This window comes from Coturnix japonica, unplaced genomic scaffold (genome assembly GCF_054131305.1).
Source record: "Coturnix japonica strain WE unplaced genomic scaffold, WE-NBRP24 Scf112, whole genome shotgun sequence".
Taxonomy (NCBI): Eukaryota; Metazoa; Chordata; class Aves; order Galliformes; family Phasianidae; genus Coturnix; species Coturnix japonica.
In genome coordinates, this window is record NW_028189015.1 from 1 (window position 1) to 50,896 (window position 50,896).

A 50,896-nucleotide genomic window follows, 5' to 3' on the forward strand; every position below is an offset into this window, starting at 1 on the left:
ATAGAGACCCCATAGGGGCCCCATAGACCCCATAGAGACTCCATAGGGACCCCATAGACCCCATAGGGACCCCATAGACCCCATAGAGACCCCATAGGGACCCATAGACCCCATAGGTACCCCATACACCCCATAGAGACACCATAGAGACACCATAGTGACCCCATAGACTCCATAGGGACCCCATAGACCCCATAGAGACCCCATAGAGACTCCATAGGGACCCCATAGACCCTATAGGGACCCCATAGACCCCATATACCCCGTAGAAACCCCATAGGGACCCCATAGACCCCATAGGGACCCCATAGACCCCATAGAGACTCCATAGGGACCCCATAGACCCTATAGGGACCCCATAGACCCCATAGGGACCCCATAGACCCCATAGAGACACCATAGTGACCCTATAGGGACCCCATAGAACCCATAGACCCCATAGAGACCCCATAGGGACCCCATAGGGACCCCATAAACCCCATAGAGACCCCATAGACCCCATAGGGACCTCATAGACCCCATAGAGACCCCATAGACCCCATAGGGACCCCATAAACCCCATAGGGACCCCATAGACCCCATAGACCCCATAGAAACCCCATAGACCCCATTAACCCTTCTATCAGCCCCCCCTACAGCTGCTGATCGCTTCGGCCCCCCGCCCCAAAGTGGAGCCCACCCCCAACACGGAGCACACGGTGAGCTAATTAACCCCCCCTAATTAACATCTCATTATGCATGCACGCCATCTCATTATGCATGCACGCATAATTAATTAAGCATATTAATTAATTAATATGGCCTCATTAAAGGTTCCCCGTGGGCTGGGTCTCCTCATCGCTGCGGCCCCAAAACTCAAACAGGAGCCGCCCCCCCGTGTGGGTCATTGGTACCGGTAAGTGTGGGGCTGGACCCATAAGTGGTGGCTGGACCCATAAGTGTGGGGCTGGACCCATAAGTGTGGGGCTGGACCCATAAGTGTGGGGCTGGGATCCATTAATGTGGGGCTGGGACCCATAAGTGTGGGGTGAGACCCATTAGTGTGGGCCTGGGACCCGTAAGTGTGGGGTAGGGATCCATTAATGTGGGGCTGGGACCCATAAGTGTTGGGCTGGGACCCATTAATGTGGGGCTGGACCCATATGTGTGGGGCTGGGACCCATAAGTGTGGGCTGGACCCATAAGTGTGGGGCTGGGATCCATTAATGTGGGGCTGGGACCCATAAGTGTGGTGTGAGACCCATTAGTGTGGGGCTGGGACCCATAAGTGTGGGTAGGGATCCATTAATGTGGGGCTGGACCCATAAGTGTGGGGCTGGACCCTATAGTGTGGGGCTGGGACCCTTAAGTGTGGGGCTGGACCCATAAGTGTGGGCTGGGACCATTATGTGGGGCTGGGACCCATAAGTGTGGGGCTGGGACCCATAAGTGTGGGTAGGGATCCATTAATGTGGGCCTGGGACCCATAAGTGTGGGGTAGGGATCCATTAATGTGGGGCTGGACCCATAAGTGTGGGGTAGGGATCCATTAATATGGGCTGGACCCATAAGTTTGGGGCTGGGATCAATAATTGTGGGGCTGGGATCCATCAATGTGGGGCTGGGACCCATAAGTGTGGGGCTGGAGCCATAAGTGTGGGGCTGGGACCCATAAGTGTGGGGTGAGACCCATAAGTGTGGGGCTGGGACCCATAACCGTGTGGGGCTGGACCCATAAGTGTGGGGCTGGGACCCATAACCGTGTATCTGACCCATAACGTTCTGACCCCATAACCGTGTATCTGACCCCATAACGTTCTGACCCCATAACCCAGATTCTATGGGGTCTTATGGGGCTCAGTGGGGTCTATGGGGTTTATGGGTGTCTATGGAGTCTCTATGGGCTTTATGGGGGTCTATGGGTCCCTATGGGGTCTATGGGGTCCCTATGGGGTGGTGGGTCTCTATGGGGTCCCTATGGGGTGGGGGGTCTCTATGGGTTCTCTATGGGGTGTGGGACTCTATGGGGTCTCTATGGGGTGGTGGGTCTCTATAGGGTCTATAGGCTCTATAACGTTCTGACCCCATAATGTTCTGACCCTATAACGTTGTGACCCCATAACCGTGTATCTGACCCCATAACCGTGTATCTGACCCCATAACCGTGTATCTGACCCCATAACCGATATCTGACCCCATAACCGATATCTGACCCCATAACCGATATCTGACCCCATAACGTGTATCTGACCCCATAACCGTGTATCTGACCCCATAACCGTGTATCTGACCCCATAACCGATATCTGACCCCATAACCGATTATCTGACCCCATAACCGTGTATCTGACCCCATAACCGTGTATCTGACCCATAACCGTGTATCTGACCCCATAACCGATATCTGACCCCCATAACCGATATCTGACCCATAACCGTGTATCTGACCCCATAACGTGTATCTGACCCTATAACCGTGTATCTGACCCCATAACCGATATCTGACCCCATAACCGTGTATCTGACCCCATAACCGTGTATCTGACCCCATAACCGATATCTGACCCCATAACCGTGTATCTGACCCCATAACCGATATCTGACCCCATAACCGTGTATCTGACCCCATAACCGATATCTGACCCCATAACCGTGTATCTGACCCCATAACCGATATCTGACCCCATAACCGATATCTGACCCCATAACCGATATCTGACCCCATAACCGATATCTGACCCCATAACCGTGTATCTGACCCCATAACCGTGTATCTGACCCCATAACCGATATCTGACCCCATAACCGATATCTGACCCCATAACCGTGTATCTGACCCCATAACGTGTATCTGACCCCATAACCGATATCTGACCCCATAACCGATATCTGACCCCATAACCGATATCTGACCCCATAACCGTGTATCTGACCCCATAACCGATATCTGACCCCATAACCGATATCTGACCCCATAACCGATATCTGACCCCATAACCGATATCTGACCCCATAACCGATATCTGACCCATAACCGTGTATCTGACCCCATAACCGTGTATCTGACCCCATAACCGTGTATCTGACCCCATAACCGATATCTGACCCCATAACCGTGTATCTGACCCCATAACCGATATCTGACCCCATAACCGATATCTGACCCTATAACCGTGTATCTGACCCCATAACCGATATCTGACCCCATAACCGATATCTGACCCCATAACCGTGTATCTGACCCCATAACCGATATCTGACCCCATAACCGATATCTGACCCCATAACCGATATCTGACCCTATAACCGTGTATCTGACCCCATAACCGATATCTGACCCCATAACCGATATCTGACCCTATAACCGTGTATCTGACCCCATAACCGATATCTGACCCCATAACCGATATCTGACCCCATAACCGATATCTGACCCCATAACCGTGTATCTGACCCCATAACCGATATCTGACCCCATAACCGATATCTGACCCCATAACCGATATCTGACCCCATAACCGATATCTGACCCCATAACCGATATCTGACCCTATAACCGTGTATCTGACCCCATAACCGATATCTGACCCTATAACCGTGTATCTGACCTCATAACCGATATCTGACCCCATAACCGTGTATCTGACCCCATAACGTTCTGACCCCATAACCCAGATTCTATGGGGTCTTATGGGGCTCAATGGGGTCTATGGGGTTTATGGGTGTCTATGGGGTCTCTATGGGCTTTATGGGGGTCTATTGGTCCCTATGGGGTCTATGGGGTCCCTATGGGGTGGTGGGTCTCTATGGGGTCCCTATGGGGTGGGGGGTCTCTATGGGTTCTCTATGGGGTGTGGGGACTCTATGGGGTCCCTATGGGGTGGGGGGTCTCTATGGGGTCCCTATGGGGTGGGGGGGTCTCTATGGGTTCTCTATGGGGTGTGGGGACTCTATGGGGTCTCTATGGGGTGGTGGGTCTCTATAGGGTCTATAGGCTCTATAACGTTCTGACCCCATAATGGCTCTGACCCCATAACGTTCTGACCCCATAACCCAGGTTCCCCCATTGCTGCCCCCCCCCGACCTGCTGCTGTTGGATGAGAGCGACGACGAGCGAGACCAGGAACAAGGGCGCCCCCGTGTGGTCAGTGACGGAACTGCAGCCTATGGGGTCTATGGGGTCTTTATGGGGTTAATGGGGTCTCTATGGGGTCCCTATGGGGTCTCTATGGGGTTTCTATGGGGTCTATGGGGTCTCTATGGGCTCTATGGGGTCTCTATGGGATCTGTGGGGTCTATGGGGTCTCTATGGGGTCTCTATGGGGTCTATGGGGTCCCTATGGGGTTTCTATAGGGTCTATGGGGTCTCTATGGGGTCTATGGGGCTCTATGGGGTCTCTATGGGGTCTCTTTGGGGTCTATGGGGTATGTGGGGTCTGTGGGGTCTCTATGGGGTCTGTGGGGTCTCTATGGGGTCTATGGGGCTCTATGGGGTCTCTATGGGGTCTATGGGGTATGTGGGGTCTGTGGGGTCTCTATGGGGTCTCTATGGGGTCTCTATGGGGTCTATGGGGTCCCTATGGGGTTTCTATAGGGTCTGTGGGGTCTCTATTGGGTCTATGGGGTCTCTGTGGGGTTAATTGGGTCTCTCTGAGGTCTGTGGGGTCTCTATGGGTTTAATGGGGTCTCTATGGGTTTAATGGGGTCTCTATGGGGTCTCTATGGGGTCTATGGGGCTCTATGGGGTCTCTGTGGGGTCTCTTTGGGGTCTATGGGGTATGTGGGGTCTGTGGGGTCTCTATGGGGTCTCTATGGGTTTAATGGGGTCTCTATGGGGTCTATGGGGTCCCTATGGGGTTTCTATAGGGTCTATGGGGTCCCTATGGGGTTTATGGGGTCTCTATGGGGTTAATTGGGTCTCTCTGAGGTCTATGGGGTCTCTATGGGTTTAATGGGGTCTCTATGGGGTCTATGGGTCTCTATGGGGTCTCTTTGGGGTCTATGGGGTATGTGGGGTCTGTGGGGTCTCTATGGGGTCTCTATGGGGTCTATGGGGTTAATGGGGTCTCTATGGGCTCTATGGGGTCTCTATGGGGTCTATGGGGTCTCTATGGGGTCTATGGGGCTCTATGGGGTCTCTGTGGGTTTTCTATGGGGTCTATGGGGCTCTATGGGGTCTGTGGGGTCTCTATGGGGTCTATGGGGCTTTATGGGGTCTCTGTGGGGTCTATGGGATCTCTATGGGCTCTATGGGGTCTATGGTGTCTCTATGGGGCTCTATCAGCTTAATGGGGTCTCTATGGGGTCTGTGGGGTCTATGGGTTTCTATGGGGTCTCTATGGGGTGGGGGGTCTCTATGGGGCCTCTAAGGGATCTGTATGGGTTCTCTATGGGGTGTGGGGACTCTATGGGGTCTCTATGGGGTGGTGGGTTCTATGTGGTCTCTATGGGGTTTCTATGGGGTCTCTATGGGGTGTGGGGACTCTATGGGGTCTCTATGGGTTCTCTGTGGGGTCTATGGGGTCTCTATGGGGTTTCTATGGGGTCTCTATGGGGTCTCTATGGGGTGAGGGGTCTCTATGGGGTCCCTATGGGGTCCTTATGGGGTGGTGGGTCTCTATGGGGTCTCTATGGGGTCTGTGGGTCTCTATGGGGCCTGTGGGTCTCTATGGGTTCTCTATGGGGTCTGTGGGTCTCTATGGGTCTCTATGGGGTCTCTATGGGGTCTGTGGGTCTCTATGGGGTCTCTATGGGGTCTGTGGGTCTCTATGGGGTCTGTGGGTCTCTATGGGGTCTGTGGGTCTCTATGGGTCTCTATGGGGTCTCTATGGGGTCTGTGGGTCTCTATGGGGTCTCTATGGGGTCTGTGGGTCTCTATGGGGTCTGTGGGTCTCTATGGGGTCTGTGGGTCTCTATGGGGTCTCTATGGGGTCTGTGGGTCTCTATGGGGTCTGTGGGTCTCTATGGGTTCTCTATGGGGTCTGTGGGTCTCTATGGGGTCTGTGGGTCCCTATGGGGTCTCTATGGGGTCTGTGGGTCTCTATGGGTCTCTATGGGGTCTGTGGGTCTCTATGGGTCTCTATGGGGTCTCTATGGGGTCTGTGGGTCTCTATGGGGTCTGTGGGTCTCTATGGGTTCTCTGTGGGGTCTGTGGGTCTCTATAGGGTCTGTGGGTCTCTATGGGGTCTCTATGGGGTCTGTGGGTCTCTATGGGGTCTGTGGGTCTCTATGGGGTCTGTGGGGTCTCTATGGGGTCTGTGGGTCTCTATGGGTTCTCTATGGGGTCTGTGGGTCTCTATGGGGTCTGTGGGTCTCTATGGGTTCTCTATGGGGTCTGTGGGTCTCTATGGGTTCTCTATGGGGTCTGTGGGTCTCTATGGGGTCTGTGGGTCCCTATGGGGTCTCTATGGGGTCTGTGGGTCTCTATGGGTCTCTATGGGGTCTCTATGGGTTCTCTGTGGGGTCTATGGGGTCTCTATGGGGTCTCTATGGGGTCCCTATGGGGTCCTTATGGGGTCTGTGGGTCTCTATGGGGTCTCTATGGGGTCTGTGGGTCTCTATGGGGTCTCTATGGGGTCTGTGGGTCTCTATGGGTTCTCTATGGGGTCTGTGGGTCTCTATAGGGTCTCTCTGTGTCCCTATATACCCCTGACCCCATATCTCCCCCCTTATCTCCCCCCTATTCCAGCCCCTTCCCCTCCCCCCCCCCTGGTGGCCCCACTCCTTCCTGTCCGACCTTTCCCAGACTCCACTTCCGGCTCACTGGCGCCTCTTGTCTTCCCTTCCCCCTCCCCTTAAGACTTCCGGTGTCCCGCTCAAATCTTTCCCCCTATGCAACCGGGCCGCGTACATCCGTTCCCCCCACCTCCGCTTAATGCAACGTTCCCCCCGTTCCCCTATGGCGGCCGCCGTGGTCCTTTTAGGGCCGGCCTTGTCTTTTAGGGTCGTGTTAGCTGAACGTAGGCCAGTCCCACCCGGTCACCAATTACTTGCCAGGAGGAGATTGAGGGGGGTGGATGATTTAGTGGAGCTTCTGTGTGATTTAGAAGCTTATGGGGCCTGTCCTGGGCCTCCTGGGGGGGTACCCGGCCCCCATTGTCATGTATTGAGTCCTCCTGGGGGGAGGTGTGATGTGTGTAGGGCACAGGGGGAGGCACAGGGGGGGCACAACCCCCCATAGGGCAGATATGGGGTCGTATGGGGGTCTATGGGGGGCTAGGAGCCTCTATATGGGGTCATGGGGTCCAGAAATGGGGTCATATGGGGGTCTCTGGGGGGCTAGGGGGGTGTATATGGGGTCAGGGGGTCCAGAAATGGGGTCATATGGGGGTCTATGGGGGTCTATGGGGGTCTATGGGGGGCTAGGAGCCTCTATATGGGGTCAGGGGGTCCAGAAATGGGGTCATATGGGGGTCCTATGGGGGGCTAGGGGGGTGTATATGGGGTCAGGGGGTCCAGAAATGGGGTCATATGGGGGTCTATGGGGGTCTATGGGGGGCTAGGAGCTTCTATATGGGGTCAGGGGGTCCAGATATGGGGTCATATGGGGGGCTAGGGGGGTCTATATGGGGTCAGGGGGTCCAGAAATAGGGTCTATTTGGGGGTCTATGGGGCTCATTTGGGGTCTATGGGGGTCCTGGGGGGGTACCCGGCCCCCATTGTCATGTATTGAGTCCTCCTGGGGGGAGGTGCGATGTGTGTAGGGCACAGGGGGAGGCACAGGGGGGGCACAACCCCCCATAGGGCAGATATGGGGTTGTATGGGGGTCTATGGGGGGCTACGAGCCTCTATATGGGGTCAGGGGGTCCAGAAATGGGGTCTATGGGGGGCTAGGGGGGGTGTATATGGGGTCAGGGGGTCCAGAAATGGGGTCATATGGGGGGCTAGGGGGGTCTATATGGGGTCAGGGGGTCCAGATATGGGGTCATACGGGGGGCTAGGGGGGTCTATATGGGGTCAGGGGGTCCAGAAATGGGGTCTATTTGGGGGTCTAGGGGGCTCATTTGGGGTCTATGGGGGTCCTGGGGGGGTACCCGGCCCCCATTGTCATGTATTGAGTCCTCCTGGGGGGAGGTGTGATGTGTGTAGGGCACAGGGGGAGGCACAGGGGGGGCACAACCCCCCATAGGGTGGATATGGGGGTCTATGGGGGTCTGTGGGGGGCTAGGAGCCTCTATATGGGGTCAGGGGGTCCAGATATGGGGTCATATGGGGGTCTATGGGGGTCTATGGGGGGCTAGGAGCCTCTATATGGGGTCAGGGGGTCCAGAAATGGGGTCATATGGGGGTCTATGGGGGGCTAGGAGCCTCTATATGGGGTCAGGGAGTCCAGAAATGGGGTCTATGGGGGTCTATGGGGGGCTAGGGGGGGGTGTATATGGGGTCAGGGGGTCCAGAAATGGGGTCATATGGGGGTCTATGGGGGTCTATGGGGGGCTAGGAGCCTCTATATGGGGTCAGGGGGTCCAGAAATGGGGTCTATGGGGGCTAGGGTGTCACTTGGGGGGCTAGGAGCCTCTATATGGGGTCAGGGGGTCCAGAAATGGGGTCTGGGGGAGTCTTTTAGGGTCAGGGGGTCCAGAAATGGGGGTCATATGGGGGTCTATGGGGGGCTAGGGGGGTGTATATGGGGTCAGGGGGTCCAGAAATGGGGTCATATGGGGGTCTATGGGGGGCTAGGAGCCTCTATATGGGGTCAGGGGGTCCAGAAATGGGGTCTATTTGGGGGTCTAGGGGGCTCATTTGGGGTCTATGGGGGTCCTGGGGGATTACCTGGCCCCCATTGTCATGTATTGAGTCCTCCTGGGGGGAGGTGTGATGTGTGTAGGGCACAGGGGGAGGCACAGGGGGGGCACAACCCCCCATAGGGTGGATATGGGGGTCTATGGGGGGCTAGGAGCCTCTATATAGGGTCAGGGGGTCCAGAAATGGGGTCATATGGGGGTCTATGGGGGGCTAGGGGAGGTGTATATGGGGTCAGGGGGTCCAGAAATGGGGTCTATGGGGGTCTATGGGGGTCTGGGAGCCTCTATATGGGGTCAGGGGGTCCAGAAATGGGGTCATATGGGGGGCTAGGGGGGTCTATATGGGGTCAGGGGGTCCAGAAATGGGGTCTATTTGGGGGTCTAGGGGGCTCATTTGGGGTCTATGGGGGTCCTGGGGGGGTACCCGGCCCCCATTGTCATGTATTGAGTCCTCCTGGGGGGAGGTGCGATGTGTGTAGGGCACAGGGGGAGGCACAGGGGGGGCACAACCCCCCATAGGGCAGATATGGGGGTCTATGGGGGTCTATGGGGGGCTAGGAGCCTCTATATGGGGTCAGGGGGTCCAGAAATGGGGTCTATGGGGGTCTATGGGGAGCTAGGAGCCTCTATATGGGGTCAGGGGGTCCAGAAATGGGGTCATATGGGGGTCTATGGGGAGCTAGGAGCCTCTATATGGGGTCAGGGGGTCCAGAAATGGGGTCATATGGGGGTCTGTGGGGGGCTAGGAGCCTCTATATGGGGTCAGGGGGTCCAGAAATGGGGTCCTATGGGGGGCTAGGGGGGTGTATATGGGGTCAGGGGGTCCAGAAATGGGGTCATATGGGGGTCTATGGGGGTCTATGGGGGGCTAGGAGCTTCTATATGGGGTCAGGGGGTCCAGGTATGGGGTCACATGGGGGGCTAGGGGGGTCTGTATGGGGTCAGGGGGTCCAGAAATGGGGTCTATTTGGGGGTCTAGGGGGCTCATTTGGGGTCTATGGGGGTCCTGGGGGGGTACCCGGCCCCCATTGTCATGTATTGAGTCCTCCTGGGGGGAGGTGTGATGTGTGTAGGGCACAGGGGGAGGCACAGGGGGGGCACAACCCCCCATAGGGCAGATATGGGGTCGTATGGGGGTCTAGGGGGGGCTAGGAGCCTCAATATGGGGTCAGGGGGTCCAGAAATGGGGTCTATGGGGGTCTATGGGGGGCTATGGGGGTGTATATGGGGTCAGGGGGTCCAGAAATGGGGTCTATGGGGGTCTATGGGGGGCTAGGAGCCTCTATATGGGGTCAGGGGGTCCAGAAATGGGGTCTGGGGGGTCTATAGGGGGTCAGGGGTCCAGAAATGGGGGTCATATGGGGGTCTATGGGGGGCTGGGAGCCTCTATATGGGGTCAGGGGGTCCAGAAATAGGGTCTATGGGGGGCTAGGGTGTCACTTGGGGGGCTAGGAGCCTCTATATGGGGTCAGGGGGTCCAGAAATGGGGTCTGGGGGGTCTATAGGGGGTCAGGGGTCCAGAAATGGGGGTCATATGGGGGTCTATGGGGGGCTGGGAGCCTCTATATGGGGTCAGGGGGTCCAGAAATGGGGTCATATGGGGTCTATGGGGGGCTAGGAGCCTCTATATGGGGTCAGGGGGTCCAGATATGGGGTCACATGGGGGGCTAGGGGCGTCTATATGGGGTCAGGGGGTCCAGAAATGGGGTCTATTTGGGGGTCTATGGGGCTCATTTGGGGTCTATGGGGATCCTGGGGGATTACCCGGCCCCCATTGTCATGTATTGAGTCCTCCTGGGGGGAGGTGCGATGTGTGTAGGGCACAGGGGGAGGCACAGGGGGGGCACAACCCCCCATAGGGTGGATATGGGGTCGTATGGGGGTCTATGGGGGGCTAGGGGCCTCTATATGGGGTCAGGGGGTCCAGAAATGGGGTCTATGGGGGGCTATGGGGGTGTATATGGGGTCAGGGGGTCCAGAAATGGGGTCATATGGGGGTCTATGGGGAGCTAGGAGCCTCTATATGGGGTCAGGGGGTCCAGGTATGGGGTCACATGGGGGGCTAGGGGGGTCTATATGGGGTCAGGGGGTCCAGAAATGGGGTCTATTTGGGGGTCTAGGGGGCTCATTTGGGGTCTATGGGGGTCCTGGGGGATTACCCGGCCCCCATTGTCATGTATTGAGTCCTCCTGGGGGGAGGTGTGATGTGTGTAGGGCACAGGGGGAGGCACAGGGGGGGCACAACCCCCCATAGGGCGGATATGGGGTCGTATGGGGGTCTATGGGGGGCTAGGAGCCTCTATATGGGGTCAGGGGGTCCAGAAATGGGGTCATATGGGGGTCTAGGGGGGCTAGGAGCCTCTATATGGGGTCAGGGGGTCCAGAAATGGGGTTTATGGGGGGTTATTTGGGGGTCTAGGGGGTTATTTGGGGTCTATGGGGTCTTTGGGGTCTATGTAGTCTTTTAGGGTCTATGGGACCCTCTATATGGGGTCAGGGGGTCCAGAAATGGGGTCTGGGGGGGTCATTTGGGGGTCTAGGGGGCTCATTTGGGGTCTATGGGATCCTTTGGAGTCTGTGGGGTCATTTAGGGTCTCTGGGGATCATTTGGGTTATGGGACCCCCCCCCATATAGCATATAGGGCGACCCCAAATAGGGGTCTGGGTTGGAGGGTGGGGACCCCCTAATTAACCCCCCCATAGATATTGCCCCCCCCCCACCACCCCCCATAGATGAGAGCCCATCCCCCCCATATAGGGAGCACCCCCGCCCCATAAACCCCCCCATCCCCCCACCAAAAGCTTCTATTTTTGACACTGGAACCCCCCCCCTATAAAAAACCCTATAAAAAAAGGGGACGCGGCCCCTTTAAGACCAACCCTCTAAGCCCCGCCCACTCACCCCTTAAGCCCCGCCCACTTCTCTAAGCCCCGCCCATCACTCCTTGAGCCCCGCCCACTTCACTAAGCCCCGCCCTTGTCCCCTTAAGCCCCGCCCACCTCTCTAAGCCCCGCCCACTCACCCCTTAAGCCCCGCCCACCGCTCTAAGCACCGCCCAATCACCCCTTAAGCCCCGCCCACCGCTCTAAGCCCCGCCCACTCACCCCTTAAGCCCCGCCCACCGCTCTAAGCCCCGCCCCCTCCGCAATAAGCCCCGCCCCTTTCAAACCTTCCCATTTCTCTCGATTTTTGCCTTCAAAAACGCCCATTTTGGGGCTGTTCGGAGTTCGGGGAGGGGCTGAAAAGAAAACGGGTCCGGATAATGGGGGCCAATGGGGGGCTTCAGGGGTGGGCGGGGCCTAAAAAGGAGCAAAGCCACGCCCCCTTCCCTTGGCCACGCCTCCTTTTTCCTTAACCCCGCCCCTTTTCCCTTGGCCACGCCCTCTTTCCCTTAGCCACGCCCCCTTTCTCTTGGCCACGCCCATTTTCCTTTTGGCTCCGCCCCTTTTCCCTTGGCCACGCCCTCCTTTTGCCTTAACCCACCCCCCCTTTGGCTTTGCCCCCTTTTCCCTTTGGCCACGCCCCTTTACCTTGGCCACGCCTCCTTTCCCATTAACCACGCCCCTTCTCCCTTAACCCCACCCCTTTTCCTTTGGCTCCGCCCCCTTTCCCTTGGCCACGCCCCCTTTCTTTTAACCCCTCCCCTTTCTCCTTGACCCCGCCCCCTTCTCCTTTGGCCACGCCCCCATTTCCTGTTGGCCCCGCCCCATTTCCCCTTGGCCACGCCCCCTTTTGCCTTAACCCCGCCCCTTCCCCTTGGCCACGCCCCTTCCTTTAACTCTCCCCCCCCCCCCCTCTTTACTTTGGCTCCGCCCCCTTTTCCCTTAACTCTGCCCCATTTCCCTTGACCCCGCCCCCTTTTCCTTTGGCCACGCCCCCTTTCCTTAACCCCGCCCCCGTTCCATCGGCCACGCCCCCATTTTCTGTTGGCTCCGCCCCCTTTTCCCTTGGCCACGCCCCCTTTTTGCCTTAACCCTGCCCCTTCCCCTAGGCCACGCCCCTTCCTTTAACTCTCCCCCCATCTTTCCCTTAACTCTGCCCCATTTCCCTTGACCCCGCCTCCTTTTCCCTTGGCCACGCCCACTGTCTCCTTAACCCGCCCGCTTTCCTTTGGTCACGCCCCCTTTCCTTTTGGCTCCGCCCCCTTTTCCCTTGGCCACGCCCCCTTTTTGCCTTAGCCACGCCCCTTTAACTCTCCCCCCCCCCTCTTTACTTTGGCTCCGCCCCCTTTTCCCTTAACTGCCCCATTTCCCTTGACCCCGCCCCCTTTTCCTTTGGCCACGCCCCCTTTTTGCCTTAACCCCGCCCCCGTTCCATTGGCCACGCCCACTTTTCCCTTAACCCCGCCCCTTTCTCTTGGCCACGCCCCCTTTCCTTTCAGCTCCACCCCCTTTCTCTTGGCCACGCCCCTGCCCTGGCCCCACCCCTTTCCCCCTTGGCCCCGCCCCTTTCTCTTTGACCACGCCCCCTGCCTGGACCCGCCCCTTTTCCCTTGGCCACGCCCCCCTTTTCCTTTAACCCCGCCCCTTTCTCCTTGACCACGCCCCCTTTCCCTTGGCCCCGCCTCCTTTTCCCATTGGCCCCGCCCTCAGGGATCGATCCAAGCCATAGCCCCGCCCCCTTTTTCGCGAGGCCACGCCCCCTTCGTTAAGCACCCGCCGGAACCGGAAGTTGGTCGTTCCTCCTCCTCCCAACCGGAAACGGAAGAAGATGGCTGCTGCCCTTCGTTTCTTTTCCTTTTTCTCACCCCCCCCCCCCACCCAACGCCGGGATCTATTTTTTTTAATGGAGAAATAAAGTTTTAAGGAAGAAAAAAAAGGGTTTTAATGAGATTTTGGGCTGTTTGGGGGCGGCAATGCAATGAATGGGGCCCAACGGGAGTATCAGCCATCAGGTCAACCCATAGAACCCTATGGGAGCATACAACTATCAGGTCAACCCATTAAATCCAATGGGAACACACAGCCATCAGGTCAACCCATAGAACCCTATGGGAACACACAGCCATCAGGTCAACCCATAGAACCCTATGGGAACACACAGCCATCAGGTCAACCCATAGAGCCCTATGGGAACACACAGCCATCAGGTCAACCCATAGAACCCTATGGGAACACACAGCCATCAGGTCAACCCATAGAACCCTATGGGAGCATCAGCCATCAGGTCAACCCATAGAACCCTATGGGAACACACAGCCATCAGGTCAACCCATAGAGCCCTATAGGAGCACACAGCCATCAGGTCAACCCATAGAACCCTATGGGAACACACAGCCATCAGGTCAACCCATAGAACCCTATGGGAACACACAGCCATCAGGTCAACCCATAGAACCCTATGGGAACACACAGCCATCAGGTCAGCCCATTAAATCCAATGGGGGCACACAGCCATCAGGTCAACCCATAGAACCCTATGGGAGCACACAGCCATCAGCTCAACCCATAGAGCCCTATAGGAGCACACAGCCATCAGGTCAACCCATAGAGCCCTATAGGAGCACACAGCCATCAGGTCAACCCATAGAACCCTATGGGAACACACAGCCATCAGGTCAACCCATAGAGCCACATGGGAACACACAGCCATCACGTCAACCCATAGAACCCTATGGGAACACACAGCCATCAGGTCAACCCATAGAACCCTATGGGAGCATACAACCATCAGGTCAACCCATTAAATCCAATGGGGGCACACAGCCATCAGGTCAACCCATTAAAACCCATGGGAGCATCAGCCATCAGGTCAATACATAGAGAACAATCATCAGGTCAACCCATAGAGTCCTATGGGAAAACACAGCTATCAGGTCAACCCATAGAGCCCTATGGGAGCATCAGCCATCAGGTCAACCCATAGAGCCCTATGGGAGCATCAGCCATCAGGTCAACCCATAGAGCCCTATGGGAACACACAGCCATCAGGTCAACCCATAGAGCCCTATGGGATCACACAGCCATCAGGTCAACCCATAGAACCCTATGGGAACACACAGCCATCAGGTCAACCCATAGAACCCTATGGGAACACACAGTCATCAGGTCAACCTATAGAGCACTATGGGAGCACATAGCCATCAGATCAACCTATAGAACCCTATAGGAACACACAGCCATCAGGTCAACCCATAGAGCCACATGGGAACACACAGCCATCAGGTCAACCCATAGAACCCTATGGGAACACACAGCCATCAGGTCAACCCATTAAACTATGGGAGCATACAACCATCAGGTCAACCCATTAAATCCAAAGGGGGCGCACAGCCATCAGGTCAACCCATTAAAACCCATGGGAGCATCAGCCATCCGGTCAACACATAGAGAACAATCATCAGGTCAACCCATAGAGCCCTATGGGAACACACAGCCATCAGGTCAACCCATAGAGCCACATGGGAACACACAGCCATCAGGTCAACCCATAGAACCACATGGGAACACACAGCCATCAGGTCAACCCATAGAGCCACATGGGAACACAAAGCCATCACGTCAACCCATAGAACCCTATGGGAACACACAGCCATCAGGTCAAGCCATTAAACCCTATGGGAGTGTCAGTTACCCAGAGCCCTATGGGAGCACGAGTAACCCAGAGCCCTATGGGAACACACAGCTATCAGGTCAACCCATAGAGCCCTATGGGAGCACACAGCCATCAGGTCAACCCATAGAACCCTATGGGAACACACAGCCATCAGGTCAACCCATAGAGCCATATGGGAACATACAGCCATCACGTCAACCCATAGAGCCCTATGGGAACACACAGCCATCAGGTCAACCCATAGAACCCTATGGGAACACACAGCCATCAGGTCAACCCATAGAGCCATATGGGAACATACAGCCATCAGGTCAACCCATAGAGCCACATGGGAGCATCAGCCATCAGGTCAACCCATAGAACCCTATGGGAACACACAGCCATCAGGTCAACCCATTAAACCCTATGGGAGCATACAACCATCAGGTCAACCCATTAAATCCAATGGCACACAGCCATCAGGTCAACCCATAGAGCCACATGGGAACACACAGCCATCAGGTCAACCCATAGAACCCTATGGGAACACACAGTTATCAGGTCAACCCATAGAACCCTATGGGAACACACAGCCATCAGGTCAACCCATAGAGCCACATGGGAACACACAGCCATCAGGTCAACCCATAGAGCCACATGGGAACACACAGCCATCAGGTCAACCCATAGAACCCTATGGGAACACACAGCCATCAGGTCAACCCATAGAACCCTATGGGATCACACAGCCAGCAGGTCAACCCATAGCGTCTTAAGGGAGCATCAGTGATCAGGTCAACCCATAGAGCATTTTGGGGTCACACAGCCGTCAGGTCATCCCATAGAGCCCTATGGGAGCGTCAGCCATCTGGTCAACCCATAGAACCCTATGGGAATACACAGCCATCACGTCAACCCATAGAACCTTATGGGAACACACAGCCATCAGGTCAACCCATAGAGCCCTATGGGAACACACAGCCATCAGGTCATCCCATAGAACCCTATGGGAACACACAGCTATCAGGTCAACCCATAGAACCCTATGGGAATACACAGCCATCACGTCAACCCATAGAACCCTATGGGAACACACAGCCATCAGGTCAACCCATAGAGCCCTATGGGAACACACAGTCATCAGGTCAACCCATAGAACCCTATGGGAACACGCAGACATCACGTCAACCCATAGAGCCACATGGGAACACACAGACATCAGGTCAACCCATAGAACCCTACGGGAATACACAGCCATCACGTCAACCCATAGAACCCTATGGGAACACACAGCCGTCAGGTCAACCCATAGAGCCCTATGGGAACACACAGCCATCAGGTCAACCCATAGAACCCTATGGGAACACACAGACATCACGTCAACCCATAGAGCCACATGGGAACACACAGCCATCAGGTCAACCCATAGAACCCTATGGGAACACACAGCCATCAGGTCAACCCATAGAGCCACATGGGAACACACAGCCATCAGGTCAACCCATAGAGCCACATGGGAACATACAGCCATCAGGTCAACCCATAGAGCCACATGGGAACATACAGCCATCAGGTCAGCCCATAGAACCCTATGGGAACACACAGCCATCAGGTCAACCCATAGAGCAACATGGGAACACACAGCCATCACGTCAACCCATTAAACCCTATGGGAGCATACAATCATCAGGTCAATCCATTAAATCCAAAGGGGGCACACAGCCATCAGGTCAACCCATTAAAACCCATGGGAGCATCAGCCATCCGGTCAACACATAGAGAACAATCATCAGGTCAACCCATAGAGCCCTATGGGAACACACAGCCATCAGGTCAACCCATAGAGCCACATGGAAGCACACAGCCATCAGGTCAACCCATAGAGCCCTATGGGAGCACACAGCCATCAGGTCAACCCATAGAACCCTATGGGAACACACAGCCATCAGGTCAACCCATAGAGCCACATGGGAACACACAGTCATCAGGTCAACCCATAGAACCCTATGGGAACACACAGCCATCAGGTCAACCCATAGAGCCCTATGGGAACACACAGCCATCAGGTCAACCCATAGAACCCTATGGGAACACACAGCCATCAGGTCAACCTATAGAACCCTATGGGAACGTCAGCCATCAGGTCAACCTATTAAATCCAAAGGGGGCACACAGCCATCAGGTCAACCCATTAAAACCCATGGGAATATCAGCCATCAGGTCAACCCATAGAGCCCTATTGGAACACACAGCCATCAGGTCAACCCATAGAACCCTATGGGAGCATCAGCCATCAGGTCAACCCTTAGAGCAATCAGGATCTTCTCCCCACGACTGACATACAACGTAGCCAATCAGACCGACAGAATGTCACAAATCCCGCCCACAGAGCCCTCAGCCAATCACCGCTCTCCTAATAGTCCCGCCTACCGCCAGCTAAACCAATCATCGCTCTCTCCTCCCGCCCTTAGAGCTGTCAGCCAATCACCGCGCTCCATCACTGTAGCCCCGCTCCCTCATTTCACTTTACGACAGCTCTGCTTTACGGCAGACAGCGCTTTACGGCAGCGGCCTATAGAGGAGGCTGCGTGTGGCGCAGGCCTCCCACCCTCAGAGCCCTCAGCCAATCACAGCTCTCCCTCTCTGTAGCCCCGCCCCCATCGTGTCACTTTACGACAGCTCCGCTTTACGGCACGCAGCGCTTTACGGCAGCGGCCTATAGAGGAGGCGGCGTGTGGTGCGGGTAATGGCGGACGGGTCTTAACGGGGCCTTGACGTTACCGGGGTGTTCCCGGTGGGTCTCGAACGGGGTTATAAAGTTCTATTATCCTTCTCACAGCAACATGGCGGTGATGGAGCCCAAAGGAGCTGAGGAAGAAACCTCGACCGCCATGGAGGTCTCACAACCGGAAGAGGATGAGGAAGCGGAAGAGGAAGCGGAAGAGGAAGGGAAACCGGAAGAGGAATCGAAACCGGAAGCGGAAGACCGGAAACGGAAAAAGGTTCCGGTTCCGGGGGTGGTTTATCTCAGTTACATCCCGCCCGGCTTCGGACCGAGACAATTGAGGACGTTGTTGGGGCCACACGGGGAATTGGGACGGGTCTTCCTGCAGCCGAGGGGTGAGTGAGGGGATATAGGGGGGATATAGGGGGATATGGGGGGTTATAGGGGGGATATGGGGGGTTATAGGGGGGATATGGGGGGTTATAGGGGGGATATGGGGGTTTTATGGGGTCTATGGGGGGATATGGGGAGTTTTATGGTGTCTATGGGGGGATATAGGGGGATATGGGGGGTTATACAGGGTCTATGGGGCGTTATAGGGGGTCTATAGGGTCTATGGGGGGGTTTTATGGGGTCTATGGGGTGTTATAGGGGGTCTATGTGATGTTATAGGGGGTCTATGGGGGGTTTTATGGGGTCTATGGGGGGATATGGGGGTTAAGGGGGGATATGGGGTGTTTTATGGGGTCTATGGGGGTTTTATGGGGCCTATGGGGTGTTATAGGGGGTCTATGTGATGTTATAGGGGGTGTATTGGGGGTTTTATGGGGTCTATGGGGGTTATATGGGGCCTATGGGGTGTTATAGGGGGTCTATGTGATGTTATAGGGGGTGTATTGGGGGTTTTATGGGGGGATATGGGGGGTTTTATGGGGGATATGGGGGGTTTTAGCGGGTCTATGGGGGGTTTTAGGGGGTCTGTGGGGGATATGGGGGGTTTTATGGGGTCTATGGGGGGATATGGGGGGTTATACAGGGTCTATGGGGCGTTATAGGGGGTCTATAGGGGGGTTTTATGGGGTCTATGGGGGGGTTATAGGGGGGATATGGGGGGGTATGGGGGGTTTTATGGGGTCTATGGGGTGTTATAGGGGGTCTGTGGGGGGTTTTATGGGGTCTGTGGGGTGTTATAGGGGGTCTATGGGGGGATATGGGGTCTATGGGGTGTTATAGGGGGTCTATGGGGGGATATGGGGTCTATGGGGTGTTATAGGGGGTCTATGGGGGGATATGGGGTCTATGGGGTGTTATAGGGGGTCTATGGGGGGATATGGGGTCTATGGGGTGTTATAGGGGGTCTATGGGGGGATATGGGGTCTATGGGGTGTTATAGGGGGTCTATGGGGGGATATAGGGGGTATATGGGGTCTATGGGGGGGTTTATGGGGTCTGTAGGGTCTATGGGGGGGTTATAGGGGGGATATGGGGGGGTATGGGGGGTTTTATGGGGTCTGTGGGGGGATATAGGGGGATATGGGGGGATATAGGGAGTTATAGGGGGTCTATAGGGTCTATGGGGGGGTTTATGGGGTCTGTAGGGTCTATGGGGGGGTTATAGGGGGGATATGGGGGGGTATGGGGGGTTTTATGGGGTCTATGGGGTGTTATAGGGGGTCTATGGGGGTTTTATGGGGTCTGTGGGGGGATATGGGGGGTTTTATGGGGTCTATGGGGGGATATGGGGGGTTTTATGGGGTCTATGGGGGGATATGGGGAGTTTTATGGGGTCTATGGGGGGTTTTATGGGGTCTATGGGGGATATGGGGGTTTTATGGGGTCTATGGGGGGATATGGGGAGTTTTATGGGGTTTATGGGGGTTTTATGGGGTCTATGGGGGGATATTGGGGGTTTTATGGGGCCTATGGGGGGTTTTATGGGGTCTATGGGGGGATATGGGGGTTTTATGGGGTCTATGGGGGGATATGGGGGGTTTTATGGGGTCTATGGGGGGATATGGCGGGTTATAGGGGGGATATGGGGGTTTTATGGGGTCTATGGGGGGATATGCGGGGTTTATGGGGTCTATGGGGGGGTTTATGGGGTCTGTAGGGTCTATGGGGGGCTTATAGGGGGGATATGGGGGGGTATGGAGGGTTTTATGGGGTCTATGGGGTGTTATAGGGTGTCTATGGGGGGATATGGGGGGTTATAGGGGGTCTATGGGATGTTATATGGGGTCTATGGGGGTTTTATGGGGTCTATGGGGGGATATGGGGAGTTTTATGGGGTCTATGGGGGGATATGGGGAGTTTTATGGGGTATATGGGGGGTTTTATGGGGTCTATGGGGGGTAATAGGGGGGACATGGGGGGTTATACAGGGTCTATGGGTCGTTATAGGGGGTCTATAGGGTCTATGGGGGGGTTTATGGGGTCTGTAGGGTCTATGGGGGGCTTATAGGGGGGATATGGGGGTCTATGGGGTGTTATAGGGGGTCTATGGGGTGTTATAGGGGGTCTATGGGGGGTTTTATGGGGTCTATGGGGGGATATGGGAGGTTATAGGGGGTCTATGGGATGTTATATGGGGTCTATGGGGAGTTTTATGGGGTCTATGGGGGGTTTTATGGGGTCTATGGGGGGATATTGGGGGTTTTATGGGGTATATGGGGGGATATGGGCGGTTATAGGGGGGATATGGGGGGTTATACAGGGTCTATGGGGCGTTATAGGGGGTCTATAGGGTCTATGGGGGGGTTTATGGGGGGGTTATAGGGGGGTTTTATGGGGTCTATGGGGGGATATGGGGGGTTTTATGGGGTCTATGGGGGGATATGGGGGGTTTTATGGGGTCTATAGGAGGTCTATGGGGGGTTTTATGGGGTCTATGGGGGGATATGGGGAGTTTTATGGGGTCTGTGGGGGGATATGGGGGTTTTATGGGGGATATGGGGTGTTATAGGGGGTCTATGGGGGGTTTTATGGGGTCTGTGGGGGGATATGGGGGTTTTGTGGGGTCTGTGGGGGGATATGGGGGGTTTTATGGGGTCTATGGGGGAATATGGGGGGTTTTATGGGGTATATGGGGGTTTTATGGGGTCTATGGGGGGATATGGGGGGTTTTATGGGGTCTATGGGGGGATATGGCGGGTTATAGGGGGGATATGGGGGGTTATACAGGGTCTATGGGGCGTTATAGGGGGTCTATAGGGTCTATGGGGGGGTTTATGGGGTCTGTAGGGTCTATGGGGGGGTTATAGGGGGGATATGGGGGGGTATGGGGGGTTTTATGGGGTCTATGGGGTGTTATAGGGGGTCTGTGGGGGGTTTTATGGGGTCTGTGGGGGGATATGGGGGGTTTTATGGGGTCTATGGGGGGTTTTATGGGGTCTATGGGGGGATATGGGGGGTTTTATGGGGTCTATGGAGGGATATGGGGAGTTTTATGGGGTCTATGGGGGGATATGGGGGTTTTATGGGGCATATGGGGGGATATGGGGGTTTTATGGGGTCTATGGGGGGATATGGGGGTTTTATGGGGTCTATGGGGGGATATGGCGGGTTATAGGGGGGATATGGGGGGTTATACAGGGTCTATGGGGCGTTATAGGTGGTCTATAGGGTCTATGGGAGGGTTTATGGGGTCTGTAGGGTCTGTGGGGGGGTTATAGGGGGGTCTATGGGGTGTTATAGGGGGTCTATGGGGGGTTTTATGGGGTCTATGGGGGGATATGGTGGGTTATACAGGGTCTATGGGGCGTTATAGGGGGTCTATAGGGTCTGTGGGGGGGTTTATGGGGTCTGTAGGGTCTTTGGGGGGCTTATAGGGGGGATATGGGAGGTATGGGGGGTTTTATGGGGTCTATGGGGTGTTATAGGGGGTCTATGGGGGGTTTTATGGGGTCTATGGGGGGTTTTATGGGGTCTATGGGGGTATATGGGGGTTTTGTGGGGTCTATGAGGGGATATGGGGGGATATGGGGGGTTATAGGGGGGATATGGGGGGTTATACAGGGTCTATGGGGCGTCATAGGGGGTCTATAGGGTCTATGGGGGGGTTTATGGGGTCTGTAGGGTCTATGGGGGGATATGGGGGGGTATGGGGGGTTTTATGGGGTCTATGGGGTTTTATAGGGGGTCTATGGGGGGTTTTATGGGGTCTATGGGGGGTTTTATGGGGTCTATGGGGGTTTTGTGGGGTCTATGAGGGGATATGGGGGGTTATAGGGGGGATATGGGGGGTTATACAGTGTCTATGGGGCGTCATAGGGGGTCTATAGGGTCTATGGGAGGGTTTATGGGGTCTGTAGGGTCTATGGGGGGCTTATAGGGGGGATATGGGGGGGTATGGGGAGTTTTATGGGGTCTATGGGGGGATATGGGGAGTTTTATGGGGTCTATGGGGGGATATGGGGAGTTTTATGGGTTCTATGGGGGGATATGGGGAGTTTTATGGGGTCTATGGGGGGATATGGGGGGTTTTATGGGGTCTATGGGGGGATATGGCGGGTTATAGGGGGGATATGGGGGGTTATACAGGGTCTATGGGGCGTTATAGGGGTTCTATAGGGTCTATGGGGGGGTTTATGGGGTCTGTAGGGTCTATGGGGGGGTTATAGGGGGGATATGGGGGGGTATGGGGGGTTTTATGGGGTCTATGGGGTGTTATAGGGGGTCTGTGGGGGGTTTTATGGGGTCTGTGGGGGGATATGGGGGGTTATAGGGGGTCTATGGGATGTTATATGGGGTCTATGGGGGTTTTATGGGGTCTGTGGGGGGATATGGGGAATTTTATGGGGGATATGGGGGGTTTTATGGGGTCTATGGGGGGATATGGGGGGTTTTATGGGGTCTATGGGGGGATATGGGGGGTTTTATGGGGTCTATGGGGGGATATGGGGGGTTTTATGGGGTATATGGGGGGATATAAGGACTTATAGGGGGTCTATGGGGGGTTTTATGGGGTCTATGGGGTGTTATAGGGGGTCTATGGGGGGTATAGGGGTCTATGGGGGGATATGGGGGGTCTATGGGGTTTTTATGGGGTCTATGGGGGGATATGGGGTGTTACACGGGGATATGGGATGTCTATGGGGGGATATAGGGTGTCTGTGGTGGGATATGGGGGGTTATAGGGTGTCTGTGGGGGGATATGGGTGGTTATAGGGGGATATGGGGGGTTTTATGGGGTCTATGGGGGGATATGGGGGTCTATGGGGGTTTTATGCGGTCTATGGGGGGGGTATGGGGGGTTTTATGGGGTCTATGGGGGGATATGGGGAGATATAGGGGGTCTATGCGATGTTATAGGGGGTCTATGAGGGGTTTTATGGGGTCTATGGGGGGTTATAGGGGTCTATGGGATGTTATAGTGTGTCTATGGGGGGCTATGGGGTGTTATAGGGGGTCTATGGGGGGGTATGGGGGGTTTTATGGGGTCTATGGGGGGTTTTATGGGGGGATATGGGGGGTTTTAAGGGGTCTATGGGGGGATATGGGGGGTTTTAGGGGGTCTGTGGGGGATATGGGGGGTTTTATGGGGTCTATGGGGGGATATGGGGAGTTTTATGGGGTCTATGGGGGGATATGGGGAGTTTTATGGGGTATATGGGGGGATATGGGGGTTTTATGGGGTCTATGGGGGGATATGGGGGTTTTATGGGGTCTATGGGGGGATATGGGGGGTTTTATGGGGTCTATGGGGGGATATGGGGAGTTTTATGGGGTCTATGGGGGGATATGGGGAGTTTTATGCGGTCTATGGGGGGGATATGGGGAGTTTTATGGGTTCTATGGGGGGATATGGGGAGTTTTATGGGGTCTATGGGGGGATATGGGGGGTTTTATGGGGTCTATGGGGGGATATGGCGGGTTATAGGGGGGATATGGGGGGTTATACAGGGTCTATGGGGCGTTATAGGGGGTCTATAGGGTCTATGGGGGGGTTTATGGGGTCTGTAGGGTCTATGGGGGGGTTATAGGGGGGATATGGGGGGGTATGGGGGGTTTTATGGGGTCTATGGGGTGTTATAGGGGGTCTATGGGGGTTTTATGGGGTCTATGGGGGGATATGGGGGGTTTTATGGGGTCTATGGGGTGTTATAGGGGTTCTATGTGATGTTATAGGGGGTCTATGGGGGGTTTTATGGGGGATATGGGGTGTTTTATGGGGTCTATGGGGGTTATATGGGGCCTATGGGGTGTTATAGGGGGTCTATGTGATGTTATAGGGGGTGTATTGGGGGTTTTATGGGGTCTATGGGGGGATATGGGGGGTTTTATGGGGGATATGGGGGGTTTTAGCGGGTCTATGGGGGGTTTTAGGGGGTCTGTGGGGGATATGGGGGGTTTTATGGGGTCTATGGGGGGATATGGGGGGTTTTATGGGGTCTATGGGGGTTTATAAGGCCCCTATGGGGGGATATAGGGGGATATTGGGTGGATATGGGGTGTTTTGTGGGGTCTATGGGGCGATATTGGGGGGTTATAGGGGGTTTTATGGGGTCAGTGGGGGGTATGGGGGGTTTTATGGGGTCTATGAGGGGTTTTATGGGGTCTGTGGCAGGATATGGGGGGTTATAGGGGGCCTATGGGGGGTTATACAGGGTCTATGGGGGGTTATAGGGGGATATGGGGTGTTATAGGGGATATGGAGTGTCTATTGGGGGTCTGAGTGGGTTTATGGGTGGTTATGGGGTTATATGGGATGTTATAGGGGGTCTGTGGGATGTTATATGGGGCCTATGGGGAGTTATAGGGGGTCTATGGGGGGATATGGGGAGTTATAGGGGATTATAGGGGGGATATGGGGGGTTATAGGGGGCCTATGGGGGGTTATCGGGGGTTATGGGGAGTTATGGGGGTCTATGTGATGGTTATGGGGTTCTATGGGGGGCTGTGGGGAATTATGGGGGGTCTAAGGGGAGTTATGAGGAGTTGTTAGGGGGCTATAGGGGGTTATGGGGGGGTCTATGGGTAGTTATAGGGGGTCTATGGGGGGTTTTATGGGGTCTATGGGGGGTTGTAGGGGGTCTATGGGGGATCTATAGGGGGTTATGGGGGGTCTATGGGTAGTTATAGGGGGTCTATGGGGGGTTTTATGGGGTCTATGGGGGGATATGGGGAGATTTGGGGTGTCTATAGGGGGATATGGGGGGTTATAGGGGGTCTGTGGGGGGATATGGGGGGTTATATGCAGGATATGGGGTCTATGGGATGTTATAGGGTGTCTATGGGGGGATGTTGTGGGTTTTATGGGGTCTATGGGATGTTATAGGGTGTCTATGGGGGGTTATAGGGGGTCTGTGGGATGTTATAGGGTGTCTATGGAGGGTTTTATGGGGCCTATGGGGGTTATAGGGGGTCTATGGGGGGGTTTATGGGGGATATGGGGGGATTTGGGGGGCTACAGGGGGATATGGGGGGTTATAGGGTATCTGTGGGGGGATATGGGGGATTATAGGGGGATATGGGGTGTCTATAGGGGTCTATGGGGGGATATGGGGGGTCTATGGGATGTTATAGGGGGTCTATGAGGGGTTTTATGGGGTCTATGGGGGGTTATAGGGGGATATGGGGTGTTATAGGGTGTCTATAGGGGGATATGGGGTGTTATAGGGTGTCTATAGGGGGATATGGGGTGTTATAGGGTGTCTATAGGGGGATATGGGGTGTTATAGGGTGTCTATAGGGGGATATGGGGTGTTATAGGGTGTCTATAGGGGGATATGGGGTGTTATAGGGTGTCTATAGGGGGATATGGGGTGTTATAGGGTGTCTATAGGGGGATATGGGGGGTTATAGGGTATCTGTAGGGGGATATGGGGTGTTATAGGGTGTCTATAGGGGGATATGGGGGGTTTATGGGGTCTATGGGGCTCTATGGGATGTTATAGGGTGTCTATGGGTTGCTGTGTGGGTCTGCGGGTGGTTATGGGGCTCTATGGGATGTTATAGGGTGTCTATGGGGGTCTATGGGGCTCTATGGGTGGTTATGGGGCTCTATGGGATGTTATAGGGTGTCTATGGGGCTATATGGGATGTTATAGGGTGTCTATGGGGCTCTATGTTCCCCCCCCATTAACCCTAATGGCTGCTGTTACTCCTCCCCGCCTGCAGGGGGCGCTGTGCGTCGCCGCGGCCGGAAGGGAGGCGGGCGCTACAGTGAGGGCTGGGTGGAGTTCCGGGATAAGAGAGTGGCCAGGCGAGTGGCCTCCAGCCTGCAGGGGGCGCCACTGAGCTGCAGGGCTAGGAGCCGCTTCCGGTACGATCGATGGTGTCTGAAGGTGAGACCGGAAGTGGGGAGTTAAGGTGGAATGGGGGAGTTACGGGGTGGGGGGGTGGATTTAAGGTGGAATTAAAGAGTTACGGGACCTCTTTAGACCCCATAAGACCCCCCAGGACCCCCATAAGACCCCTTTAGCCCCCCATAAGACCTCTCAGGACCCCCATAGGACCCCATAAGATCCCCCAGGACCCCCTTAGGACCCCTTTAGCCCCCCATAAGACCCCTTTAGCCCCCCATAAGATCTCTCAGGACCCCCATAGGACCCCTTTGACCCCCCGGGGCCCCCATAGGACCCCTTTAGACCCCAATAAGACCCTTTTAGCCCCCTTAAGACCCCTTTAGCCCCCCATAAGACCCCTTTAGCCCCCCATAAGACCTCTCAGGACCCGCATAGGACCCCTTTAGCCCCCCATAAGATCCCTTTAGCCCCCCATAAGACCTCTCAGGCCCCCCATAGGACCCCTTTAGCCCCCCATAAGACCCCTTTAGCCCCCCTACGCCCCCCATAGACCCTCATATAACCCCATTTCTCTCCCCATATCCCCCAGTACCTGCCAGGTTTCCGCTGGCCCCACCTGAGCGACCCCATAAGACCCCTTTGGCCCCCCATAAGGCCTCTCAGGACCCCCATAGGACCCCCTTAGGACCTCTTTAGACCCCATAAGACCCCATAGGACCCCTTTGGTCCCCCATAAGACCCCTTTGGTCCCCATAAGATCTCTCAGGACCCCCATAGGACCCCTTTAGACCCCGTAAGAACCCATAGGACCCCTTTGGTCCCCCATAAGACCCCTTTGGTCCCCCATAAGATCTCTCAGGACCTCCATAGGACCCCTTTGGTCCCCCATAAGATCTCTCAGGACCCCCATAAGACCCCTTTGGTCCCCCATAAGATCTCTCAGGACCCCCATAGGACCCCTTTGACCCCCCGGGGCCCCCATAGGACCCCTTTAGACCCCAATAAGACCCTTTTAGCCCCCTTAAGACCCATTTAGCCCCCCATAAGACCCCTTTAGCCCCCCATAAGACCTCTCAGGACCCGCATAGGACCCCTTTAGCCCCCCATAAGATCCCTTTAGCCCCCCATAAGACCCCATAAGACCCTTTTAGCCCCCATAAGACCCCTTTAGCCCCCCATAATCCCCCTTATGCCCCCCATAGACCCTCATTTAACCCCATTTCTCTCCCCATATCCCCCAGTACCTGCCAGGTTTCCGCTGGCCCCACCTGAGCGACCCCATAAGACCCCTTTAGCCCCCCATAAGACTCCCCAGGACCCCCATAGGACCCCCTTAGGACCTCTTTAGACCCCATAGGACCCCTTTGGTCCCCCATAAGACCCCTTTGGTCCCCCATAAGATCTCTCAGGGCCCCCATAGGACCCCTTTAGACCCCAATAAGACCCCTTTAGCCCCCCATAAGACCCCATAAGACCCCATAGGACCCCTTTAGCCCCCCTACGCCCCCCATAGACCCTCATGTAACCCCATTTCTCTCCCCATATCCCCCAGTACCTGCCAGGTTTCCGCTGGCCCCACCTGAGCGAGCGTTTGGCAGCCGAACGTCAGGCCCGATCCCACCGACTCAGAGCAGAAGCCGCCCAGGCCAAACGTGAAGGGGGCTTCTACCTGCGCTGTGTCTCTATGGCAGCCCCCCCCAAAGACCCCCGTCAAGACCCCGACCACCCCAAACCCACCCAGGAGCTTCAAAGGAACCCAGAACCTACGTGGGGTTTTACCCAACGTCAAACGGAGCCGGAGATATGGGGCAAAAAGAAGAGACCCCCCCAGCCCCCCAGCAGGAAGCTGCTGGCCAAGGTGTTTGGGGGGGGGTCCTAAAAGGGGGTTTTGGGGTGGAAAAAATGGTGAAAAAAGGACAAAAAAGAAGGAAAATAGAAGGTTCTGGGGGTCCTGAGTGCTTCTATGGGGGTCCTATGGGGGTCTAGGGGGCTCTTAATGGGGTCCTGAGGGGTCTAAAGAGGGTCTTGGGGTGTCTTAAGGGGTCTTAATGGGGTCCTGAGGGGTCTTAAGGGGCACTATGGGGGTCCTGAGGGGTCTTAATGGGGTCTATTGGGGGTCCTATAGGGGTCCTGAGGGAGTCTATGGGGGTCTATGGGGTTTCTATGAGGGTCTATGGGGGTCTGTGTGGGTCTATGGGGGGTCTATGTGGGTCTTTGGGGGTCTATGTGGGTCTATGAGGGTCTATGGGGTCCTATGGGGGGTCTATGGGGGTCTATGGGGGGTCTGTGTGAGTCTATGGGGGTCTGTGGGGGGTCTATGAGGGTCTATGGGGTTTCTATGAGGGTCTATGGGGGTCTCTGAGGGTCTTTGGGGATCTATGTGGGTCTATGGGGGTACTGAGTGCTCCTATGGGGATCTATGGGGGGTCTATAGGGATCTTATTGGGGTCTATGTGAGTCTGTGGGGGTCTATGTGGGTCTATGGGGGTCTATGAGGGTCCATGGGGGGTCTATAGGGTCCTATGAGGGTCTATGAGGGTCTCTGGGGATCTATGTGGGTCTGTAGGGATCCTATTGGGGTCTGTGTGGGTCTATGGGGGTCTATGGGGGTCTATGGGGTCCTATGGGGGGTCTATGTGGGTCTATGAGGGTCTATTGGGGTCCTATGGGGGGTCTCTAAGGGTCTATGGGGGTCTATGAGGGTCTATGGGGTCCTATGGGGGGTCTATAGGGTCCTATGGGGGTCTATGGGGGTCTATGGGGTCCTATGGGGGGTCTATGTGGGTCTATGGGGGTCTATGAGGGTCTATGGGGTCCTATGGGGGGTCTCTAAGGGTCTATGGGGGTCTATGAGGGTCTATGGGGTCCTATGGGGGGTCTATGTGGGTCCAGTTGGGCTTTTACCCAACGTCAAACGGAGCCGGAGATATGGGGCAAGAAGAAGAGACCCCCCCAGCCCCCCAGCAGGAAGCTGCTGGCCAAGGTGTTTGGGGGGGGGTCTTAATGGGGTCCTATGGGGTCTTAAGGGGCCCTATGGGGGTCCCGAGTGCTCTTATGGGGGTCCTGAGGGGTCTTAATGGGGCCCTATGGGGATCCTGAGGGGTCTTAATGGGGCCCTATGGGGGTCCTGAGGGGTCTTAATGGGGTCCTGGGGGGACCTATAGGGGTCCTGAGGGGTCCTATGGGGTCGTGGGGGATCTTAAGAGGGTCCTGAGGGGTCTTAATGGGGTCCTGGGGGGTCTTGAGTGGCCCTATGTGCGTCCTGAGGGGTCTTAAGGGGACTTAATGGGGTCCTGAGGGGTCTTAAGAGGGATTTTGGGGGGAAAAGTGGTGAAAAAAGGGCAAAAAAGAAGGAAAATAAAAGGTTCTGGGGGTCCTGAGTGCTTCTATGGGGGTACTGAGGGGTCATATGGGGTCTTATGGGGGTCCTGAGGGGTCTAAAAAGGGTTTTGGGGGGTCTTAAGGGGTCTTAATGGGGTCCTGGGGGGTCTTAAGGGGCCCTATGGGGGTCCTGAGTGCTTCTATGGGGATCTATGGGGGGTCTATGAGGGTCTGTGGGGTCCTATGGGGGGTCTCTGTGTGTCTATGGGGGTCTCTGTGTGTCTATGGGGGTCTATGAGGGTCTATAGGGTCCTGTGGGGGTCTGTGGGGTCCTATGGGGGGTCTATGGGGGTCTATGAGGGTCTATGGGGTCCTATGGGGGGTCTATGAGGGTCTATGGGGTCCTATGGGGGGTCTATGTGGGTCTATGAGGGTCTATGGGGTCCTATGGGGGGTCTATGTGGGTCTATGGGGGTCTGTGGGGTCCAATGGGGGGTCTATGGGGGTCTATGAGGGTCTGTGGGGTCCAATGGGGGGTCTATGGGGTCCTATGGGGGGTCTATGGGGGTCTATAAGGGTCTATGGGGTCCTATGGGGGGTCTATGTGGGTCTATGAGGGTCTATGGGGTCCTATGGGGGGTCTATGTGGGTCTATGGGGGTCTATGGGGTCCTATGGGGGGTCTATGTGGGTCTATGGGGGTCTATGAGGGTCTGTGGGGTCCAATGGGGGGTCTATGGGGGTCTATGAGGGTCTGTGGGGTCCAATGGGGGGTCTATGGGGTCCTATGGGGGGTCTATGGGGGTCTATGAGGGTCTATGGGGTCCTATGGGAGGTCTATGGGGGTCTATGGGGTCCTATGGGGGGTCTATGTGGGTCTATGTGGGTCCAGTTGGGCTTTTACCCAACGTCAAACAGAGCCGGAGATATGGGGCAAGAAGAAGAGACCCCCCCCAGCCCCCCAGCAGGAAGCTGCTGGCCAAGGTGTTTGGGGGGGGGTCTTAATGGGGTCCTATGGGGTCTTAAGGGGCCCTATGGGGGTCCCGAGTGCTCTTATGGGGGTCCTATGGGGATCCTGAGGGGTCTTAATGGGGCCCTATGGGGGTCCTGAGGGGTCTTAATGGGGTCCTGGGGGGACCTATAGGGGTCCTGAGGGGTCCTATGGGGTCGTGGGGGATCTTAAGAGGGTCCTGAGGGGTCTTAATGGGGTCCTGGGGGGTCTTGAGTGGCCCTATGTGGGTCCTGAGGGGTCTTAAGGGGACTTAATGGGGTCCTGAGGGGTCTTAAGAGGGATTTTGGGGGGAAAAGTGGTGAAAAAAGGGCAAAAAAGAAGGAAAATAAAAGGTTCTGGGGGTCCTGAGTGCTTCTATGGGGGTCCTGAGGGGTCCTATGGGGTCTAAAGAGGGTCTTGGGGGGTCTTAAGGGGTCTTAATGGGGTCCTGAGGGGTCTTAAGGGGCACTATGGGGGTCCTGAGGGGTCTTAAGGGGTCTTAATGGGGTCCTGAGGGGTCTTAAGGGGCCCTATGGGGGTCCTGAGGGGTCTTAATGGGGTCTATTGGGGGTCCTATAGGGGTCCAGAGAGAGTCTATGGGGGTCTATGGGGTTTCTATGAGGGTCTATGGGGGGTCTCTAAGGGTCTATGGGGGGTCTATGTGAGTCTATGAGGGTCTATGGGGATCTGTGTGGGTCTATGGGGGTCTGTCTGGGTCTATGGGGTCCTATGGGGGGTCTATGTGGGTCTATGGGGGTCTATGAGGGTCTATGGGGTCCTATGGGGGGGTCTGTGTGGGTCTATGAGGGTCTATGGAGTCCTATGGGGGGTCTATGTGGGTCTATGGGGTCCTATGGCGAGTCTATGGGGGTCTATGAGGGTCTGTGGGGTCCTATGGGGGGTCTATAGGGTCCTATGGGGGTCTGTGGGGTCATATGGGGGGTCTATGTGGGTCTATGGGGGTCTATGAGGGTCTATGGGGTCCTATGGGGGGTCTATGAGGGTCTATGGGGTCCTATGGGGGGGTCTATGTGGGTCTATGGGGGTCTATGAGGGTCTATGGGGTCCTGTGGGGGGTCTATGAGGGTCTATGGGGTCCTATGGGGGGTCTATGAGGGTCCTATGGGGTCCTATGGGGGGTCTATGGGGGGTCTGTGAGGGTCTATGGGGTCCAGTGGGGGGTCTATGTAGGTCTATGGGGGTCTATGAGGGTCTATGGGGTCCTATGGGGGGTCTATGTGGGTCTATGAGGGTCTATGGGGTCCTATGGGGGGTCTATGTGGGTCTATGGGGGTCTATGAGGGTCTATGGGGTCCTATGGGGGGTCTGTGTGGGTCTATGGGGTCCTATGGGGAGTCTATGGGGGTCTATGAGGGTCTATAGGGTCCTATGGGGGTCTATAGGGTCCTATGGGGGTCTATGAGGTCCTATGGGGGTCTATGAGGGTCTATGGGGTCCTATGGGGGGTCTATGTGGGTCTATGTGGGTCCAGTTGGGCTTTTACCCAACGTCAAACGGAGCCGGAGATATGGGGCAGGAAGAAGAGACCCCCCCAGCCCCCCAGCAGGAAGCTACTGGCCAAGGTGTTTGGGGGGGGGTCCTAAAAGGGGGTTTTGGGGTGGAAAAAATGGTGAAAAAAGGACAAAAAAGAAGGAAAATAGAAGGTTCTGGGGGTCCTGAGTGCTTCTATGGGGGTACTGAGGGGTCCTATGGGGGTCCTATGGGGGTCCTGAGGGGTCTAAAGAGGGTTTTGGGGGGTCTTAAGGGGTCTTAATGGGGTCCTGGGGGGTCTTAAGGGGCCCTATGGGGGTCCTGAGTGCTTCTATGGGGATCTATGGGGGGTCTATGAGGGTCTGTGGGGTCCTATGGGGGGTCTCTGTGTGTCTATGGGGGTCTCTGTGTGTCTATGGGGGTCTATGAGGGTCTATAGGGTCCTGTGGAGGTCTGTGAGGGTCTGTGGGGTCCTATGGGGGGTCTATGGGGGTCTATGAGGGTCTATGGGGTCCTATGGGGGGTCTATGAGGGTCTATGGGGTCCTATGGGGGGTCTATGTGGGTCTATGAGGGTCTATGGGGTCCTATGGGGGGTCTATGTGGGTCTATGGGGGTCTATGAGGGTCTGTGGGGTCCAATGGGGGGTCTATGGGGGTCTATGAGGGTCTATGGGGTCCAATGGGGGGTCTATGTGGGTCTATGAGGGTCTATGGGGTCCTATGGGGGGTCTATGTGGGTCTATGGGGGTCTATGGGGGTCTATGGGGTCCTATGGGGGGTCTATGTGGGTCTATGGGGGTCTATGAGGGTCTATGGGGTCCTATGGGGGGTCTGTGTGGGTCTATGGGGGTCTATGAGGGTCTATGGAGTCCTATGGGGGGTCTATGTGGGTCTATGGGGTCCTATGGGGAGTCTATGGGGGTCTATGAGAGTCTGTGGGGTCCTATGAGGGGTCTATGTGGGTCTATGTGGGTCTTTGGGGTCTATGAGGGTCTATGGGGTCCTATGGGGGGTCTATGGGGGTCTATGAGGGTCTATGGGGTCCTATGGGGGGTCTATGAGGGTCTATGGGGTCCTATGGGGGGTCTATGTGGGTCTATGAGGGTCTATGAGGGTCTATGGGGTCCTATGGGGGGTCTATGTGGGTCTATGGGGGTCTATGAGGGTCTATGGGGGTCTATGGGGTCCTATGGGGGGTCTATGTGGGTCTATGTGGGTCCAGTTGGGGTTTTACCCAACGTCAAACGGAGCCGGAGATATGGGGCAGGAAGAAGAGACCCCCCCAGCCCCCCAGCAGGAAGCTACTGGCCAAGGTGTTTGGGGGGGGGTCCTAAAAGGGGGTTTTGGGGTGGAAAAAAGGGTGAAAAAAGGGCAAAAAAGAAGGAAAATAGAAGGTTCTGGGGGTCCTGAGTGCTTCTATGGGGATCTATGGGGGGTCTGTGTGAGCCTATGGGGGTCTGTGGGGGGTCTATGAGGGTCTATGGGGTTTCTATGAGGGTCTATGGGGGTCTCTGAGGGTCTTTGGGGATCTATGTGGGTCTATGGGGGTACTGAGTGCTCCTATGGGGATCTATGGGGGGTCTATAGGGATCTTATTGGGGTCTATGTGAGTCTGTGGGGGTCTATGTGGGTCTATGGGGGTCTATAGGGTCCTATGGGGGTCTATGAGGGTCTCTGGGGATCTATGTGGGTCTGTAGGGATCCTATTGGGGTCTGTGTGGGTCTATGGGGTTCTATGGGGTTCTATGGGGGTCCTATGGGGGGTCTGTGTGGGTCTATGGGGGTCTATGAGGGTCTATGGGGTCCTATGGGGGGTCTCTAAGGGTCTATGGGGGTCTATGAGGGTCTATGGGAGGTCTATGGGGGTCTATGAGGGTCTATGGGGTCCTATGGGGGGTCTATGAGGGTCTATGGGGTCCTATGGGGGGTCTATCTGGGTCTATGGGGGTCTATGAGGGTCTATGGGGTCCTATGGGGGGTCTATGTGGGTCTATGGGGGTCTATGAGGGTCTATGGGGGGTCTATGGGGGTCTATGAGGGTCTGTGGGGTCCTATGGGGGGTCTATGTGGGTCTATGGGGGTCTATGAGGGTCTATGGGGTCCTATGGGGGGTCTATGGGGGTCTATGAGGGTCTGTGGGGTCCTATTGGGGGTCTATGTGGGTCTATGGGGGTCTATGAGGGTCTGTGGGATCCTATGGGGGGTCTGTGTGGGTCTATGTGGGTCTATGGGGGTCTATGAGGGTCTATGGGGTCCTATGGGGGGTCTATGTGGGTCTATGAGGGTCTATGGGGTCCTATGGGGGGTCTATGTGGGTCTATGAGGGTCTATGGGGTCCTATGGGGGGTCTATGTGGGTCTATGTGGGTCCAGTTGGGCTTTTACCCAACGTCAAACGGAGCCGGAGATATGGGGCAGGAAGAAGAGACCCCCCCAGCCCCCCAGCAGGAAGCTGCTGGCCAAGGTGTTTGGGGGGGGGTCCTAAAAGGGGGTTTTGGGGTGGAAAAAATGGTGAAAAAAGGGCAAAAAAGAAGGAAAATAAAAGGTTCTGGGGGTCCTGAGTGCTTCTATGGGGGTACTGAGGGGTCCTATGGGGGTCCTGAGGGGTCCTATGGGGTCTAAAGAGGGTCTTGGGGGGTCTTAAGGGGTCTTAATGGGATCCTGAGGGGTCTTAATGTGGTCCTGGGGGGTCCTATAGGGGTCCTATGGGGGTCTTGGGGGATCTTAATGGGGTCCTGAGGGGTCTAAAGAGGGTTTTGGGGGGTCTTAAGGGGTCTTAATGGGGTCCTGAGGGTCTTAAGGGGTCCTATGGGGGTCCTGAGGGGTCTAAAGAGGGTCTTGGGGGGTCTTATGGGGGTCCTATGGGGATCCTGAGGGGTCTTAATGGGGCCCTATGGGGGTCCTGAGGGGTCTTAATGGGGTCCTGGGGGGACCTATAGGGGTCCTGAGGGGTCCTATGGGGTCGTGGGGGATCTTAAGAGGGTCCTGAGGGGTCTTAATGGGGTCCTGGGGGGTCTTGAGTGGCCCTATGTGGGTCCTGAGGGGTCTTAAGGGGACTTAATGGGGTCCTGAGGGGTCTTAAGAGGGATTTTGGGGGGAAAAGTGGTGAAAAAAGGGCAAAAAAGAAGGAAAATAAAAGGTTCTGGGGGTCCTGAGTGCTTCTATGGGGGTACTGAGGGGTCATATGGGGTCTAAAGAGGGTTTTGGGGGGTCTTAAGGGGTCTTAATGGGGTCCTGAGGGGTCTTAAGGGGCCCTATGGGGGTCGCACATCTATGGGGCTGGACGCACATCTATGGGGCTGGATGTTGATCTATGGGGCTGGATGTTGATCTATGGGGCTGGACGCACATCTATGGGGCTGGATTCACATCTATGGGGCTGGATGCACATCTATGGGGCAGGATGCGCATCTATGGGGCTGGCTGCACATCTATGGGGCTGGACGCACATCTATGGGGCTGGCTGCACATCTATGGGGCTGGACGCACATCTATGGGGCTGGACGCATATCTATGGGGCTGGATGTTGATCTATGGGGCTGGATGTTGATCTATGGGGCTGGACGCACATCTATGGGGCTGGATTCACATCTATGGGGCTGGATGTTGATCTATGGTGCTGGACGCACATCTATGGGGCTGGAAGCACATCTATGGGGCTGGACGCACATCTATGGGGCTGGAAGCACATCTATGGGGCTGGATGCACATCTATGGGGCTGGATGCACATGTATGGTGCTGGATGCACATCTATGGGTCAGGATGCACATCTATGGGGCTGGATGCACATCTATGGGGCTGGACGCACATCTATGGGGCTGGACGCACATCTATGGGGCTGGATGCACATCTATGGGGCTGGACTCACATCTATGGGGCTGGATGCACATCTATGGGGCTGGATGCACATCTGTGGGGCTGGACGCACATCTATGGGGCTGGATGCACATCTATGGGGCTGGATGCACATCTATGGGGCTGGATTGTGATCTATGGGGCTGGACGCACATCTATGGGGCTGGATGCACATCTATGGGGCTGGATGCACATCTATGGGGCTGGATGCACATCTATGGGGCTGGACGCACATCTATGGGGTTGGATGCACATCTATGGGTCAGGATGCACATCTATGGGGCTGGATGCACATCTATGGGGCTGGACGCACATCTATGGGGCTGGACGCACATCTATGGGGCTGGACGCACATCTATGGGGCTGGATGCACATCTATGGGGCTGGATTGTGATCTATGGGGCTGGACGCACATCTATGGGGCTGGATGCACATCTATGGGGCTGGATGCACATCTATGGGGCTGGATGCACATCTATGGGGCTGGACGCACATCTATGGGGCTGGATGCACATCTATGGGGCTGGATGCAAATCTATGGGGCTGGATGCACATCTATGGGGCTGGACGCATATCTATGGGGCTGGATGCACATCTATGGGGCTGGATGCACATCTATGGGGCTGGATGCAAATCTATGGGGCCGGACGCACATCTATGGGGCTGGATGCACATCTATGGGGCTGGATGCACATCTATGGGGCTGGACGCACATCTATAGGGCTGGACATACATCTATGGGGCTGGATGCACATCTATGGGTCAGGATGCACATCTATGGGGCTGGATGCACATCTATGGGGCTGGATGCACATCTATGGGGCTGGACGCACATCTATGGGGCTGGACGCACATCTATGGGGCTGGATGCACATCTATGGGGCTGGATGCACATGTATGGGGCTGGATGCACATCTATGGGGCTGGATGCACATCTATGGGGCTGGATGCACATGTATGGTGCTGGATGCACATCTATGGGGCTGGATGCACATGTATGGGGCTGGATGCACATCTATGGGGCTGGATGTTGATCTATGGGGCTGGATGCACATCTATGGGGCTGGACGCACATCTATGGGGCTGGATGCACATCTATGGGGCTGGACGCACATCTATGGGGCTGGATGCACATCTATGGGGCTGGATGCACATCTATGGGGCTGGACGCACATCTATGGGGCTGGATGCACATCTATGGGGCTGGACGCACATCTATGGGGCTGGATGCACATCTATGGGGCTGGATGCACATCTATGGGGCTGGATGTTGATCTATGGGGCTGGACGCACATCTATGGGGCTGGATGCACATCTATGGGGCTGGACGCACATCTATGGGGCTGGATGAACATCTATGGGGCTGGACGCACATCTATGGGGTCGGATGCACATCTATGGGGCAGGATGCGCATCTATGGGGCTGGACGCACATCTATGGGGCTGGATGAACATCTATGGGGCTGGACGCACATCTATGGGGCTGGACGCACATCTATGGGGCTGGATGCACATCTATGGGTCTGGACAAACATCTATGGGGCTGGATGCACATCTATGGGGCTGGATGCACATCTATGGGGCTGGATGAACATCTATGGGGCTGGATGCACATCTATGGGGCTGGATGCACATCTATGGGGCTGGACGCACATCTATGGGGCTGGATGCACATCTATGGGGCTGGATGAACATCTATGGGGCTGGACGCACATCTATGGGGTTGGATGCACATCTATGGGGCTGGACGCACATCTATGGGGCTGGACGCACATCTATGGGGCTGGACGCACATCTATGGGTCAGGACGCACATCTATGGGGTTGGATGCACATCTATGGGGCTGGATGCACATCTATGGGGCTGGACGCACATCTATGGGGCTGGGGGCACATCTATGGGGCTGGACGCACATCTATGGGTCAGGACGCACATCTATGGGGTTGGATGTTGATCTATGGGGCTGGACGCACATCTATGGGGCTGGACGCACATCTATGGGGCTGGACGCACATCTATGGGGCTGGACGCACATCTATGGGGCTGGATTGTGATCTATGGGGCTGGACTCACATCTATGGGGCTAGAAGCACATCTATAGGGCTGGATGCACATCTATGGGGCTGGACGCGCATCTATGGGGTTGGATGTTGATCTATGGGGCTGGACGCACATCTATGGGGCTGGACGCACATCTATGGGCTGGATGTTGATCTATGGGGCTGGATGTTGATCTATGGGGTTGGACGCACATCTATGGGTCAGGATGCACATCTATGGGGCTGGATTGTGATCTATGGGGCTGGACGCACATCTATGGGGCTGGATGTTGATCTATGGGGCTGGATGTTGATCTATGGGGTTGGACGCACATCTATGGGGCTGGATGCACATCTATGGGGCTGGACGCACATCTATGGGGCTGGATGTTGATCTATGGGGCTGGATGCACATCTATGGGGCTGGACGCACATCTATGGGGCTGGACGCACATCTATGGGGCTGGATGTTGATCTATGGGGCTGGATACACATCTATGGGGCTGGATGCACATCTATGGGGCTGGACGCACATCTATGGGGCTGGATGTTGATCTATGGGGCTGGATGCTCATCTATGGGGCTGGACGCACATCTATGGGGCTGGACGCACATGTATCAGGCACGATGGGTTTAAATGTATTAAATCCTATAGGGGAAAATGGGGTTAAATGTATTATATCCTATAGGGGATTTAGAGAGTCACCCCATAGCAGACTCACCCCATAGCGCGATCACCCCATAGCATCACCCCATCGCATATAGGGGTCTATGGGGGTCTGTGTGGGGTTATAGGGGATTTATGGGCTGTTATGGGGGTCTATGGGGTGTTATAGGGGATCTATGGGGTCTATGGGGGGTTATGGGGGTCTATGGGGTGTTATAAGGGATCTATGGGGGGTTATGGGGGTCTATGGGGTGTTATAGGGGGTCTATGGGGTCTATGGGGGGTTATGGGGGTCTATGGGGTGTTATAGTGGATCTATGGGGTCTATGGGGGGTTATGGGGGTCTATGGGGTGTTATGGTTGATCTTTGGGGGTCTATGGGGATTTATAGGGGTTCTATGGGGGTCTGTGTGGGGTTATAGGGGATTTATGGGGTTTTATGGGGGTCTATGGGGTGTTATAGGGGGTCTATGGGGGATTATGGGGGTCTATGGGGTGTTATAGGGGGTCTATGGGGTCTATGGGGGGTTATGGGGGTCTATGGGGATTTATAGGGGGTCTATGGGGTCTATGGAGGGTTATGGGGGTCTATGGGGTGTTATAGGAGATCTATGGGGGTCTATGGGGGGTTATGGGGGTCTATGGGTTGTTATAGGGGATCTATGGGGTCTATGGGGGGTTATGGGGGTCTATGGGGTGTTATAGGGGATCTATGGGGTCTATGGGGGGTTATGGGGGTCTATGGGTTGTTATAGTGGATCTATGGGGTCTATGGGGGGTTATGGTGGTCTATGGGGTGTTATAGGGGATCTATGGGGTCTATGGGGGGTTATGGTGGTCTATGGGGTGTTATCGGGGGTCTATGGGGTCTATGGGGGGTTATGGGGGTCTATGGGGTGTTATCGGGGGTCTATGGGGTCTATGGGGTGTTATGGGGGTCTATGGGGTGTTATAGTGGATCTATGGGGTCTATGGGGGGTTATGGGGGTCTATGGGGTGTTATAGGGGATCTATGGGGTCTATGGGGGGTTATGGGGGTCTATGGGGTGTTATAGGGGATCTATGGGGTCTATGGGGGGTTATGGGGGTCTATGGGGTGTTATAGGGGATCTATGGGGTCTATGGGGGGTTATGGGGGTCTATGGGATGTTATAGGGGACCTATGGGGTCTATGGGGGGTTATGGGGGTCTATGGGGTGTTATAGGGGATCTATGGGGGTCTGTGTGGGGTTATGGGGGTCTATGGGGTGTTATAGTGGATCTATGGGGTCTATGGGGATCTATGGGGTCTATGGGGTGTTATAGGGGATCTATGGGGTCTATGGGGGGTTATGGGGGTTTATGGGGATCTACAGGGGTTCTATGGGGTCTGTGTGGGGTTATAGGGGATTTATGGTGTGTTATGGGGGTCTATGGGGTCTTATAGGGGATCTATGGGGAGCTATGGGTGTCTATGGGGTGTTATAGGGGATCTATGGGGTCTATGGGTGGCTATGGGAGTCTATGGGGTGTTATAGGGGATGTATGGGGTCTGTGTGGGGTTATAGGGGATTTATAGTGTGTTATAGGGGTTCTATGGGGGGTTATAGGGGATCTATGGGGTCTATAGGGGTTTATAGGGGGTCTATGGGTTGTTATAGTGGATCTATGGGGTCTATGGGGGGTTATGGGGGTCTATGGGGTGTTATAGTGGATCTATGGGGTCTATGGGGGGTTATGGGGGTCTATGGGGTGTTATAGGGGGTCTATGGGGTCTATGGGGGGTTATGGGGGTCTATGGGGTGTTATAGTGGATCTATGGGGTCTATGGGGGGTTATGGGGGTCTATGGGGTGTTATAGTGGATCTATGGGGTCTATGGGGGGTTATGGGGGTCTATGGGGTGTTATGGTTGATCTTTGGGGGTCTATGGGGATTTATAGGGGTTCTATGGGGGTCTGTGTGGGGTTATAGGGGATTTATGGGGTTTTATGGGGGTCTATGGGGGTTATAGGGGTTCTATGGGGGGTTATGGGGGTCTATGGGGTGTTATAGGGGCTCTATGGGGTCTATGGGGGGTTATGGGGGTCTATGGCGTGTTATAGGGGATCTATGGGGTCTATGGGGGGTTATGGGGGTCTATGGGGTGTTATAAGGGATCTATGGGGGGTTATGGGGGTCTATGGGGTGTTATAGGGCATCTATGGGGTCTATGGGGGGTTATGGGGGTCTATGGGGTGTTATAGGGGATTTATGGGGTCTATGGGGGGTTATGGGGTTCTATGGGATGTTATAGGGGATCAATGGGGTCTATGGAGGGTTATGGGGGTCTATGGGGTGTTATAGTGGATCTATGGGGGCTATGGGGGGTTATGGGGGTCTATGGGGATTTATAGGGGTTCTATGGGGGTGTGTGTGGGATTATAGGGGATTTATGGTGTGTTATGGGGTCTATGAGGTGCTATAGGGGGTCTATGGGGGGTTATGGGGGTCTGTGTGGGGTTATGGGGGTCTATGGGTTGTTATAGTGGATCTATGGGGTCTATGGGGGGTTATGGGGGTCTATGGGGTGTTATAGGGGATCTATGGGGTCTATGGGGGGTTATGGGGGTCTATGGGGTGTTATAGGGGATCTATGGGGTCTATGGGGGGTTATGGGGGTCTATGGGGTGTTATAGGGGATCTGTTGGGGTCTATGGGGGGTTATGGGGATCTATGGGGTCTATGGGGGGTTATGGGAGTCTATGGGTTGTTATAGGGGATCTATGGGGTCTATGGGGGGTTATGGGGGTCTATGGGGTGTTATAGGGGATCTATGGGGTCTATGGGGGGTTATGGGGGGTCTATGGGGTGTTATAGTGGATCTATGGGGTCTATGGGGGGTTAAGGGGATCTATGGGGTGTTATAGGGGATCTATGGGGTCTATGGGGGGTTATGGGGGTCTATGGGGTGTTATAGGGGATCTATGGGGTCTATGGGGGGTTATGGGGATCTATGGGGTCTATGGGGGGTTATGGGAGTCTATGGGTTGTTATAGGGGATCTATGGGGTCTATGGGGGGTTATGGGGGTCTATGGGGTGTTATAGGGGATCTATGGGGTCTATGGGGTGTTTTAGGGGATCTATGGGGTCTATGGGGGGTTATGGGGGGTCTATGGGGTGTTATAGTGGATCTATGGGGTCTATGGGGGGTTAAGGGGATCTATGGGGTGTTATAGGGGATCTATGGGGTCTATGGGGGGTTATGGGGGTCTATGGGGTGTTATAGTGGATCTATGGGGTCTATGGGGGGTTATGGGGGTCTATGGGGTGTTATAGGGGATCTGTTGGGGTCTATGGGGTGTTGTAGTGGATCTATGGGGTCTATGGGGGGTTATGGGGGTCTATGGGGTGTTGTAGGGGATCTATGGGGTCTATGGGGGGTTATGGGGGTCTATGGGGTGTTATAGGGGATCTATGGGGTCTATGGGGTGTTATGGGGGTCTATGGGGTGTTATAGGGGATCTATGGGGCCTATGGGGTGTTATAGGGGATCTATGGGGTGCTATGGGGGTCTATGGGGTGTTATGGGGGTCTATTGGGACTTATAGGGGGTCTATGGGGTGTTATGGGTGATCTGTGGGGGTCTATGGGGATTTATAGGGGTTCTATGGGGGTCTGTGTGGGGTTATAGGGGATTTATAGCGGGTTTTCGGGGCAAAAATGGCACTTTCGGGGCTGGAAAAATGGGGCAGAAAAGGGAGTTTTAGGGGGCAGTGGGCGGGGCTTAAGGAGGTGGGCGTGGCTTTCCCCTGTGATTGACAGGTGGTCGAAGTGGGCGTGGCTTCGTGGTGATGGGCGTGGCCTATGGGGCTGGTGGGCGTGGCCTAATCTGGCCCCGCCCACTCCAGTGCGTTCGTTCTCAGCGTGGGACAACGTTACAGGTTGGGGTCGGATTTTGGGGTGAATTTAGGGGATTTTGGGTCTGGGGGAGTAATGGGGGTTAATGGGGGGGGGAGAGGAGAAGGGAAACATTGAGTTAAGCAAAAAAAAGGGGGGTTTTAGGGTAAAAATTGGGGTTTTTAGGGGTAAAATAGTGATTTTTGGTAATAAGGGTGATTTTTGGGGTTAAAATTGGGGATTTTGGTCAAAAATGGGGGTTTATGAGGGAAAAAATGGGGTTTGGGGGTGAAATTTGGGGTAAGAAAATGGAGATTTGGGTTAAAAAGGAGATTTTAGAGTGAAAAAATGGGGGTTTTTAATGACAGGTTGGGAATTTGGGGTAAAAAATGGGGATTTTGGGCAAAAAGGGGAGATTGGGGGTAAAAATGGCCATTTTGGGGGCAAAGGAGGAGCTAAAATGGGGGTTTTTAGGGGAAAAATGGGGTTTTTAGGGGAAAAATGGGGTTTGAGGGCGAAAAATGGGGGTTTAGGGGCCAAAAATGGGATTTTTGGGGGGAAAAATGGTGTTTTTAGGGTAGAAATGTGGGGTTTAGGACCCAAAAATGGGGGTTTTAAGACCAAAAAATGGGGGATTTAGGGACAAAATTGGGCGTTTTGTGCCAGAAATGGGGATTTTAGGGCCAAAAATGGGACTTTTTGGACCCAGAATTGGGATTTTTAAGGCCAAAAATGACCCAAAATTGGGTGGTTTAGGGCCAAAAATGGGACTTTTTGAACCCAAAATTGGGGATTTTAGTGCTAAAAATGTGAATTTCTGGACCCAAAATTGGGACTTTTAGGGCCAAAATTGGGGATTTTTAGGGCTAAAAATGGGGATTTTAGTACCAAAAATGGGACTTTTTGGACCCAAAATTGGGATTTTTAGGGCCAAAAATGGGACTTTTGGGACCCAGAATTGGGATTTTTAAGGCCAAAAATGACCCAAAATTGGGTGGTTTAGGGCCAAAAATGGGACTTTTTGAACCCAAAATTGGGGTTTTTAGGACCAAAAATGGAGATTTTAGGACCAAAAAATGGGGATTTTAGGGCCAAAATTGGTTTTTTAAGAGCCAAAAATGGGACTTTTTGGACCCAAAATTGGGGATTTTTGTGCTAAAAATGTGAATTTCTGGACCCCAAATTAGGACTTTTTGGACCCAAAATTGGGATTTTTAGGGCCAAAAATGTGGATTTCTGGACCCAAAATTGGAATTTTCAGAGCCAAAATTGGGGATTTTTGTGCTAAAAATGTGAATTTCTGGACCCAAAACTGGGATTTTTAGGGCCAAAATTGGGGATTTTTAGGGCTAAAAATGGGGATTTTAGTGCCAAAAATGGGACTTTTTGGACCCAGAATTGGGGCTTTTTGGACCCAAAACTGGGATTTTTAGGGCCAAAAATGGGACTTTTTGGACCCCAAATTGGGATTTTTAAGGCCAAAAATGACCCAAAATTGGGTGGTTTAGGGTCAAAAATGGGACTTTTTGAACCCGAAATTGGGGTTTTTAGGACCAAAAATGGAGATTTTAGGACCAAAAAATGGGGATTTTAGGGCCAAAAATTTGAATTTCTGGACCCCAAATTAGGACTTTTTGGACCCAAAATTGGGATTTTTAGGTCCAAAAATGTGAATTTCTGGACCCAAAATTGGGATTTTTAGAGCCAAAATTGGGGATTTTAGTGCTAAAAATGTGAATTTCTGGACCCAAAATGGGGATTTTAGGGCCAAAATTGGGGATTTTTAGGGCTAAAATTGGGGATTTTTAGGGCTAAAAATGGGGATTTTAGTGCCAAAAATGGGACTTTTTGGACCCAGAATTGGGATTTTTAGGGTCAAAATTGGGATTTTTTGGACCCAAAATTGGGATTTTTAGGGCCAAAAATGTGGATTTCTGGACCCAAAATTGGAATTTTTAGAGCCAAAATTGGGGATTTTGACACCAAAAATTGAAGGTTTTAGGGCCAAAATTGGGACTTTTTGGACCCAAAATTGGGATTTTTAGGACCAAAGTTGGGACTTTTGAGGCCAAAAATGACCAAAAATTGGGGATTTTACTGCCAAAAATGTGAATTTCTGGACCCAAAATTGGGATTTTTAGAGCCAAAATTGGGACTTTCTGGACCCCAAATTGGTGATTTCAACACCAAAAATGGGACTTTTTGGACCCAAATTGGGATTTTTGGACCCAAAATTGGGATTTTTAGGGCCAAAATTGGGGATTTTGACACCAAAAACGCTCATTTCTCAGTCCCAAAACGGAGCTTTTTACCCCCAAAAATCACCATTTCAATACCAAAAATCGGATCTTACGGACCCCAAAATCACCCTTTTCCCCACCCAAAAATAGTCTCATTTTTGCCTAAAAATCCACCAAATTTGGGGTGTACCAAAAATCGCCATTTTCCAACCCCCCAAAGGGAAAAAAAAAACAACAAGTTTTGCCCAAAATCGTCATTTTTAAGCCCAAAACCTTCCCCCCCCCCCCCCCACTTTCAGGGTGCGGCTCCACATCTGCACCACCCTGATAAGGGATATAGGGGGGGGTGGGAAGGGAGATAAGGGAGATAAGGGGGGGGGGGGCGGCTCTATTTTGGGTTAAATTCATGCGATTTTGGGTCATTTCTAATGGGGTTTTTAATGGTTTTAGGATCATGGCGGCCATATTGAGATGTCCCCTATTGGCTCGACACCCGTCATTGGCCAGAGCTTTCGCTACAGGTATAAGAAAGAACCCAAAAAGGGGTTAATTTAACCCAAAATGAACAGCCCCCCCCCCCCCCACACACACACACACCATAATTGGACCCCACCCACCCCATAAATGGCTTCAATTCAACCCCCAAATCCCCTAAATTCAACCCAAAACCCCCCAAAAACCCAAAAGCCCAGAAATTCACCCTAATATTCACCCCAAAAACCATAAATTAACCCCAAAATACCCCAAAATCCCATAAATTCACCCCAAAACCCACAAATTCAAGCCCAAAACCCCATAAATTCACCCCAAAATACCCCAAAATCCCATAAATTCACCCCAAAATCCCATAAATTCACCCCCAAAATCCCATAAATTCACCCCAAAATCCCCCCAAACCCCATAAATTCACCCCCAAAACTCATAAATTCACCCCAAAATCCCCCCAAACCCCATAAATTCACCCCCAAAACCCATAAATTCACCCCAAAATCCCCCAAAACCCCATAAATTCACCCCCAAAACTCATAAATTCACCCCAAAATCCCCCCAAAACCCCATAAATTCACCCCAAAATCCCCCAAAACCCCATAAATTCACCCCAAAACCCCATAAATTCACCCCAAAATACCCCAAAATCCCATAAATTCACCCCAAAATCCCCAAAATACCTCTCAAAAACCCATAAATTCACCTTAAAATACCCCAAAACCCCATAAATTCACCCTTAAAATCCCCCCAAACCCCATAAATTCACCCAAAAAAACCCAAATACACCCAAAATTCACCCCCAAAATCCATAAATTCACCCCAAAATTCCCCCAAACCCCAGAAATTCACCCCAAAAGCCCCATTTTTCCCCCCAAAACCTCATAAATTCACCCCAAAACCCCATAAATTCACCCCAAAATATCCCAAAACCCCATAAATTCACCCCAAAATCCCCAAAATACCTCTCAAAAACCCATAAATTCACCCCAAAATACCCCCCTAACCCCATAAATTCACCCAAAAAAACCCCAAATACACCCAAAATTCACCCCCAAAATCCCATAAATTCACCCCCAAAACCCCATAAATTCACCCCAAAATACCCCAAAACCCCATAAATTCACCCCAAAATACCCCCAAACCCCATAAATTCACCCCAAAACCCCATAAATTCACCCCAAAATTCAGCCCCCAAAACCCCATAAATTCCACCGTAAAATAACCAAAACCCCATAAATTCACCCCAAAACCCCATAAAATCACCCCAAAACCCACAAATTCAACCCCAAAACCCCATAAATTCAACCCAAAACACCCATAAATTCACCCCAAAATCCCATAAATACACCCCAAAACCCCCAAAAACCCCATAAATTCACCCAAAAAACCCCAAATACACCCAAAATTCACCCCCAAAATCCCATAAATTCACCCCAAAATCCCCCCAAAACCCCATAAATACATCCCAAAACCCTCAAAACCCCATAAATTCACCCCAAAACCCCATAAATTCACCCCAAAATAACCCAAAACCCCATAAATTCACCCCCAAACCCCATAAATTCACCCCAAAATCCCCAAAATACCTCTCAAAAACCCATAAATTCACCCTAAAATACCCCCAAACCCCATAAATTCACCCAAAAAAACCCCAAATACACCAAAAATTCACCCCCAAAATCCCATAAATTCAACCCAAAAACCCCCAAAAACCCAAAAGCCCAGAAATTCACCCTAATATTCACCCCCAAAAACCCATAAATTCAACCCCAGAACCCCATAAATTCACCCCAAAATTCAGCCCCCAAAACCCCATAAATTCACCCTAAAATACCCCAAAACCCCAGAAATTCACCCCAAAAGCCCCATTTTACCCCCAAAACCCCATAAATACACCCAAAAAAACCCCAAATACACCCAAAATTCACCCCAAAACCCCATAAATTCACCCCAAAACCCCATAAATTCACCCCCAAATTCAGACCCCAAAATCCCAGAAATTCACCCCAAAACCCCCAAACCCCATAAATTCACCCAAAAAAACCCCAAATACACCCAAAATTCACCCCCAAAACCCCATAAATTCACCCCCAAAATCCCCCCAAAACCCCATAAATACACCCCAAAACCCTCAAAACCCCATAAATTCACCCCAAAATACCCCAAAATCCCATAAATTCACCCCAAAATGCCCAAAATACCTCTCAAAAACCCATAAATTCACCCTAAAATCCCCCCAAACCCCATAAATTCACCCCAAAATCCCAGAAATTCCACCCCAAAATTCAGCCCCCAAAACCCCAGAAATTCACCCCAAAACCCCCAAACCCCAGAAATTCACCCTAAAATACCCCCAAATCCCTATAAATTCACCCCCAAACCCCATAAATTCACCCCAAAACCCATAAATTCAACCCCAAAACCCCATAAATTAGCCCCAAAATACCCCCAATACCCCATTGACCCCATAGACCCAACAGACCCCATAAGACCCCATAGACCCCACAGACCCCATAGATGCCATTGACCCCATAGACCCCATAGACCCCATAGACCCCACAGACCCCATAGAACCCCATAGAACCCCATAGAGACCCCATAGACCCCATAGACCCCATAGACCCCATAGATCCCATAGACCCCATAGACCCCATAGACCCCATAGACCCCAAAGACCCCACAGACCCCATAGACCCCATAAGACCCCATAGACCCCACAGACCCCACAGACCCCACAGATGCCATTGACTCCATAGATCCCATTGACCCCGAAGACCCCATAGAACCCATAAACCCCAATACCCCATAGACCCCATAGAACCTATTGACTCCATTGGCCCCATTGATCCCACAGACCCCATAGATCCCATAGACCCTATTGACTCCATTGGCCCCATAGACCCCAATACTCCATAGACCCCATAGACCCCATAGGCCCATAGACCCCATAAGACCCCATAAGACCCCATAGACCCCACAGACCCCATAGATGCCATTGACTCCATAGATCCCATTGACCCCAAAGACCCCATAGAACCCATAAACCCCACAGACCCCATAAGACCCCATAGACCCCATAAGACCCCACAGACCCCACAGACCCCATAAGACCCCATAGACCCCAAAGACCCCATAGACCCCACAGACCCCATAGACCCCATAGACCCCATAAGACCCCATAGACCCCACAGATGCCATTGACTCCACAGACCCCATAGACCCCATAGACCCCACAGACCCCATAGACCCCACAGACCCCACAGACCCCATAGATGCCATTGACTCCATAGACCCCATTGACCCCAAAGACCCCATAGACCCCACAGACCCCATAGATCCCATAAGACCCCATAGACCCCATAGACCCCACAGATGCCATTGACTCCATAGACCCCATAGACCCCACAGACCCCACAGACCCCATAGACCCCATAGACCCCATAGACCCCACAGACCCCATAGACCCCATAGATGCCATAGACCCCATAGACCCCATAGACCCCATAGACCCCATAGACCCCACAGACCCCATAGACCCCATAGATGCCATAGACCCCATAGACCCCATAGACCCCATAGACCCCATAGACCCCCACAGACCCCACAGACCCCATAGATCCCATAGACCCTATTGACTCCATTGGCCCCATTGACCCCAATACCCCATATACCCCATAAACCCCATAGACCCAACAGACCCCATAGACCCCAATACCCCATTGACCCCATAGGCCCCAAATCCCCCCTAAAATCCCCCCCCCAAAAAACCCCATAAAACCCCCCAAAACAGACCCCAAATCAGCTCTTTTCACCCCAAAAAGCCCCAAAATCGGCCCTTTTCACCCCAAAAAGCCCCAAAATTGTCTCTTTTCACCCCAAAAAGGCTCTCGATGCCCCTTTATGGGATTTGCTCATCGTGCGGCTCCGGAGCTGCAGGAGGATGTAGAACAACCCCAAATCCGTACGGTTTGACCCCCAAAAACGACCCCATTAAAACATATGGGGGTTTAGATGCCCCATAACCACCCCATAACCCCATAAATCCCCCATAACCCCCCCATATAACCCCATAGAGTCCCATATAACCCCATAACCCCATAATAAACCCCCATATAGTCTACCATAGTAACCCCATAAATCCCCCATAACCCCCCCATATAACCCCATATAGTCCCATATAACCCCATAAATCCCCCATAACCCCCCATATAACCCCATATAGTCCCATATAACCCCATAAATCCCCATAAGCCACCCATATACCCCATAAATCCCCCATAACCCCCCATATAACCCCATATAGCCCATATAACCCCATAAATCCCCCCACCAAACCCATATCCCTTAAATCCCCTATAACCAATAAATCCCATATTCCCCTATAACTCCCCCATATAACCCCACATAACCCCCATATAACCCCCATATAACCCCATAACCCTCCATATCCCCCCATATAACCCCATATAATCCCCATATAACCCCATATAACCCCATAACCCCCCATATAACCCCATATAACCCCCCCATATAACCCTATAACCCCCCCATATAACCCCATAACACCCCATATAACCCCCATATAACCCCATATAATCCCATATAACCCCATATAACCCCATAGCCCCCATATAACCCCATAGCCCCCATATAACCCCATAACCCCCCATATAACCCATAACCCCCCCATATAACCCCATAGCCCCCCCATATAACCCCATAACCCCCCATATAATCCCATATAATACCATATAACCCCATATAACCCCATAACCCCCCCATATAACCCCATATATCCCCTATAGCCCCCCATAACCCCCAATATCCCCCCATATAACCCCATATCCCATTAGTAACCCTATATAACCCCATATTGCCCCATATAACCCCATAACCCCCTATCCCCCCGTATAACCCCATATCCCCCCATATTATCCCATATAACCCCATATAACCCCATACCCCCCCATATAACCCCATATAACCCCATAACCGCCCCATATAACCCCATATAACCCCATAACCCCCCCATATAACCCCCATATAACCCCATATAATCCCATATAACCCCTTAAATCCCCTATAACCCCCCCCATATAACCCCATATAACCCCTATATAACCCCCATATAACCCCATAACCCTCCATATCCCCCATATAACCCCATATAATCCCATATAACCCCATATAACCCCATAACCCCCCATATAACCCCATATAACCCCCCCATATAACCCTATAACCCCCCATATAACCCCATATAACCCCATAACCCCCCCATATAACCCCATATAACCCCATAACCCCCCCATATAACCCCATATAACCCCATAACCCCCCCATATAACCCCATATAACCCCATAACCCCCCCATATAACCCCATATAACCCCATAACCCCCCCATATAACCCCATATAACCCCATAACCCCCCCATATAACTCCATATAACCCCATAACCCCCCCATATAACCCCCATATAACCCCATATAATCCCATATAACCCCTTAAATCCCCTATAACACCCCCATATAACCCCATATAATCCCATATAACCCCTTAAATCCCCTATAACCCCCATATAACCTCATATAACCCCATAACCCCCCCATATAACCCCATATAACCCCATATAATCCCTTAAATCCCCTATAACCCCCCCATATAACCCCATATAACCCCATAACCCCCCCATATAACCCCCATATAACCCCATA

At 53.7% G+C, this 50,896-nt stretch overlaps 1 protein-coding gene and 4 long non-coding RNA genes across 6 annotated transcripts; all 5 read left to right on the forward strand.

Moving 5' to 3' along the window:
* The first annotated feature begins 6 nt into the window (after positions 1-6).
* Positions 7-7,234, forward strand: LOC146751204 (uncharacterized). Its single transcript, XR_014941779.1, has 4 exons — positions 7-698; positions 813-895; positions 4,036-4,122; positions 6,667-7,234. It is a non-coding gene; the product is annotated as an uncharacterized LOC146751204 (long non-coding RNA).
* A 10,729-nt stretch (positions 7,235-17,963) lies between these two features.
* LOC146751205 (activator of basal transcription 1-like) lies at positions 17,964-28,167 on the forward strand. Of its 2 annotated transcripts, none has more exons than XM_085535214.1 (4): positions 17,964-18,001; positions 18,098-18,378; positions 26,102-26,268; positions 27,782-28,167. In XM_085535214.1, the coding sequence occupies exons 2-4, from the start codon at positions 18,102-18,104 to the stop codon at positions 28,106-28,108; spliced, it is 771 nt and encodes a 256-aa protein (XP_085391340.1). In that variant the 5' UTR covers positions 17,964-18,001; positions 18,098-18,101; the 3' UTR covers positions 28,109-28,167. The 2 variants fall into 2 exon arrangements, with proteins under 2 accessions (XP_085391340.1, XP_085391341.1); XM_085535215.1 differs by lacking the exon at positions 27,782-28,167 and adding an exon at positions 26,819-26,929.
* Positions 28,168-29,121: 954 nt separating this feature from the next.
* Positions 29,122-32,203, forward strand: LOC146751206 (uncharacterized). Its single transcript, XR_014941780.1, has 2 exons — positions 29,122-29,212; positions 32,124-32,203. It is a non-coding gene; the product is annotated as an uncharacterized LOC146751206 (long non-coding RNA).
* A 10,058-nt stretch (positions 32,204-42,261) lies between these two features.
* On the forward strand, positions 42,262-49,410 carry LOC146751207 (uncharacterized). Its single transcript, XR_014941782.1, has 3 exons — positions 42,262-42,495; positions 45,142-45,212; positions 49,064-49,410. It is a non-coding gene; the product is annotated as an uncharacterized LOC146751207 (long non-coding RNA).
* Positions 42,961-44,810, forward strand: LOC146751208 (uncharacterized). The gene is made up of 2 exons (XR_014941783.1): positions 42,961-44,110; positions 44,325-44,810. It is a non-coding gene; the product is annotated as an uncharacterized LOC146751208 (long non-coding RNA).
* Positions 49,411-50,896: the final 1,486 nt, after the last annotated feature.

Bases quoted from the DNA above. Each gene is read 5' to 3' on its own strand.
- LOC146751205 (XM_085535214.1), top strand. From the start codon at position 18,102: ATGGCGGTGATGGAGCCCAAAGGAGCTGAGGAAGAAACCTCGACCGCC. The intron at 18,379-26,101 runs GTGAGTGAGGGG...CCCCGCCTGCAG, and splicing joins GGTCTTCCTGCAGCCGAGGG to GGGGCGCTGTGCGTCGCCGC. The intron at 26,269-27,781 runs GTGAGACCGGAA...CATATCCCCCAG, and splicing joins ACGATCGATGGTGTCTGAAG to TACCTGCCAGGTTTCCGCTG.